The sequence below is a fragment of the Gobio gobio genome (assembly GCF_949357685.1).
Source record: "Gobio gobio genome assembly, chromosome: 7".
Classification (NCBI taxonomy): domain Eukaryota; kingdom Metazoa; phylum Chordata; class Actinopteri; order Cypriniformes; family Gobionidae; genus Gobio; species Gobio gobio.
The window spans coordinates 13,562-85,650 of record NC_137103.1 but is presented as its reverse complement, the minus strand read 5'-3'; the positions used below and the strand labels follow the sequence as shown (position 1 = coordinate 85,650).

Here is a 72,089-nt window from a genome sequence, read left to right as displayed (position 1 = left end):
GGCGAAGCCAGAGGATCACCACACCAAGGCGGAACTGGAGACCGGAAAGCCCAAGACGAATCCGAGCAGCTGGGTGGAGCCTCCAAAGGAGGAGCCAAAGTAAAAAAGGGAGCCAGCTTAGGAACTGGATGGCATTGGTAGAGAGTGTAGGAGAGTGTAGGACCCAGGAGAGTGTAGATTAGACAGGACCAGCGGATACTGGAGATTTTGAAACATTACATCATACTGATCATCCAATATCTATCCATTGGGGACCCAGATCATTGCACTCACCTCAAATGATAGGAGTGTGACGGGGCTCCAATCCACGGTGTCAAACTCCACTAAAATTCCCTCGCTGACAGACACTGGTGCTGGCTCACGCATCTGGTCAGACTCCACAATGGACTCAAGCTCTGGGACAAAATTAGCTTCAGGCAAACGCTCTGGCTCTTGATTCATGGCGGGCTCAGGCTCCAAATTTGCGGTGGGTTCTGGCTGCTGGTCTGTTGCTTGCATGGCTGTTGGGTGGCTGTGCTCTAGGCTTGAAAAGGGAATGGCATTGTCTTTATCTGTGTGGCCAACGGTGAATGGTGATCCACACTGTGCCAACACCCACTCCACATATTCATAAAAATTCCCTCGAAGACCCTCCCCGGATAATTGTCCCTGCATTGACGCAATCCACCATGAGTAGGGTTAGGGTACCGAAACCCTACTAGCAAAAAACACACACTGATGTCTATGGAAGCTGCAATAACAATCCTTTCAGACAGTTATAGCTAACTTGACTAACTTTACGTGTTTTATTCACATCAGATACATGCACATTATATAGTAACTATATAGTTTCTTCTATTCTTCTTCCAGTTCACTGGTCACTTACTTTCATGTATTTCGTGAGACGTGAATGAATTTACGTGTTGTAAATCCGACAGATCCGAGCAAACCAACATGGCACCGCCCATTGCGCTTTAGATCAACTAACACACATTCACTCACACATATTTGAAAATCAGAATATCATATAGTTTGTGACACAGTTAAGAAGTTTGTGAATATTTTTAATAAATAAAAAAACTAAATAAATCCGATACAGCTGAGCTGTCAGCGCTATTGCGGCTGCTGTGTGTCATGTGAGAAGCATGACACGTCGCCATGGAAACATTAAGGCGATGCGTTCTAAAATATTTAGCCAGGGAATATATTATCATATTTCAAAATAAAGCTGAAGCTTGAAGCTGGTTTGTAGCAGACCAAGAATACAGGCTACTTTGCTGTTGTAACTGTAACTGTTATTTAGAGTTAAATTAGGCCTGTAGTTAGGGTTAGGTGGCTTAGGTTTTACTGTGAATTTGTAAATAAGTCAATAATAATTTGTAAATAAGTAAATTGTGTTTTGTGTTTATTTATATTCATACATTTAAGTATACATTAAACTTTTAATAAATGGTTCAATTTAAATAATAATAAATAAATAAATAGAAAGCCATTTAATGTCATCCACCTCGTTTTGTGGCCCTTTTTTTTTTAAAGTATCGGTTCAGGCACCGTTTAGGCACCGGTACCGTTTTAAAAGTATCGGTTTGGCACCGGTATCGAAAAAAAACCCAAACGATACCCAACCCTAACCATGAGTAATAGATAAAGTCATGTGAAAAAGAAAGGACACCCTTTATAATTGTATGGTTTTACATATCAGAACATAATAAAAATCATCTGGTTATTAGCAGGTCTTTAAATTAGGTAAATACAACCTCAGATGAACAACAACAAATGACATATTATACTGTGTAGTTATTTATTTAACAAAAATAAAGCCAAAATGGAAAAGACAAACTAAGCACACCCTATGATCCAACTGTTGTAGAGACTTTTAGCAGCAATAAGTTCAAGGAATTGTTTTCGGTATGACAGTATAAGTTGCATCCGTTCATTGAGGTTTGGGCATCTGTTTATGCACAGCTCTCTTTAGGTCCCGCCGCAACATTTCAGTCAGGAGGAGGTCTGGACTTCGACTGGGCCATCGCAACACCTTGATTCTTTTCTTTTTCAGCCATTCTGTTGTAGATTTGCTGGTGATCTTCGGATCATTGTCCTGTTGCATGACCCATTTTCGGCCACGCTATAGCTGTCGGACAGATGGCATCACATTTGACTCTTATGAATACTTTGGTATACAGAGGAGTTTGTGGTCGACTCAATGACTGTGAGGTGCTCAGGTCCTGTGGTTGCAAAACAAGCCACAAATCATCACCCCTCCACCAGCTTGATGGACAGTTGGCATGAGGTGTTTGTGCTGATATGCTGTTTTAAGTTTTCACCAAATGTGGCACTGTGCATTATGGCCAAACATCTCCACATTGGTCTTGTGTGTCCAAAGGACATTGTCCCAGAAGTCTTGAGGTTTGTTCAGATGCAACTTTGCAAACCTAAGCCGTCGTGCCATTCTCTTTTTAGAAAGAAGAGGCTTTCTCCTGGCAACTCTTCCAAACATGCCATACTTGTCCCCCTTTTCTAATTGTACTGTCATGAACTTTAACATTTAACATTATAACTGAGGCCTGTAGAGTCTGAGGTGTAGTTCTTGGGTGTTTCGTGATTTCTCTGAGCATTGCACGGTCCGATCTTGGGGTGAATTTGCTGGGACGTCCACTCTTGGGAAGGTTGTTAACTGTCTTGAATGATTTCCACTGAATAATCTTCCTTACTGTTTTTGTTTGGAAATGGTCAAACCCAGATTGACTGTTGAGGGCACCCACTGACTATTATGGGTATTTTTTCCTTCTATGGAAGTCAATGGTCACTGTCAACTGTCAGGTTACCAACATTCTTCAAAATATCTTCTTTTGTGTGCAATTTGTGTAAATGAAAACAAAAATTCCATTTAATTAAAAACATTTTTGAAAATAATTTAACGCAAATAAATTACTGAAGCAAGTTAAATTGCATCATTAACGTAATTTACGTCACACAGTTAGATGATCGTAGTCAGGAGTTTTCCACACATAGCATCTACAATGGCTTAAGAACCTGTAACCCTGGGTAGACAGAGATTTATGTTCTTCTAACCCTTCAACCCGATTTCGCTTCTCTGTCTGTGATCAGATCATTTTATGCCACTTAACTCTGGGAAAGTTCAGTCCAATTTTCCTAAGTGAATTAATTCAAACTATCAGTCCAAACAGCGCTAATGTAAGGAAGGCCAGGCTGATTTCATCAGAGATGGCAGAGAGAACAGTGAGCTGATGGTCTGAATCAGTTGAGTTAAATGAGGCAGACCAGGATTGAGAAACACTGTTTAAGAGAACTTTCTAGACATTGGGACCTTGTGAAAGCGTGTCCCTGGTAAACTCAGACATATGAATACCCTATCAAATGACCTAATTGTGATGTTGATACTATGCTTGCATAATTACTATAACAGTACTATTGTATGTTGTTTAATAACTTCTTGTGATTGGTTCAGGTAGTTGTGTGGTTGTGGGTCCAGAGATCCCGGACTATCAAGTACAAGGAGAGGCCGTTGTCATCAGATTCCCCTTTCTTGAAGATGCAATTCGTTACAGGAGATTACTACTGGACAACAGCTCAGCATTTCACATTAATCACACTAACCTGAGGAACCAGAGCAGTCTGAAGAGCTGCAGTGAGCGGGTGATGCAGAGCGGGCGTGGTGTCCTGCTCCTTCCGTCTCACCCGGCAGACTCTGGAACATACACCTACATTCTCAGGTGTGCCTTTTCTTCCAATTCTTCAATTCCTGTTTAGTTTCCCAATTTAAATTCAGGCAAGGAAATTAACATTCATTAATATAATTCAATAATATAGTGCAACAAAATACTACCATAATGTTTACTTACTAAAAGTAAACTAATATATTCCATACTGTTACTGTTTAAAAATGGTTTGTTTTGTGAAATTTGTTTTTGTTAGTCTTAATATAGTTAGTGTTGCATTTTTCACTTAGGAGTGACACATTCTGTCTCACTGGGAGTATTTCCATTACGATATATGAGGCAGAGGATCCAAACACGATAATGGCCTACAATGCACATGCTGGAGAAGATGCAAGAATTAATTGTCCCCATTTGAAATATTTCAAAAGGAAAAGAAATCTTAAGTGGTACAAGGTAGGTCATTGTGGAAAACAAACAAACTGAAATGACATTTTCTAAAATGGCTGTATTCGTCAATTGTCAATTGTTTAATTTGCAGGATTTTCAGAGCACAGCTCTTCCTGTTGGCAGAGGACAGTATACACTGGAGAGAGGCATAATTCTGGCCTTTAAAAACATCTCTGTGAAAGACGAGGGCTTCTACACTTGTAGGCTAAATGTGATTTTCAACAATACCCAATACAATGTGAGCAGGACCTGGAGAGTTCAAGTGTCAGGTAAATAAATTCCCTGTGTCACACAGATGGTTGTTACTTTTCTTTCTTTCTAAATCTGTCAGACAGTTGAGCAAATGATGACTCTGTCTAACGTTTTTTAGGCCCAGAATCAGAAAGTGCTGCACCAGAAGCGGTCACCTCTAACAATCTCAATGCTTTCACATGCAAGTATCAGATTATATCAGTATTTAACCAACACGCTGATTTAAAACTGACTAAATAACCATTTGATTCTTCTTCATTTAACAATGTTCTCACACAGCATCAAGTCATTCATTCCCTTATATTGTCTTTCCTGTAAATGGATCCTTCATTGAAAGTCATTTGGGTGAGTCCACACTGCTAACAGTATTGATTTATGTGTTTAGATCATGTTTATATTCAGGTCACACATTGCATGACACTCTCCATAATATAGCATGACAGTACTGCATAATTCAAATAAAATGTACTGTACTTAATATGAAATTAAGCTTTGAAAGGACAGCAGCCAATGTTATTTGCCTTTTACACACCGTTTAGGGACACGTTTACACATAATGGGCCTCATTCATGAAACTTTCGTAAATATATGAGCAAATTCTGAGTAATTTGCACGTAAAATGGACCTTTATGAAAACTCTCCTCCAGATTCACAAACACTTCGTATATCACGGATTCGGTAGTTAAACATGTATATTAATGAATTCCAAACATTGGTAAATATGGAAGCAGATTCATAAAAACTGCTACAGTACAACCATACAGTTCATTTGTCCCTTTATTTTCATACATTTTATTCTCAGACTCATTTATTCATACATTGTGTAAGTTCAATGAGACGTGAAAGACATTTGTTTATATAGACTAAATACTTTTATTGCCTCATATGGTTTTTGTAGCACAAACTTGTTTATTATAACAATAAAAAATGTCTGTCGTCTGGGACGCAAAGGCAGATTTTCCACCTATTGACCACAAGATGTCGTTAGTGTACACAGTGTTAAAAAGCTTTGAGTAATGAACCATTATAGATACAGTTGAAGGGGAAGCCTCGGTGCTTCACAAAGCTTCACTTCACCATCACTACCACAAGGAACTGAACTGAAGAATTCACCAGCATACAGCTTTAGAATAAGACAAGACCTGACAATGAACACGGGACACACTGGCGTTTATACACACACAGGCATATAGAACAACAAGACACACCTGAACACAATCAGGGAACTAACCAACCTAGAAAACTAGAAAGGACTTCAAAATGACACAAGGAACAGGAAACACAGGGAACATGTAATAAGACACTGAAGAAATTTACAAAAAGTAATTAAGTAAAGTACTAGTCATTAATAAATAGACAAAGCAAATATTGCTTTTGATTGCTCATATTCGATTTCATTCACTAATAATTGCATACAAATTTGTATTTATGTGCGCAGAAGTTCTCACGTTCTGAATAGCAATTTATGTACACAAGTTCTGTTGTTGACAAACCTGGATTGTTCTAAGTGAGGGAGTGTACGTTTGTCTGTTTAGTAGCTATTTAGTAGCTAAAACCCCCAGACCCTCTCCAGAAAGGGCTTTCTTCACAATGTCATCTCTCTCACCTCTCAGGATTGAGATGGTAATTTAATATTTCATTAACATTTGATGAATCATTCATTCTAAAACCTTCCCACAATTAGTAAAGTAGGGCCAATGCTTACTCTTGTATAGTGATTATCAGACAGCTAAACACCAACCTTCAACTGTACTGTTAACTTCCAGGCTCACGTTTGGTGATTCACTGCATGGTGTCCACTGGAAACCAGCCGGCTCAGTCCACAGATGTGACGTGGCTTGTCAATGGCCAGCCAGTGGAAAACTCTCACCTGGGCGGACGTGCTTTTCTGACAGATAGAAGGTAACATTGATCCCTACAGTGATCCACTTGGAATGGACTAGAACTCAAGCACAGATGGAAGATCTGTGAGGGAAAATCAGTTTGGACAAATACAAGTGAAGACAACAGCAAACAGTCCAGAGCACAGTAGAGAGTGGTCAGGGAGTTCACAAGGAGCTTTGGTTGGCAGGACTGAGTCCATGGGCAGGCAGGGGTCAGGACTAGTGGCACACATATATATTCAGTATATATATTTAGTACATATCCATGTCCTGCACTTATGCAACCACTGTAAATCCTGCACTTGCTGCTATTGCACTTCTGGTTAGACCTAAACTGCATTTCGTTGCCTTGTACCTGTACTTGTGTAATAACAATAAAGTTGAATCTGAATCTACTCTAAACATGAGGAGGACAGTGAGGCAGGACTGAGTCCATGGGCAGGCAGGGGTCAGGACCAGTGGCACACATGGGGAGGAGAGTGAGGCAGGACTGTGCCCATGGGCAGGCAGGGGTCAGGACCAGTGGCACACATGGGGAGGACAGTGAGGCAGGACTGAGTCCGTGGGCAGGCAGGGGTCAGGACCAGTGGCACACATGGGGAGGACAGTGAGGCAGGACTGTGCCTGTGGGCAGGCAGGGTTCAGGACCAGTTGCACACATGGGGAGGACACTGAGGCAGGACTGAGTCCGTGGGCAGGCAGGGGTCAGGACCAGTGGCACACATGGGTAGGACAGTGAGGCAGGACTGTGCCTGTGGGCAGGCAGGGTTCAGGACCAGTGGCACACATGGGGAGGACAGTGAGGCAGGACTGAGTCCGTGGGAAGGCAGGGATCATTACCAGTGGCACACATGGGGAGGACAGTGAGGCAGGACTGAGTCCATGGGCAGGCAGGGGTCAGGACCAGTGGCACACATGAGGAGGACAGTGAGGCAGGACTGAGTTCATGGGCAGGCAGGGATCATTACCAGTGGCACACATGGGGAGGACAGTGAGGCAGGACTGAGTCCGTGGGCAGGCAGGGGTCAGGACCAGTGGCACACATGGGGAGGACAGTGAGGCAGGACTGAGTCCATGGGCAGGCAGGGGTCAGGACCAGTGGCACACATGGGGAGGACAGTGAGGCAGGACTGAGTCCGTGGGCAGGCAGGGGTCAGGACCAGTGGCACACATGGGGAGGACAGTGAGGCAGGACTGAGTCCGTGGGCAGGCAGGGGTCATTACCAGTGGCACACATGGGGAGGACAGTGAGGCAGGACTGAGTCCGTGGGCAGGCAGGGGTCATTACCAGTGGCACACATGGGGAGGACAGTGAGGCAGGACTGAGTCCGTGGGCAGGCAGGGGTCATTACCAGTGGCACACATGGGGAGGACAGTGAGGCAGGACTGAGTCCGTGGGCAGGCAGGGGTCATTACCAGTGGCACACATGGGGAGGACAGTGAGGCAGGACTGGGTCCGTGGGCAGGCAGGGGTCAGGACCAGTGGCACACATGGGGAGGACAGTGAGGCAGGACTGAGTCCATGGGCAGGCAGGGGTCAGGACCAGTGGCACACATGGGGAGGACAGTCAGGCAGGACTGAGTCCGTGGGCAGGCAGGGGTCAGGACCAGTGGCACACATGGGGAGGACAGTGAGGCAGGACTGAGTCCGTGGGCAGGCAGGGGTCAGGACCAGTGGCACACATGGGGAGGACAGTGAGGCAGGACTGAGTCCGTGGGCAGGCAGGGATCATTGCCAGTGGCACACATGGGGAGGACAGTGAGGCAGGACTGAGTCCATGGGCAGGCAGGGGTCAGGACCAGTGGCACACATGGGGAGGACAGTGAGGCAGGACTGAGTCCATGGGCAGGCAGGGGTCAGGACCAGTGGCACACATGGGGAGGACAGTGAGGCAGGTCTGTGCCTGTGGGCAGGCAGGGGTCAGGACCAGTGGCACACATGGGGAGGACACTGAGGCAGGACTGAGTCCGTGGGCAGGCAGGCGTCTGGACCAGTGGCACACATGGGGAGGACAGTGAAGTAGGAATAAGCCCATGGGCAGGCAGGGGTCAGGACTAGTGGCACACATGGGGAGGACAGTGAAGTAGGAATAAGCCCATGGGCAGGCAGGGGTCAGGACCAGTGGCACACATGGGGAGGACAGTGAAGTAGGAATAAGCCCATGGGCAGGCAGGGGTTAGGACTAGTGGCACACATGGGGAGGACAGTGAAGTAGGAATAAGCCCATGGGCAGGCAGGGGTCAGGACCAGTGGCACACATGGGGAGGACAGTGAAGTAGGAATAAGCCCATGGGCAGGCAGGGGTCAGGACCAGTGGCACACATGGGGAGGACAGCTATGCCTAAGACTGATTTAGACTTTCACGTCACACCTCTCTGCACTCTCCACCCTGCTGAACTGGATCTGGGGCTAAATAGCACCCTCTAGTGATGACCCCTAGTATAATCAAATGTATGGTTATGGTTTTGTATTTGGTCAATTCTTTAATATAATTAAAGACATAACATATTAAAAAATATATTAGCACATTTCAATGGTAATATATTACTGTTGGCAGTTTCAGAGGCAAAATAAGTTTGAAACAAGATTATATTGGATTCAATTAAAATATTATTCAATATTTTATTTTATGTTTGTTTTGTAAATCTGGAGGCTTGATGTTTGTTAATATGTATATTATAACATATTTAGAATATTTAGCATTTTACATCTGCTTTTATTCATTTAGCAGACACTTTTAAATAGAAACACTTTCTAAGTATTTGAGAGGTTAAAACTCATTGGTGGTAATTTACTCCCATTATACCAACAAGCATGAGCAGGACCATTTTTTTTATTTCTCCATATGTGTTTTTAAACAAAGGTGATACGGCTTCAGAATAACACTAGGGTGACTAAATAATGTCTGAGTTTTCATTTTAGTATAAATGTACCCTTTAATTTGCTAATAACCAAGAGAGTGATCACTTCGCATCTCGGGATGGGGACTTTACTGAGCAACTAGAAAACGCAAGAACCTTGTGGATCATCACCATCACAACATCATAATTGTGTTGTTAACAGACTGAACAGTCCTGTCAGTTATCTCATCACAGATTAGCCCCAAAATATATACTGTACATTCCACATTTCAGGTCATTTCAGGTCAGATGAGGTATGAGTAGGAATGTCAGTGTGTGTCTCTCGGAGATGGACTGGACACGACCCTACATAGGACAGGTGCTGGATGAATGGTTTTCAATGAGAGTGTTCTGATGTTTAGGAGCCTAAACTTTGTTTCGTGTTTGGAAGTTAATGGAGCAGACATATAACATGTAACATATGTCATGATGGTACAGCCTCTTTCATTTCAACATATCAGGTTTACCCCAAAAACGAATGAACCCACACTATTCTGTGGACACCACTGAGACAAGCAGCCATGCAGTGTCAGATGTCCAGTGTCATAATTGACCCCAGTTCAACTGGTCCAAGACCAGGCTGAGACCTGGGTAGAGTCTAGACAGAGCCCTGACTGATTCAGACAGTGTTCAGATGCTTTCCTTTGGGATAAATGAAGACTGGTTTCACATCAGTGTCAGTGTCACACACACAGTGTGCTCCAGTACAGAGTGGATCATAGAGACTAAAAACGGCATGACCACAACAAGACCATCACCATGTTTTCATGGTCATTTGGCATTTACACTGTGATAGTCTGCTTTGCATCTCATCATCATGATAAGCAGGCGCTGGGCCAAAGCAGATCACAGGGTCTGATATACATCCATCCGTTCTCCAAATCGTTCTGTGTAGGGCTGCTGGGATGCTGGAGTGGGGAAGACCCTGGAGAGATGGTCAGTCCATCACAGAGTGTTTGATATCATTTTTGTCATTTCACACACCTCTTCAGAATTAAATGTAGGGATCTCCAGCAGGGTTCACAGTAGGTGTGTTGGTGACTGGGGGAACCTGCTATAGGTCCTAGCAGATAAATGTGAAGAACAGTATATAAGATTGGTTTTATTATTGCAGTGTGTAAGTGTTACGTCAGAATACTTTGGACCAAAAGAATGTTCAACAGAAACTTTGATTCACTACTACACTGATGTGTTTTCAGTATCACAGGCAAACATCTGGAGGTGCAGCTGGTTATCCTTGAGCTCCAGCGAGAGGACAGTGGGACAGAACTGAAGTGCATATATCAAAACAAAGACCAGAAACAGGAAGCTGTCGCTCAAATCAAACTAGAAGGTGAGTACCCTTTGGTCAGTCAGTTTTTAAAGTGCTTGTTTGAAATGTATGTACACTCATATGAGATCCTATCAGTACCAAATAAAACATGAGCGGTTGCCTCCTTCAGCTCTGATCACATGACCAGCCGAACTCCACTCACCTTTCTGTGGTAACGCCATTGCTATTGGACGTTCTCTGATGGAATAAATGAATCACAGCTGACGGCTAATAGTGTGTTGTAACACATCACACAGAAATTCTTCTGCGCATCTTTCTGTTATTCCTGTAATCATATTTACTCTAAGAGACATTAAGTTTCTGTGTGTCTAGAGGCGAGACCCCTTCATGAGCCCTCCCTGCACACTAATGCTACACATCCTCTTTCAGTGAACAGTCTAGCTTTGGTCAAATATTTTGTTTGCTTGCAGTGTTGGGTAAAAATGCAGATTTTCTGATTTAAACAATCTCAATATCAAATCATAAATCCCCAAGATTGATCTTTTAAGGCTAGAATACACTACACAACTTTTACCATTTTTTGCAGTCTGGAGGAGATAAATCCAATCCCATCCATTAGGAGGATGTCAGTCCTATCCTGTACCAAAGGGTTGTCCCATTTTAGGACACATTGTTTTCATCTTTCACACGTCTCCTAGCAATAAGCGTGTTTGTGTGTGAGTTTGTTGTGTTGGGAATGACTCGAATCACTGTCGGCATGTGTGCGATGCCTAGTGTTCGGTTCCTTTAAAAAGTTTTGCAGGTTATTCCAGCCTTTAGTCTACGCTTTGTAACTAAACATTATCACTAAACATTACAAATAATTACAATTATTTTGTGTTTTATGTTAGTTTTGATAAAACAAAATCTCAGCAGTTGTATGACCGCTCTTTACTGATCTTTAATTTGGTGTGACAGATCTACGCACATGTGAACTGATCAACTCTTCCTCTTTACTACAAGCTATAGCATGAAATAAACATGCATGAACATTAGGATATGATGTCAGTAAAACAGCTTGTCAACAACGTCACCTATCATTACATTCACCTCAGGAAAGCTTGTTAGTCTGTTAGAGGAATTAACTCTAGAGAGGAGCGTATTATAAAGTGGTGAATAAATGCAGTGTATTATATATTCATTATATTTTACTTAACCTGTTCATTGTGTCTTATATTTATATGATTTATTGTATGTCTGAATAATCTGTCATGATACATTTTTTCCTGAAAGCCACTATTTAAATAACCATATTGTAACAACGAATTAGAGGTTAAACTTAGAAAATCCTCAACTTTATAATGATATCATTATTAGCCTGATAATAACCCTAACTCATTACAACTCTAATGTTTTTGGGTCACATTTAAATGAGTGGAAATGATGAAGCAGGTCACATTTCTTTTAATATTAGAGTTAATTATTGTAAGTCAGTTTCAGTATTTTGACAAACATATTCAGAGCCTGTCATTCAGGGTTTTTATTCATGTGTGATCATTATAACCGCCTTATGGGCATCTATTGATGTTTTTGAGTTGATTCATTGAATTGATTCGTTTAGAGTCTGTTGTAAATTTGTATGTATGAAATGTATTGTCAAGTCAAATGTGTTTGTATAGCGCTTTTCACGACACACTTTGCCAGGCGATGATATATTTAACATTTTGCAATGATGCACGTAATCATTCTGTTGAGATTTGTTTTATCCAATATTTTTGGTCATGGCCCTGTTCTAGAAAGAAATGATAAATATATGAAATATTACACATGAATAAAGACAGTATAGTAATATAGTATATGTATTTATTTTAAAACTTGACATATAAACTGCAGTAGCGGCTCCTGACCATTGGTAGGGCAGATTCTGTGTCTAAAAATGTTTATGATAAACATTTTATATTATAATTGCTGAACACAACAGACATGCATTTGGCTGAACTCCAGCGTTATTGGTGCTCCAATGATGATTGACAGACTTTATTACACACGACAAACGCATAGAATGCCATCTTAGAATGCATCTTGCCTTAAAGTAGTATTTATTGCGTCTGAATGTTGTTTTGTAATATTACAAGATGTGTGTGAGTTCCAGCGAGGAACACAAAGCCATGTCTTTTCTCTGAATAAACAGAACAGAGCCATAGAGGCTATTCTTCTTCAGATGTAAACAGTAAAAGCTTGAGGCTCCATTAATGCTGCTAGTCTTGCTGACTGCCATATCTGTCACCACAGTATGAACAAACAATTTGGACTGAGTTCACTGTTAACTGTTTTATAAATTATGTAATTATGTAAAACATAATTTCACACTGTGTATTTAGATATGTTTAACGGTCTCTCTCTCTCCCTCTCCCTCTCTCTCTCCCTCTCTCTAGACTCAGAGTCTCTGTGGTTGGTGGTAGCTGCTATATCCTCCTGTTTTATACTCATGGTGTGTGTTTTCACGTATCATTTGTGCCGAAAGCCACAGAAACAAGGGGACTACGTTCAGGCTCGACAGAACAGCAGCTTTTGAAGATGGCCACCACCTCAACTATTTTGTCATGTTTATTTATCTTGGTCTTCTGTGGTGAATTGGTCTCATGATTTTACTTAGTTTTATCTTGAGAGTCATTGCTCTAAGTGTACATACACCCTCCCGTGTCTTTAGTTCTTCTTTGGTCTTGTCCTGTATGCACATTTGTAAGACTTGGTTCCTTGTTTTCTTACACATTGCTTTAAAATAAAGCTGCCCTTGGATCCTTACAACCTCTACTTCTAAAGCTATCATTGCAAAACCTGTGCTGACTTCATTTATCCTTTGTGGAAACCCTTACTCAAGAGAAGCCATATAGTACAAGAAAAATTTCATTAGACGTCAATTCTTGGAAAATTATTATATATTTTTTTAAAGTCAAGTCACCTCTAATTACATTGTTTCAAAGCAGCTTCACAGTGTTAAACAGGAAAATAATGCAACAGAATTGTATTCGGCTGTACAGCCGCTCCGGAGAAAACGGTGATGTCATCAGTTCATTTCAGTTCTCATATAGTGTCAGTGTGGGCAGATCAGTGATATAGTTTCACATTTCAAAAAGTTCATCACAAAAAAACAAATCATCAAAGTAATCCATTTGAATCACATGGTTTTCTCAAGTATTAATAATGGGTATACAGGGCATTCGCAGGTGATATGGACCGCACGCCACTGATATATACAATGGTCAATGAGATATAGAGATTATATATATATATATATATTGTTGGAAATCGCCGTTTCCTCCCCAGTTCTTTGGTTTGTCAATAAGTAGACGCAAGAGATTCAGTAAAAGTATAAAAGTAACTTGAAAGTTTAATAAAGCAAAATCAGATCAGCTTCTGAGCTCAGGATTACAGAACAGCAATATCAATAATGACTTACGGGCCGTCCGTAATGTCTCTCAAGGCTAAGTATGCAAGTTTTATTCTTGTTTTGGTGACGCCTTTCTCCTGGTTCGATGGACACCTTCCAATGGCCTTTGCTCCTCTCGACCTCCCCTATTTGGCATCTGCACACAAAGACATACCAAGCATAGCCGCTCCCCCACTGCCAGTTCAAGGTTTCAAATACTTTCGCTATCAGAGCGTGCCTCTAGTTAATTCATATGGTGACTGGCTTTAGTCACCATAGGCCTCTGCTGTAAGTGGTTACACAAGCATATTAAAAGATTCCAAACATATTGTAATATACCAAACATAGTTAACCTTTTTAGATAACACATAATTGTCCCATAAAACATAATTATCCCACAATATATATATATATATGATCACGCTCTTATTCATGTAAATGCTTCCAAGCGCGACAAGACACAAGAGAACGCGCTGTATGTCAATGTCCTGTCTGTGTCTGTGTGTGTGTGTGTGTCAGTGTCCTGTCTGTGTGGCTGTGTCTTATGTCAGCTAATCGAGGGACACTCTGACACACACACACACACACACTGACACACACTCGACGTGTGAGACGGATGCTCACAATGAGTTCTCTTTTGCTCTTGAACAAGCAATAACAACAACACAGAGAATTTTGAGTATTCTCATATTAGGAGTCTTAAATTAGTCAAATAACGTCTTAAATGAACTTAAAGAGTTGTGAGGAGATGAGATGCGCGAGACAGCACGTGAGATCCGCGTCATGTTCGGCTGTGGCTGTTCTTAAAGAGACAGGAGCACTGATGATGCCTGTCATTAATGTTCATCACAGAACAACGCCAACAGAGAAAATTGTAGCTTTAATGATGATTAATCTATATTTTATTTATTATTTATGCAGTTAAGAAAGGTGTTTGATAACTATTACATTTCTGTATATGTTTAACAGGGAAGGCCACAGGTAAAAATAACATTTATTATAATGGGTTTATGTAAAGATTGTTTTAAGTTCAATTAAATTAAAAGTTGTTTTTTAAAGCCTTATAAATGTTGAAATTGGGAGCTTTCAGTTATACTGTAATATGACGTCATTAATGTATAATATAGACTCTAGTATCAGTGATACTGGCCTTCATTTATAAAAAGATGAAAAAAAGATTTCTACATTAATTTGGAGAGTAACTGAAATTATTACAATATCAAAATATTAAAAACTTAAAATATTAAAAATTTGCGATTAATCACGATTAATTACAGAAAAAAATGCGATTAATTAGTTGTTGTTTTTTATTTATTCCCAGCACTAATATATATATATATATATATATATATATATATATATATATATATATATATATATATATATATATGTATATATATGTATATGTGTGTGTGTGTGTGTAAACCCTCCCAGTCACAGCAGATAATAGCCCTTTATAAGGGAAATTGATAACAGACAATCAAAGGTGGCAATAACCACTCACATTATTCAAGAACACACAGACACACACTGTTACGTCTCTCTATTTAAAAAATGTCAAGGAGTAACAGAGTCAGTGTAATAATTTGTAGTGAACACACTTGTCTGAACAGAGCACCAGAGTTACTTTATTCTCACATCGGGCACTAGCCTGACAAGCCAGACCCACATCAAGATGTTTGGTCTGGAAACTCACCATTGACAGCAGAGGTGGACAAAGTACACAACTCTATTACTTGAGTAAAAGTAAAAGTACTACTGGTCAAATATTACTCCGTTACAAGTAAAAGTTCTAAAAACAGATTTTTACTTAAGTAAAAGTACAGAAGTATTTGTATTTAAAAGTACTTAAGTATCAAAAGTAAATTTCATTTTTTATGTCAATGCATTATTTTATTATTATTGTATAAATGCACATTATGCCACCATGGTGGTTTAAGCCAGTCAGTGAAGCTCAATCCGACATGTTAGCATACGACTACCTTAAACTCATATCAATACTTGTATAAAAGTTACACAAAGCTGCTGTCACTTTAAGGCCAAATGCACGGATCCAATACACTGATACACATCCGATGTTCTCCCAACTGTTTACTTTTCCCTTTCTCCCAAACGTTTACATTTTTGATCAATTGTATGCCAACTAAACTCATCTTTAATCTTTTCAGAAAACTGAAACATACTTTTTAAGTTTGGCCATGGGTGCACACACTTCACAGAGGAACCACTTTCTTCCATTTTGCTATAAACTGATCAGTGTTCAAAAAATGTTGGGAAACTTCACTTGACCGTATACAAGCGTGATTACTGATAGGCTGTCTGAAAAAACAACAACAACAAAAACTTTTAAAGAAGAAAAAAATCATCCACTGACTTTCAAAGTTGCTACAGAAATTACTTTTGACTTCGAGGACCTTGATAGAAATGTAGTGGAGTAAAAAGTACGATATTTGTCTTTCAAATGTAGTGAAGTTAAAGTAAAAGTTTCCCTGAAAAAATAATACTTCAGTAAAGTACAGATACAAGTAAAGTGTACTTAAGTACAGTACTCGAGTAAATGTACTTAGCTACTGTCCACCTCTGATTGACAGGGTTCAATCCGAGGGGCGGGATAAACGGTTGTCTGTCAAATTCCCTCTGCACACAATTGGATGGCGCCGCAACCAACCGAAGCAGAGCTAACATTAGTTGATAGATTAAACTCCGAATACATCTTCCTTTCTTACGAATGACTTCAGTGCCGTTCTTTGTTCTTTCCTCAAAGAAAAGCTTAACTCCAAGTCTTCCAGAGTAGCGGCCAAAACCGATTTGAAAGACGCTGATCGTCAGCTTCTTTGTTTACCTGTAGCACCAAGAACCTCCGCAACTCCGCTCCGTCATTATGTTAAGCCCGCCCACCAACTCTATACACGCTGTGATTGGCCTGACCAGAGTTTGGTTCTTCCAGCTCTGAGGTCTACCGAGAGTTGCTAGACTACACTCGCGGCAAAATACATTTTCTGCCGCTAGGGTGCATCTAGACTAGGCTAACCGGGCACATGAACACACTTCACATCGTGCATCACGCTCTCCCTCCGTAATCACAACGTAATCATGTTCTCTTAAAGGCATACACCCATTACATCTCCCCTTTTCAGTTTTTTTCGAACAGAGTGTAACGGTGGTACACCCGCTGGCAAAATTATTTGTCTTTTTTTATCTATTGGTTCGGGCGCCAGACAGTAAAAAAACTGTCAAATTTAAATTGTTCCCAGATAGCTCTAAAAGCCACCAGTTACATATGAGCAGAGAAAACAAAACATCAACACTAATAGTAAACCAGATAACTGCTCAAATTAATTTAATGAATGTAAACAAAATTAAATGAAACACAAAACAAGTTTGCATAGATAAAAGAAACAACAAAAAAACAACTTTAAATGAATTTCAAGTTGAAAAAGTTTTTGTTTTTCACAGTTCACAGGGTTACACGACTATAGGGCTATTCCCATAGGAATAGAAAGCTCCAGTGTCGTCAGCGGAAACTGTGGACGTCTTTCCTTAGACCCAGTACTTTTTTCACAAGAAAACAAAACAATAAAATCAATAAATAAATCAAACGTCATATCGATACACATACAAATAACTTCAAAACTGAAGTTATATGTCTTCAAACACGTCTTCAAACGTGAGAATGGATGCGTATGTTAATGTGTGTGCGTGTGTATGAATGGCGTAAATTTGTGTGTGTGAGAGAATGTGTGTGCGTATGCGATATCTAAAGGGTGTGAGAATGGAGAACACGTGTGAAAGAGTGTGGATAGCAAACGGGAAAATCACTGACCAGTTTGGTGCATATCACGGGTGCAACGTTGTGTGATTTAAAACAAAAATGAGGAAGCGTTTTTGACGGGAACTCTCTCAATCCGCCGTTGTGCCAACACGCCTCGTCTCAGAACTGGAGCGCATGCGAAGGCAACAGACAGGATCCACCATTCATTCACGTCCCTCACGTCATTACGTCATCACATCAAATCTGCCTCAGGCACAGCGTGCCAGATACTCAAGATCCTCCTTTTTATATGCGGCTTCACCTCAATTACCACACCTCCTTGTGACGTTCACATAATAATAATAATTATAATAATAAATAAATAAACAGTGTTTTCCAGCTGCTCTGCTACAAGAGCATTGAATATAAACATTTTCAATTTAAACTTTTTTTTTTAGCGTTGATCAACTTTCAACCTATTTCAGCTCACTGCTTAGTCCAAACACATTGAATGGCATTGTTACTAATCTACATTAAACACATATGAACAGTATATTCCCCTTCTTCTTTCTTCCTTTCCTTTTCACCACCTTTTTTTCCACAAATATAATCTGTCCACTGGTTTGCTTATTCTACTAAATCTAGTCATCACCAGTTCTGTTTGTGTCTTTGGAGGCTGAGAAAAAGTTGTCCCAGTATTCACTGTAGACTCAGGCTGCTGCTCATGTGATTGTTCTTTTTGATCCTGAGACTGGCTTACTCCAGCGGATGCAGGGATAAACTGCAAATGATGGCAGTTGCGGTGCAGAGTTGCCCCTTGATGTGTCTCAATAACAAAAGATCGAGGAGTCGTGCTCTCGCCTGTGACCACAGCAGCTGTTCCCCAGGTCTTTGATAGTCCAACTTTGTGAGCGCGGCATCACCAGACCTCAATGATGGTAAGGGTCTAGCCCCATGGTGGCGATTAAAGTAGAAGGCTTGCTTTTGCTTTTCCATGGAATCTTTTCTCCGTACATCGTCCAGATTTGGCCATTCCGGCTGAAGATTTGTTTCAAGCAAGTGTTGTTTTAATCTTTCTGCCCATAAGGAGTTCAGCCGGGCTTACACCAGTAGTGATGCAAGGTGTTGCCCTGTAGCTCATCAGAGCCAGAAGAGGATCTTTCTGTTTTAAAATTTTCTTAGCATTCTGCACTCCTCTCTCTGCGTGTCCATTTCCTTGAGCGTGGTGTGGACTAGATGTGATGTGCAGAAAATCAAATTCTTTTGCAAATCTTTGGAGCTCAGAACTCACAAAGTGACGACCCTTGTCTGAGACTATTTCCGAGACTATTGGCCTGTCTGGAAGTAGGTTGGGATGAGAGGCTCCTTTTGCTGTGTCTGCTTCATCTCAATGCATGTTCTACAGGACTGAACCTTTTGTTTGATTTCAGATGAGATGCCTGGCCACCACACAGTAATGAGCGTGCTTCCTACACTTTGTCAGACCTTGATGTCCATCGTGTATTCTGTTTAGAATATCTGCTCTCAAGACATCTGGAATCAACATACGACTTCCTCTTGTCAGTATTCCGGTGTGCTCAGACAGCTCATTCTTGAAAGGGAAAAACTGTCTGTCACATATTCCCTGTGTGTTTGTGGACACTTTGTGTTATTTCCTGTCCTGTGCCATGTGTTGTATTCCTTTGTAGTTTTTCATGTTGTATTAGTTCTCCCAGGTGTTTGCCCTTTAGCCACTCCCTCTTGTTATCTCGTTAACCTTGTTTCCCTGTGTATTTATACCCCACTGCTTCAGTTGGGTCCTCCAAGAGCCCGCTCCGGTCCTCCAAGAGCCCACTCCATTCCTCATGGCTCCTGATCAACCAGAGACCCCTGAAACGCCGTTACCGCCATGGCCCCTTGAACTGCCTGATCAGCCAGAGACCCCTGAAACACAGTTACCGCCATGGCCCCTTGAACTGCCTAATCCGCCATGGTCACCCGAGGCTCCTGATCCGCCATGGTCGCCCATGCCCTACGGTCCAGATATGCTTCCAGGCCCATCTATGCCAAACTTGGCTCAATGTCCTATTCCCCTGCACGGACCTTGCCCACCATCCCTTCTCCTGTTTAACCTCCCACCTGAACTCTTTGTGTGCATTCTTTCGTGTGAGCGCCTAGAAGCCGCTCTTAAGTGGGGGGCTCTGACACATATTCCCTGTGTGCTTGTGGACACTTTGTGTTATTTCCTATCCTGTGCCATGTGTTGTAGTCCTTTGTAGTTTTTCATGTTGTATTAGTTCTCCCAGGTGTTTCCCATTTAGCCACTCCCTCTTGTTATCTCCTTAACCTTGTTTCCCTGTGTATTTATACCCCACTGCTTCAGTTGTTGTTGGTCGGTCGTTGCTCCCGCAAGTGTTCCTGGTGTTGTGCTCCTGCCTGTTTGCCTTCTTGTAAGTCTTTAATAAATGTTCAAAGCTGCATTTGGATTCTCATCCCTGCCCCAACGTTACACTGTCGAACTGCCACTGGAATTTTTTCTGCAAAATTCGGCCATCCTGACTGGATATACTTCAGTACAGTTTGCAGGTTGTTGTCAGCCTTTGTAGCAGCCCTAATGGCTTCAAGTTTTGTTGGGCTAATGGGCATGCTTCCAGTAACAGCAGCAATGTAACACTCCACATCAGAGTGTATGTTGAGATAATTTTCCCTGCATGCTAGTGGGCTTCGTGATAAGGTGTCAGCCACCAGCAAAGTTTTTAATGGAGCATGTTCTGCAGTCAGTTTGAATCTCATAAGCCTCATAAGTAGTCTCTGACATCGTTACGGAATATCGTCCAAGTCCTTCTTATTCATAAGAGGAACTAATGGTTTGTGATCTGTCACTAATTTGAAGTTTTCAAGGCCAATGAAGTACTTTTCGAATTTTTCACAAGCCCAGACACTCGCCAGACATTCTTTCTCAATCTGGGCATATCTGGACTCAGCCTCAGATAAACTGCGTGAGCAATACGCCACAGGTTTCCAGTCTCCATCATGCAGCTGCAGTAACACTCCACCTATGCCATAGCTGCTAGCGTCAGCTAAAACAGCGGTAGGCAGAACTACATTGTAGAATTTCAAAACTGGAGAAGTGGAAAGGATGTCTTTAATGCGCTGGAAAACCGCCTCCTGAGGATATGCCCAAGTCCATACTGTTGTTGACCTCAGCAGGTCATATAGTGGTTTGCCTTCAGTTGAAAGATTAGGAATGTACTTGCCCAGGTTATTGAACATTCTAAGTACATGTTTTAGCTCCTGAACATTACGTGGAGGTGAGAGCTCACGGACTGCTCTGACCTTCTCAGGATCGGGCCTCACGCCAGTTTTATCGATCAAGTGACCGAGGAAGTGAAGTTGCTGTTGTCTCAGCAGACACTTTTCACGATTTAACTTCAACCCAGCAGACAAAATTTTCTCCAACACCTTGGTAAGCCGTTAGTCGTGCTGTTCCATGGTGTCTCCATACACCAATATATCATCCATATACACTGATACACCTTCAAGCCCTTGTAGTGTTTCTGTCATCTTTCTTTGAAATATTTCCGGGGCACTGGAGATGCCAAAAGTAAGACGTTTAAAGGAGTACCTTCCGAATGGTGTTATGAAAGTGGCCAGTTTGCTGCTTTCTGGATGTAATGGTATCTGCCAAAAGCCTGAGGCAGCATCCAAAGATGAGAAGACCACTCAGCTTTGCCATTATCTCCTCTATTGTTGGAAGAACATATCTTTCTCGTTTCACAGCTTCGTTCAACTTTTTCAGATCTACACAGATGCGTACCTTGTCATTCCGCTTTGGTACTGGCACCATGGGTGCACACCAGTCTGTGGGGTCTGTCACTGGCTCAATGACCCCGTTCTCTTTCATGCGTTGTAGCTCCTCCTTTACCTTTTGCATGATGGGCAGTGGAACTCTGCGTGCTGTGTGCACTGCATATGGCTTAGCATTTTCCTTAAGCTGGATTTTAACAGGTTTTGTTTTAAGAGTTCCATGCTCACCAAATGCATTGTGAACTTCCTCAATGCGTTTAAACGGTCCCATTGAGGACGCAGTGGCTTGGCTAAGCAAATTGTTCTCGTTTTGTCCATGGATGACCTACACTGGGAATGTGTATGCATTTCCTTTATATGTGGTTCTGGCTTGAAACTTTCCCAAGCACTCTAGTTTACCTCCAGGACTACACAGTGAAACATTTGATGGCTCCAGCATTCTCCTGGGATTTAGCCAGCTGAATGTTTCTTCACACATGATGTTTGCATCCGCACCGGTATCAATGTTAAATTTAACTGGTGTCATTCCAATGTAAATTTGCACACTCCACTGCTCATCATTTCTTTGTGTATTTGTAACTGCACCCAGGAAATATGGTGCAACAGTCTCTGTCATTTCTCTCACTGCTTTGCTGTGACACATTCTTTCCAAGTGACCCACTTTGTTACATTTATTGCATGTTGTCTTTATTGCTGGGCATTTTTCCTGTTGTCTGTGTTTGATTTTTCCACACCTTCCACATTTTGGTTCTCCTTGCTCTTTATCATTTTTCCGTTTAGGATTCCATTTCTGTTGTGCTCTGTACGCTGCTTTCTCTTGATCTCTTGTACTGCAGCGCACGCCTCCCCCTGCTGGTGAACTTGAAGTGCTACCTCTTCAGACTGGCGCACGCTTTGAATAGTTTTAGCCAACGTAAGATCGGACATTAACTGCAGTCTGCGCGACAGTTCTTTATCAAGTATGCCCACGACTATCCGATCCCGAATGTGTTCATCCCTGTGTTCACCGAAGTCACAGTGTTCAGACAAATCATAGAGAGTTCTGATCCAAGATGGCGGCGCGAGTAGTTCGCGAGGCTCTGGGTCTCTCCAGATTCTGCAATTTTGCGGTATTTTTCCTGCTCATCTCGGGTCTGTTCGTTCAGAATAGTTGTGCCTTAACATCGTACACCCGTGGTGAGATTTTGGATATTGGTTTGCGAATTTCCGACAGTTTTATGGACAATCTTCGACTCCTTCCTGAGATCGCTAGAACACCCGAGGCTATGCACTCTGCCCGGCCGGGCGGAAGTGCTCGCAGGCGGCGCCGAGATCGTAAACAAAGGCGGGGAATACGCGGTGGTCTGAGAGCTAAGCTAAGGCTAAAGCTAAAGCTTACCCCACATCGGCTCTCTTTACCCAGTATTTTCCTTGCCAATGTACGGTCGCTAGTGAACAAAATGGAGGAGATTCGACTCAGCATCACACACAGTAAGAAACTTTTGAACTGTAACGTCCTAATCTTCACGGAAACCTGGCTAAACGGCGGAATACCGGACACCGCTATTGAGCTAGCGGGATGCCACACGCTCCGGGCGGATAGAACATTAGATGGCTCCGGTAAGACCAGAGGTGGTGGATTGTGCATTTACATTAACAAAGCCTGGTGCACAAACTCTGCTATTGTTGGGAGTCATTGTTCAGCTAACCTCGAGTTTCTCATGGTTAAATGTAGACCGTTTTATCTGCCGCGAGAGTTCACTTCCACCATTATAACTGCAGCCTATATTCCCCCGGATGCTGATGCCAAGCTTGCTATGAAAGAACTTCATGCAGCCATCAGTAAACAACAGACTGATCACCCGGAAGCTGCTTTTATTGTTGCAGGTGACTTTAATCATTCAAACTTAAAGTCAGTGCTACCCAAGTTTCACCAGCATGTTTCCTGCCACACCAGAGGAAACAAAACCTTAGACCATGTTTACACAAACATGGCTGGTGCTTACGTTGCGACACCCCTCCCCCACCTGGGACAGTCAGACCACATCTCTTTGTTCCTCATCCCCAAATATTCACCCCTCATCAACCGTGTGAAGCCATCAGTAAAGACCATCAAGGTGTGGCCTGCGGGGGTTGATTCCACACTCCAGGAAAGGTTTCTACACACAGACTGGAGTGTGTTTGCTTCTCAAGCCACCAGTGGCGCTCACACGGACATTGACTCCTACACCTCCTCTGTATTGGATCATATCAATACCACCATTGACAGTGTTACAACCCAGAAACAGATCACCACATACCCAAATCAGAAGCCATGGATGAACAGGGAAGTGCGACTCCTGCTGAAGTCACGCAATACTGCCTTCAGATCAGGAGATGCACAAGCCTACAGCGCATCCAGAGCTAACCTGAAGAGGGGCATCAAAAAGGCCAAGCACTGCTACAAGCTAAAGATAGAGGGTCACTTCTCCAACTCTGACCCTCGACGCATGTGGCAGGGCATCCAGGCCATCAGTGACTACAAACCCACCCACTCCACCCCCGCAGCCACTGATGTCAACTTCCTGAACGAGCTAAATCACTTTTATGCTCGCTTTGAAAGAGACAACAGAGAAACTGCCACCAAGCTCAAACCCTCAGCTGACCCACCAATCACACTCTCCTCCACAGATGTCTGCAAGTCACTGAGCCGGATCAGCGCGCACAAGGCTGCTGGACCAGACAACATCCCTGGTCGTGTTCTCAGGGCATGTGCGGAGCAGCTCGCTGAGGTTTTTACAGACATTTTCAACCTGTCTCTTGCCCAAGCAGCTGTACCTTCATGCTTCAAACGCACGTCCATTGTGCCAGTGCCAAAACACTCTAACCCGAGGTGCCCTAACGACTACCGCCCTGTAGCACTCACACCCATCGTTATGAAGTGCTTTGAGCGGCTGGTCCTGGAACACCTAAAAGACTCTCTACCATCCACATTGGACTCACACCAGTTTGCCTACCGCAGCAATAGGAGCACAGAGGATGCCGTTTCCATGGCACTGCACTCTGTGCTCACCCATCTGGACAATAAGAACACTTATGCACGCATGCTGTTTGTTGACTTCAGCTCAGCATTCAACACTGTCATCCCAACCAAGTTAATAGCCAAACTTGGAGACCTGGGCATCAATACCTCAATGTGCAACTGGATTCTGGACTTCCTAACTGACAGACCCCAGAATGTTCGTTCAGGATCCACCTGCTCCACATCCATCACACTCAACACTGGTGTACCACAGGGCTGTGTGCTAAGTCCGTTTCTCTACTCCCTCTTCACCTCCGACTGCAAGCCTGTGTATGGATCTAATTCTATCGTCAAGTTTGCGGACGACACAACGGTGATTGGGCTCATCAGCAACAACGATGAGACTGCCTACAGGGAGGAGATCCAGCACCTGGCCACATGGTGCGCTGATAATAACCTGCTCCTCAACACCACCAAAACGAAGGAGCTCATCGTGGACTTCAGGAAGGAGTCAAGAGGCACACACGACACCATCCACATCAATGGAATGGCTGTTGAGCGTGTCTCCAGTTTCAAGTTCCTGGGGATCCACATCTCGGCGGACATGTCGTGGACGACCAACACCTCCAGCCTGGTCAAGAAGGCTCACCAGCGCCTCTTCTTCCTGAGGACACTGAGGAAGAATCAGCTCTCCTCGGCTATCCTGGTGAACTTCTATCGCTGCGCAATAGAAAGCATCCTGACCAACTGTGTCGCAGTATGGTATGGGAGCTGCTCTGTTGCGGAGCGCAAGGCACTGCAGCGGGTGGTGAAAACTGCCCAGCGCATCACAGGGACTCCACTGCCTGCCATCGAGCACATCCAGAGGAAACGCTGTCTGCATCGAGCTCGCAGCATCCTCAAGGACTCCTCTCACCCAGCCCACAGACTGTTTTCTCTCCTGCCCTCCGGCAGGCGTTTCAGGATCCACCGGACCAGGACCAGCAGACTTAAGAACAGTTTTTTCCCCAGAGCTGTCTCTTTATTGAACTCAAACCCCCGCTGATCCACTCCCCTCATATACTGATAACTCTCCTACCTCACATCCACCTTCACTTTGTTATTTGCACTACCGACTCTTTATTACAGTAACAACTGTTTACTTATTCATTTTGCACTACCACACCGTAACTGGATTATGCTCATTTGCACTGCCGACTGTTATTTACAGTACCTACTGTTTACATTTGTATTTTGCACCGTACTTCTAACTGTAATATGCAATCACTTCCACTGCACTTTTACACTTTTTTTCGGATAGCTTCTGTCCATAATTTATTGCACTACCTTAATCCACTGCCATATTCCTAATTTTAGCCTAACATATCATTGTATACCTCTATCTGTAAAATTCTGTTTATAGTAATAGCCATCTGTATATTATATTATATTCATAGTACATATCCACCTGTAAATTCTGTTTATAGTATTAACCATCTGTATATTATTCACTGTACATATTCACCTGTAAATTCTGTTTATAGTAATAACCATCTCTCTATTTATAGACATATTTATATATACTCAGTACATATCCATGTCCTGCACTTATGCAAACGTTGTATATCCTGCACTTGCTGCTATTGCACTTCTGGTTAGACCTAAACTGCATTTCGTTGCCTTGTACTTGTACTTGTGTAATGACAATAAAGTTGAATCTAATCTAATCTAATAAAGGTTTCAGCCTTTTAACCAGGGCGCTGTACTCTTTGATAGAAACAGGCTCGATCGTGAATCACATTCCGTTTAGGAAAGAAATGCTTGTCGTATTTTCTTAACTCAACGTCAAATTTCTTCTGGTCATCCTCCTCATTAAAGGTGAATGATTTAAATATGTGTTCGGCCTCATTTCCCATGGCATATATTAATGAACTGACCTGGACTTCCCCGTCTTCTTTATCCAATTTTTGTAGCGCTCCGAAAACGCTGAAAACGTTGCTTCCAGTCAGCCCACTCATTTGGACGATCAAATGGAAAACTTTCTGGGGGATTGAACTCAGCCATCCTTCCGAGGCAGTGTGGTTGTCAAGTACTTCTGACACCATGTGATCATTTGTACTGAACACACTTGTCTGAACAGAGCGTGCATCACGCTCTCCCTCCATAATCACAACGTAATCACGTTCTCTTAAAGGCATACACCCATTACAGTCGGTAACACGTGTGTTAAAGAAAAATAAATTGAAATAAAATAAATGAATGGGTTCAGTTACTGATAAACTTGATGGGATGAATCAGGCAGAGACATATTTGAACTTATGATTCTTTTAGTAATTCAAAATCATAAGAAAACACCCGACTGATGATATATATATTAGGGCTGGGCAAATAACGCGTTAACGCGGGCGATTCATTTTTTCAGCTTAACGCATTAAAAATATTTAGCGCAAATAACGCAGTGTCCGTTTTTATATCCATTTTTGCCGAGCGTTACATGATCACGCTCCTATTCATGCAAATGCTTCCAAGCGCGACAAGACACAAGAGAACGTGCTGTATGTCAGTGTCCTGTCTGTGTGTGTGTGTGTGTGTGTGTGTCAGTGTCCTGTCTGTGTGGCTGCGTCTCATGTCAGCTAATCGAGGGACACTCTGACACACACACACACACACACACACACACACACACAAACACACTCAACGCACATACAGACTCGCATCAGTCTCCTGCTCATATCGAGTTCTCTTTTGCTCTTGAACAATAACAACAACACAGAGAATTTTGAGTATTCTCATATTAGGAGTCTTAAATTAGTTAAATAACGTCTTAAATGAACTTAAAGAGTTGTGAGGAGATGAGATGCGCGAGACAGCACGCCAGATCCGCGTCATGTTCGTCAGCGGCTGTTCTTAAAGAGACAGGAGCACTGATGATGCCTGTCATTAATGTTTATCACAGAACAACGGCAACAGAGAAAATTGTAGCTTTAATGATGATTAATCTATATTTCATTTATTATTTATGCAGTTAAGAAAGGTGTTTGATAACTATTACATTTCTGTATATGTCTAACAGGGAAGGCCACAGGTAAAAATAACATTTATTATAATGGGTTTATGTAAAGATTGTTTTAAGTTCACTTAAATTAAAAGTTGTTTTTTTAAAGCCTAATAAATGTTGAAATTGGGAGCAATTTCAGTTATACTGTAATGTAACATCATTAATGTTTCATAGAGATATTAGTATCTGATACTGGCCTTCATTCATAAAAACATGACAATACAAAACATATTTAAAATATACTGTCTTTAAATAGTTTCTACATTAATTTGGAGAGTAACTGAAATGATTACAATATCAAAATATTAAAAACATGTTATTAAAAATTAGTTTTTTTTAATCGATTCCCAGCACTAATATATATATATATATATATTAGTGGTGGGCATAGATACATTTTTTTAATCTAGATTAATTCCAAGATTAATCTAGATTAATTCCTAGATTAATCTAGATTAATCTAGATTAAAATGGCTCATTTGAATTCTGCCGAAGGCATTCAGAATATGTGTGCTCGTAAGTGATCGTTTGTCTTTTTGTAGTTTGAATAATAAATAACTTCTGTCCCTTTAAGAACTGACGCACGCATGGATCCCAAACACTGTTCCTGTGAGCTGGTTACGACTGTGTTTACGTTAAAACTCACCAAGATGGGCATTGAGACATTTTTGAGTTTATTTGACCATTAATAAGCTGGGAAAAGGAGCTAATTTTTGCACTTGTAAGTCAGAGGCGGCTTTATTATGGTATGTGTGTGTGCGCTTTAGATGCGAGCGCGAAATCTGCAGGAATTAGTAGAATTAACGTTATGTGCAACCCCGCGCGAAATTCAGACCAGTCATACTAACAAAAGTCCAGCAGAAATGAAGCCAGCGCAAGTTCTGCCAGGAACTCAATCGTTACGTCACTAATTACCTGCTCATCTATCCAATCATATCCTTTTCTGTAGCATAAAAAGGTAGTAATTACTCATGTCTGAGTTCGCAGATACTGTCGCTTCAGCACCACCATCCTCCCCACCACCACCAAGATGGGACCTTTCCTCCATCCCCCCTACACCACCAGTCGGGCCCTCCTATCATCCTCAACACCACCAGATGGGCTCTCCCCTCTACCCCGAAGACTTCAGGATGTTCTTTTCCTCCATCTACCACACCACCACCAGATGGCCCCCTTCCTTACTTCGCGGGGGTGGGCTGCGCCCCTGCCTTCGTCTTCAGGCAGGATACGCAGATTCCGTACCCTCGGAGCGCGAATTACGAATGGGGCCTACGCCAAAGAACTTAATTGCTTGCTGAGCTCCTAAATAAATGTTATTGTTACAGCATTAATTCTCCCGAGTCTTTCTGGTAGAATACGCGTTCGCCATGTTCAGAGGATTAAACGGACTGAATGAGAGGAGGCGGGTGTGTGTCAACTCGCTGTCGGACGGAGAGGAGAGGAGAGGAGAGCGCAGCTGATATCGATACTCTAGAAAATGATTATTGTATTGTTTCAGATATTTCAGTATCGATACATAGCGAAATATGAATATTCTTGACAACACTAGTAGGCACACACACAGGTTCAAAGACTCGTTCTCTCGCCCCTACAATGCAATTCGGCTAGGTATACATCCGCGCTAAAATATCAAGGTGAAAGTCATCATACCTTGCGTACTATAGACCCAGCTTGCAACCCAACTTTGAGAATAGATTAACGCGATATTTTTTTATCGCCCGATAAGAGTCTCACGTCAACGCAGCACGTTAACGCCGATAACGGCCCACCACTAATATATATATATATATATATATATATATATATATATATATATATATATATATATATATATATATATATATATATATATATATATATATATATATATATATATATATATATATATATATATATATATATATATATATATATATATACACACACAAATAGTGAAACAAAAACACAGAACACAAAAGCGAGGGACAATGAGCGGTGCTAAAGCAAAGAAATCAACAAAACAAAACATCCACTAAATTATCATTTAAAGTTCCCAACTAACAAAGAAATAAAGACAAAAATAAACACACTCCACCACAAAGCTACACTAACTAACAAACAAACATAAATACACGGTGTAGCATCCGCTCCTTTAACTGGTGTGTATAAACAGTTTCAAATCCTAACGTGTTGTATTATGTAGGTCACGTGACATGCTACTATCCCATCGCTCGGAGTCCGAGATTGCGAATGAATAGTGGAGTCATGTTGCAAACAATTCAACGGTACTGTAGTGACTGAGGCAAATCAGACACATAATTGCCTGTTACATTTAACAAATATGTTTTAAATACTTTGTGCTTAGTAACAGACCTTCCCCCAACACAACAGAGAAGGATCCTTGGTTACCCTGGAAACAAAACTGATAAGATGTTTTACGACACCAAAAGAATGTGGCCACATGAAAAGTCCACAGGGGAAAGACACAAAGCCTGTAAAACACACGCTTTTGCCTCAAGTTATAGACAAACCGTCTATAAATAAACAAGCACCCTAGGACATTGTATGTACACACATAACTGTCTTGTAAAGGGTCCGTGGCATTGTATGTCGCTTATGAATGTCTTATGAACAACTTACTATTTCAGGTAACCTCATATATGTCGTGTCTCCTATCAAATGAATGCTCGCTTCACGACTTACACTTTCATGTATGTCACGTTCTTGTAGGAGGCAATAGGTGACCCTGTCTGTGAAAACCCAGCTAAAGTCATTTTTTTTGTGATTCACTGTTTTATACATTAAATCATCCTACATAATGTAAAGAACATTCTGTGAAAAATTACCTTGATATCTTTAATATTGACTGAGTAAGACCATGTCAAAACTTAGCTGAATTTCGGCCTCAGAAAATCATGATTTTGAGAAATTCCAATTTTAAAATCAAGCTTATCTTTAAAATTGCAAAACATTTTAACCATTATTATTCTGACTACGTGCCATATACCACATTAAAGCTAACATTCTCCCATTTTCAGTGATGTAGGACACATTTATGGGAAAATTCTTAGAGTTTTGTAAAACAAGTCTATTTATTATGAAATGGCGGCGCCCTGTACGGCAGCGGCTACTCCAGCTCCCATTAACGATGTGCGTTTTATGTTAAATGTGTCGTCTGAATCGTCTGAATCGTGTACGAGAAAAGTCTACAACAGAAGCCTACTACTTGGACTACGAAACTCAAACTTCTCAAACGATCTTTCCGGAGTTATGTTTGCTTTGGAACACAAAGCACTCGACGGGCTGGGCATCCTACACCAGCAAGACCCAGAGGCCTGCAAAGCAGCGGACTCTCCTCCTGACACTGGCCGGCGCTGGAAGCGTCGCAAGCGGTGTGCTAGACCTAGCAAGCGAGGCAGTCGAGCGGGCATCAGCGCAAGGCTAAAAGCTAAACCGTACAGACCTGCACTTCCTTCGATTCTGCTTTCCAACGTTCGTTCGCTGGAAAACAAAATGGACTACCTCAGATTGGATCTAATTACACAAAGAAAGGTGAAAGATTGCAGCGCCATCGTCCTCACCGAGACATGGCTTAATCACACCGTTCCGGACAACGCCATTCAGGTGGACGGACTAACAGCATTCAGGGCGGACAGAAGCCACGCACTCACTGGTAAGCTACGAGGTGGTGGAGTGGCAATCTTCATCAACAACAACTGGTGCACTAATGTTAAAGTCATCTCAAGTCATTGTTCCGTAGACATAGAATTTCTAACAGTTAAATGCCGTCCAGTATACTTGCCAAGAGAATTTTCAGCCGTGACTTTTACAGCTGTATACATTCCGCCCAGTGCAAACACAAAAGACGCACTTTCTACATTGTATCAATCTGTGAGCTCAATGCAGGACTCAAACCCGGACTCTGCATGTATAATAGCGGGCGATTTCAATCAGGCCAAATTGAAGACAGTACTCCCTCACTTTCATAAATATGTGGACTTTGCGACCAGGGGAGAGAACATTCTGGACCAGGTCTACTCAAACATCAAACAGGCATACAGAGCCGTTCCCCACCCCCACCTGGGAAACTCGGACCATCTTTCTGTTATGCTAATGCCATCTTACAGACCACTGTTAGTGAGGAACAAACGATCTGTGAAGCAGATCAGAACTTGGCCAGAGGGGGCTGCCTCAGCGCTCCAGGACTGTTTTGAATGCACAGATTGGACTGTTTTTAGGGAGGCTGCCACTTCCAACCAGCATGTCAATATAACGGAATATACTGAGTCTGTGACGGGATACATATCCAAATGCATGGAAGATGTGACCGTCATAAAACACATCACCACAAGGGCAAACGACAAACCATGGTTCACCAGGGAGGTATGGGAGCTTCTAAAAGCACGGAATGCGGCTTTCAGGTCTGGAGACAAAGGGGCCCTCAGAACTGCCAGGGCCAACTTAAACCGGGGCCTGAGAGCAGCAAAGCGTGCCTATGGACAAAAAATCCAGTCACACTTCACTGACACAAAAGATCCCAGACGCCTATGGCAAGGCATCAAGTCAGTAACGGACTACAGGCCCACACCACCAACGTGCGAGGACAGCACAGATTTCCTAAACTCACTCAACTCATTCTTCAGCCGTTTTGAGGAAAGCAACAACACCACTCCAACAAAAGCTCTACACTGTTTGGACAATGCAACACTTCAACTTGACCCTGATGATGTGCGGAGGACTCTTCAAAAGGTGAACCCCAGGAAAGCTGCTGGTCCTGATAATATACCCGGGCGTGTGCTTAGAGACTGTGCTAACTCACTTACAGATGTTCTCACAGATATCTTCAACATCTCTCTGAGCAAAGCCATCATACCAGAATGCTTCAAAGCCACTACTATCATACCGATACCAAAGAAATCACCAGCCACAACACTGAACGACTACCGGCCTATAGCACTCACGCCCATCATGATGAAGTGCTTTGAAAGGCTGGTCAAGGCTCACATAACATCCAGCTTACCTGCCACATTCGATCCTTTCCAGTTTGCATACCGTCCCAAGCGTTCCACTGATGATGCCATAGCAACAGCACTCCACCTCAGTCTGGCTCATCTGGAGAACAAAAACAGCTGTGTGCGAATGCTGTTTATCGACTTCAGCTCTGCCTTCAATACAGTCATCCCACAACACCTGGTGGAAAAACTCAGTGCTGTAGGCATCAGCACCCCACTATGCAACTGGCTACTAGACTTTCTCACCAACAGACCACAGACAGTAAGAGTTGGCAAAAACTATTCTCAGACCAACATCATAAACACTGGGGTCCCTCAAGGATGCGTGCTGAGTCCTCTGCTGTTCACACTGATGACTCATGACTGTTGTGCCAGATACAACTCAAACCATATTATCAAGTTTGCAGATGACACAACGGTGGTGGGCCTCATCAGTAACAATGACGACTCAGCCTACAGAGATGAGGTACACCAACTCATCAACTGGTGTGACACCAACAATTTACATCTCAATGTCAATAAAACAAAGGAATTAACTGTGGACTTTAGGAGAAATCGCAAACCACACACACCCCTTACCATCAATGGCAGCGCTGTGGAATCAGTGAAAAGCACCAAGTTTCTGGGGGTGCATATCACTGATGACCTGTCATGGTCCACCAACACCACCTCCCTTGTCAAGAAAACTCAGCAACGCCTCCACTTCCTACGCAGGATGAGAAGAGCCAACCTCCCCCCACTGGCACTCACCACCTTCTACAGGGGTGCCATTGAGAGCATCCTCACAAGTAGTCTCTCAGTCTGGTATGGTAGCTGTTCTGTTGCTGACCGGAAAGCTCTACAGAGGGTGGTGAGGTCAGCTGAGAAGATCACCGGATCAGCCCAACCATCCATCCAGGACATATACCCATCCCGCTGCCACAAAAGAGCCACAAACATCATCAAAGACCCCACCCACCCTACATACAAACTGTTCACCCTCCTACCATCTGGCAAGCGCTACAGCAGTATGCGTTGCAGGACTACCAGACTCAGCAACAGCTTTTTTCCACAAGCCATCAGACTGCTCAACTCACTCACGAAAATTGGATTATAAATCCCTACCCCCACAACCCATACACACAAAGACTAAAATACATAAATAATGTATTTACATAATACAATACATTTTTCTTTTTACTCCATGTACATATGCCAATATCCCCTTGCACAAGAAGGTAACAAGTTTACAAAATTTATTTATCTTCATGCTGCTACCTTGCACTTTTTCCAAATTGCACCTTGTATTGCACTATACTACACTAAAATACCTCAACCGAACTATATTTCTGGAATATCTATTTGCACTTTTCTAGTGGTGTCCTATGTTTAGTCTATGGTTAGTCTGTGCTTAGTGTGTGTCAAGTCTTTCTCTATTTTTAATATTGCACATTGGAGTATGGAAGAAACGCAATTTCAGTCTGCTGTGTAATGTACTGTTGCATGGTTTTGATTGACAATAAAGTTGACTTTGACTTTGATGATGTGCATGTCCAAAAAGCGTGAAACATTGAAATGAATGGGGGTACCACAAGAGCTTGATTTACCAAGTCAGTTAACTCTAATGATTTGTAGACTATAACTTTATTAGTAAGATGAAATATCAGTAGAAAATGTCATGAATATATATATATATATATATATATATATATATATATATATATATATATATATATATATATATATATATATATATATATATATATATATATATATATATATATATATATATATATATATATATATATATATATATATATATATATCCATTAATATATAAAACATCCATAGAAAATCTCACTGACATTTGGAGTAAAATCAGGACTAATGCCCTACCAAGTTAACAGGTCAGTCTCAAACTTTGTACAGACAGTTAGTCATAACTATGAATCTTCACTTGTCTCACAATTGACCTATCGGTATGCCCTGCCACCCTTAGTTACTGTTGCTAACTCGGACAAACAAACGGAGTTGCTACATCTTACAATCACAGTTGTCAGTGTGAAAACCTTATCCCAAGATGTTTTTGGTCACAGAATGTAGCGTATATCCCGTCTGAATGATGGCCAAACTTTACTGATGGTTTATCAAGTTTATTATGTCCTTTTTCACTCCAAAAAATCATCGTAAGAGCTGAAGAAACAAAGCATAAGAAGTGCGCATTAACATCTCATTCACAAACTCTCTCTCTCTCCGTTGCATTACCATTAACATACACAGCAAATTACACAAAAACACTCATACAACTTACAGTAAACAAACATATACACATACCGTATGCCTTTTCGAGGGTGCAGTTAATAACTGGTAAACTTTGTATCTGCAAAACAACTATGAAAAACTGCGTGTGAGCTCTTCCTTTCACTACCCGTAGACTATAATACCCATAAAAATAGGAGATAATGTAGACCTTAAACATATCTAAAATTAAATAAATTTACATATTACCAGTTTAATATGGAGAGGCACTGAAATGTAGACCTTCGTGTTTTTGACCTACAGTGTTACATGACGTGAGAACAGTTAGTTATTACGGTTTGTATGTTAGCAGGGACTTTAATCGTAACTTAACGAGAGTATGACAACCAGAAAATCCTCTCAGGATCCCTGGAATCAGTGTTACAGTACCTCAGGCACGACATTTTAGCATTTTTGAAGCATAAACACCATCAAACCGATGAGAGCTTCGGTTTTTCCAATGTTTCTCTATGGCGCTGACACCTAAAGATGTCCAAGTTCTGGTCCCAGCGCAACTGATACTCAACTGCTATTGGCTTATCGGCGTTCGAGGGGAGGGGCTTAACGATAGGTCAATTTGATTACATTATGATTCATTATAATTTTTTCATGGCTCATTGCGCTTAATAACTCTTTTACATAAAGCACGTCCTGCACTTTATTTTCTCATTCATGCATGTTCTATAGGCTTACAAATCGAAAACAAAACATCAGACGCAAGAGCTTTGCTTCGAAGGACATACGCAACTTTTTTATATCAATATATAATATGAGTTCTTTATTTAGCCTACAAAAAACAGTAAACCCAGCACATCAGCGCATCAGCATTCAAAAACCAAACAATTTTGACACATAGCAGCCATTAAATATCTTTAAAATAAGATGGATATATGAGCAGAAGGTGTAGTTAGGAAACAAATAAGCTGTTCCTGAAATTTCGGTGATGACATGAAGAAATCCACACAGAAATCGGAACCCGGCTTAAGTCGCCGTTTTCTTGCCTTTCCCGACACTGACCTGATCGTTGGTCGTGCGGATTGATATTATGATCTGTTTGCACTTTGTAAATGTAAAAAATACATTTCTAAACCGAATGATATAAGAATCTAAGAGTATAAGAATGATATTCAAGAATCAATATTTAAGAAGCCCACGTCCGGTATTTTTTGGTGCAAAATAATAAAACGTTGCATCAATAAATTCATTAATTTCAGTATTTATAATATTATAAATGAAAAATGGAGTACTGCATCTCAAAGCCCTTGGTATAATCTATCATTTACAGCAATAAACACAAATTACCTGTTTTGGTCATTTTTATGGCTATGACTACTTTGACGCTCTATATTTCATAATTAGATTATGCGACTTTAGCCGGGGTTTCACAGACAGGGTCACATATGTGTTTGTTGCATTAATTAAAGTATAAATGGGCACAGACCCTTTGATTACATGTTTGAAAGAAAGAGCCATAAAAGCTCCAAAGGAACTTCCCGCTTGGAAATCCCAACAATCTCATTGGTCAAGTCTACTTCAGGAGGTGGTGACCTCCTGCAGACTTCTTAAGGAGCAAGGCACTCGTCCCTCCTTCTCTCTCTTTCTTCTGCTTCGCGGACACGACGCGCTGTGTCTGTGGGCTCCCGCCCCGCAGGCCGTCCACATGGCAGGCCTCCACAAACACCGAGCCAAAGGCCTCACAAGGCCATGGAGCAGAAGGCCCAGACTCTGCACGCCATGTGCAATGTTCTCATCCTCAACGGATTCAAAGCAACCACGCAAGCTCATAATTTCTTCTTCAATCAATGCAGAAGAACTTGATCGCCACGTCAAAGTCATCGGACGGAACCCACAAACCTTCTCCTGCAGTTTCACCTCGGACAGTCTTCTACAGCTCAGGCTAAATGCAAGTAATGTACGAAACAGAAATCGCTGTGTGGTTAGTAAAACTGTAAACTCTTTGTTTAGACAAAGAAGTTTATCAAGGGTGTTTCTTCACAAAGGTTCTAGACTTTCTGCATTACTTCATCCATCTGTTCTGACCCTTTCCCCTCCAATCACTTTAATCTTACCTCTTGTCATGTATATATATTGTGTATGTCATGTATGTCTACTGTTAGTTTTAGTCTTGTTCCGTGATTTAGTTATTAAAGTTTGTGCACAATATATGTTTGGTCCTGACTCCGTGCCTGCAAACATATTGTCCCTTAAATGATCGATCTTGCTATTCGCTCTAAGCGCTTAGGTAAATTCAAAGAAATAATTATTTTTCTGTGGCCATGAAAAATATCCTTTTCTAAGAATTAAATTAATAATCAATACTGAACGTCCTTAGGACGAACTGATTGAATGATTGTAATGTTAATGTAGCTACATCAAGTTAATCTATTCAATTGATTCAAATATTCATAATTAATCATAATGAATAATGTAACAACAATGAGTTTCGGGGAATAATTAATTCAAATGGTGTAAATATTCATGAGTCTATGAATATGATTTCCTTGTTATACAGACAATATTAACTTATAACGGAACCTTTAATCATGTAAAAGTAACCTTTATCCAAATTGATTTCTTCATCAATTATCAATCTTACAAACTTTAAGAAACATTAATCTGCTTGATCAGGACAAATAATATTTCTTATGTTTGTACAATTTGTATTACTGAAGTAGTAATACAAGAATATCAAGCTTAAATGGGTAGCTAAAATCTTACGTCTCATTGACTTCGATATTTGTGAGCAAAACAATACGGATTCAATTCAATGCAATTATTGGGTTTTAATAAAACAACTACAGTATACAAAGCTACGAGTCACATGGGGTACAATATGCATATATATGTAGGAGAAAACAAACAATAGGGTACAAACAAGGAAAAATCAAACTTAACGAATAATATAAAGGGAAAAAGAATGATGGAAAGAGAGAATTAACGAGGGAGAGAGAGAGAGAGAGCGAGAGAGAGAGAGACAGAGAGAGAGACAGCTTCACAGCCCTTTCACAAGAGCCCTCAAGAAATTAACAATCCCGTGAACAGGAATAATTCAGACAACCTTTTACACGCAGTTTGATTGTGAAATAGAATACTTGCATTACTATGGCTTCTCGTGTGTAAGTGTCTGAGTTCGAATCGTCAGAGGAGTTCGCTAAGGATCTGCGGGTCCCAGGAGAATTTCTCTGAAATTTAGGAAAGTCGCTCAAGAAGTCTGCTGGTTTCTCTCTCCGTGGCGGGGATGCCTTCTCTCAGGGTGGCGAAGGCCAGGGGTGGTCTTCCTCGTTGTGGCGGAATGCAAAGAGTTAATGGTCAGTTCCCGTTCTTATAGATGGGATGGCCGACGCCTCATTTTTGGAAGGATCCAATCATGTCCTTTGACAGAAGGCGTGAGTTTCCTTTGTTCCTGGATACTCCCCTTCCTCTTGGCTAATCAATTGGGTGATCATTTTAAGCCTCTATTCTTAGAAAGCTGGTACTTTTGTAATAATGCATCTTGTTGTAATTTGTGAACGAGATTCGGTACAGTCGGGTCTCTGCGATAACAGCGATACCAAGAACTGTCAGTCTGCGACTTGAGCGTACAGCATTACAGGATTACCACAGTTACTGGCATACAGAGTTTGATTTACATACAGTAAACATCCTAGTTATTCTAATACATCGAATTAAGATTGGTTCTTTGATGTCACTCATGAGCAAATGATGATTGACGTGAAGAAAAAAAACAACCAATCTTGAACCTAAGAATGAATGAGAGCTGAGAATAATAGAGAAAGGAAAAAAGAAAACAACCAACATACATCACGGACGTAACACACGCACGTACACGCACACACACACACACACACACACACACACACACGCATACGCACACGCACACGCAGACGCACACACACACACAACACACACACACACTGATCTTGTTGTCTGTATGAAGATTTATTACACACACACACCGTTATTATTGTCTGTATGAGGGTTTATTACACAAACACACACATACACACACACACACACACACACACACACACACACTGATCTTGTTGTCTGTATGAAGATTTATTACACACACACTGTTGTTATTATTGTCTGTATAAGGGTTTATTACACAAACACACACACACACACACCGTTATTATTGTCTGTTTGAGGGTTTATTACACACACACACACTGTCACGGTTCATGAATCTGCTGTCTCTCTCTCGTCTCGTGTTGTGTATGTGGGCGTGGTCACTGATCATTGCTGATCAGCAGCGCCAGCTGGTTCCATTTGTTTGTGTCTGTATATGTGCAGTGACTGGTGTCTCATGTTGTCAGATCGTTGTGGTTTCCCCCGGTGTGTGTTCCTGCCCTGGTTGTCCCGCGCTGTCGTCTGGTTCCTGGATTCCCTGTTCTTCGTCGTGTTCGTTCACTGGATTCTCCACTCAGCACTGGGATCACGGGCACCTTCACGAGGATTCACCACACCTGGATTGAGCACAATCACCGTCTGTCCACCGAGGTCCCTGCGTCACCTACCATCCAGCTTGTGTCTGTCTGACCCACCTGTGTGTGTGTGGACTGCCGGTTTTGACCGTGTACCTTGTCATTTAATAAAGAGCGTTTTGCACTTGCATCCAGAGCCTGTCATTGTTACACACACACACACACACACACACACACCGTTTGTCATGACCCTGGGCTGATCTGCCTGTTCTTTTCCTGTCTCTGTTGTGTGTTTGTGTTTTGGGAGCACATGGGTTCTATTTGACAGTTCACCATGTGCTTGCTGTCATTGTAGTGTCTTGTCTCGGCCCCTTGTTATTCCATTCATTACCTCGTTAGTGTTTCACTCTTTCCTCCTTTTCTGTATCAATTTAGATCACCCTATTTAATCGTCTCTTGTGCGCTGTCCTGTGCCAGTTCGTTGTTTGTTCTCTGTGCAAGCAGTTGATCTAGCCTTGTTGTGTCGTGTTGAATTTCTGCCTGATCAGTTGTCTTGGACTATTTTGCCTATTTGTTTTTCCATCTTTTAGTTTTTAGTTTTCTCTTTTCCCCTGCCTGTTTTCTCCAGGCAGTTTCCCTCTGCATTCAGCCCTGGCCTCGCCCTCTATCGCTGTTCGTCAAGTCAAGTCAAGTCAACTTTATTTATCTAGCGCTTTTAACAATGTAGATTGTTTCAAAGCAGCTTTACAGTGTTAAACAGGAAAATAATGCAGCATAATTTTATTCAGCTGTATAGCCATTCTGGAGAAAACGCTGATGTCATCAGTTCATTTCAATTATCATACAGTGACAGTGTGGGCTTTAGATCAATAATTCGATCAGTAATTTAGTTTAAATGGTTAATTTCGTTTATTAATTAGATTTATTTCGATGTTTAGTTGAAAAATTTAGTGTCCCCACCCTTTGGAGATTCGTGGATCATGGATCTCCTTCTCAGCCCTGCATCATGTGCCGACTGAGCGCCTCCACCTCAACTGCGCCTCCTGCTGCCCTACTCTGCCTGGTTCAGGCTCGTCAGTCATTGTGATCTGACAGAAAGCTCAATCTCTGACTTATTTTTTGTTGCCTTTTTGGATTCTTTTCTGTTCCTGTCCGGATTGCTGACAGCTTTTGTTTTTTATACAATATGTTCCTCTCATCCTGTCTGGACTATTGACAACCTTTTGGGGTTGCATTTTTTGTTTTCAATAAACTGTTGTTTGGTGCCTGCAGACTGAGTCCGTGTCCTGATCTGACACCGTGATTATTGTCTGTTTGAGGGTTTATTACACACACACACACCGTTATTATTGTCTGTATGAGGGTTTACTACACACACACACACACACACACACACACACACTGATCTTGTTGTCTGTATGAGGGTTTATTACACACACACACACACACACACACACACACACACACACACTCACACACCGTTATTATTGTCTTTATGAAGATTTAACACACACACACACACACACACACACACACACACACACACTGATCTTGTTGTCTGTATGAGGGTTTATTACACACACACACAAATGTTGTTTCAGTGACAGAAGTTCAGTTGTAGTATTAATGTAATGAAGAGACTCTATAACACTCACTGACATTGATTTATCATGAGCTCAAAGCATTATGGGTAGAATCTTTCATCAGTCTATCCTGATTCATCACAACAGTTTCACTGATGATGCAAAACCAACAGTAAACCCAGGATAGAGCGGCTGAGTGAATGTGGTCTGTTCTGTGTGGATGAGGCTCATTGTGTCTCCAGAGACGCTGTAGAAGGACAGAGTTCCTGCACTGTGATCCACAAACACTCCTACTCTATTATAGCCAGAGCGGCTGATGGGCTTTACAGGGACTTTAGTCTCTATGTCATTGTGTCTGAATGAGTAACTGTCAGGAGAGCAGATCAAACTCCAGGACTGATCATTAGCTCCAAACTCACACTCACGACCCTCTCCCTTCCTGCAGATGCTCTGATATGACACTGATATAGACACACCAAGCACACCACTCCACTCAATCTCCCAGTAAGAGCGTCCACTCACACTCTCTCTACACAACACCTGCCACTCATACTTAAATCTGTCAGGATGATCAGGATAGGGGAGCTCTGTGTGAGTGACAGTAATCTCTCTGTTCCCATCAGACATACAGATGTATTTATTCACTGTGTTCAGGTCTGGAGACAGCCGAAGTGAGTCTGGTGGAGAGAAACACATCAGAATGAGACATTATGAATCAGATCTTGTAATGTAGCTGAACTCTTTATGATCAACATATCATCAGTGTCTCAGTTCAGTTTAATCATCATTCACATGATCAACTCTACAACTCTTCTGTCATGTTTTCTTTCCTCTTCTCCAGGAAGAACATGAACACACTCATGAGAACACTGCTTGTGTTCTCAGTCACTTACAGTATAGGAAGTTGCTCCTGGTCTTAGGATCAGGGACTGTGGAAATCAACAGACATGAAGAGTGTGATTATCATGACTAGAGAAAATGATCCTGCATCCATTGCTAACACATCAGAAATCCTCCAACACAGAAGATATTTAGAGAAATGTTCCTGCTGTTTCCAGAGCCCTAACCCTGACACGAGCACTACTGAGGGTTTGACACTATTGACATGTCACCATATTTGATTTGGCTTCTGTAGACATCAACTGATCACAGATTGGACTGGAGAGGGAATACGACTCAGATTTCACTTTCATCATAAAGTAATCGCATCGCTTCATGAGACTCGGATCAAACCACTAGAGATTACTTCATGTGTAAACAGTGATACAGTATGTCATTATAATGATGGCTTTAAAGGGGTGGTAAAACGCGATTTCACTTTTCTAACTTTAGCTAGCGTGTAATGTTGCTGCTTGAGCATAAACAACATCTGCAAAGTTACAACGTTCAAAGTTTAAAGCAAAGGGAGATATTTGCTTTTAAAGAAATCAATTTCTAAGGACTACAGCAAACGGCCGGTAGGCGACTACAGACATTCCTCCAGGGCTGCTGACATCACCAGCCCCAATATTTACATAAACCCCTCCTCCGAGAATATTAAATAAGGAGGGGGGCGAGGCCATTTTGTATCGTCGCGGGGATGCTTTGTTGTGGTATAGTTAGTAGGCTGGAGTGTTGTTGCCGCAATGTCGACGACACGCTGTTATTTTCATCCGGACTGCAGGTCCACTTTGTTCAGCCTTCAGGGACGGGGGAGCGTACAGCATGTTATATGCATGTGTGTATGAGACAGAGGGGAACAGGTCGCATTTGCAGCAGATATATGCTGCCCATTATAAATCAAAGCACGAGACAGACAGGGGTCGGAGGAGAAGAACGAAAAATGTGACATAATGGACAATATTCGTCTGTATTTGCAATTCACGCGCCGCGGTTCAGCTGCGCGAGACAAACACTGCCAGTGTGTGGATGCACGACGGGCGCGTGGCTCCCGCTGCACATTTCATGGAGGAAAGCTTCCACAATCTTTGCGAGTTCAATGCAGGATTCCCACATCGGCTTGTCCTGAAAGATCGATTTAAAAAACAGAAGCTGTTTACGGGCCACAACCTGTAAGTATGATTTATTTTTAGTCGATATGTTTTCCTGTAATAGTTTGTATTGTTAATTGTACGTTGTAGCAAGGAAGTAAACAGATGACAACACTGTTCTGCAAACCAGTTTGTTAAATGCTCATTCATACTTAACGTTATCCGACAAACACCTAACGTTACAAACTTTTTTTTAAATCTCAACAGCGAACTTGGCATTAGTGTAAATTATTCTTTGATTAGAGCTTTTATGTATTGTTTATCTACAGGCATGCTAAACATGGTTCTGTGTTTGATTTGGCTACTATAGCAAAGCCAAAGTTTAGTGTTCGTTTTGGGTTAATAGTTCTTGTGACAGATATTTGGGTATCTAAATATCGTTCTAAAAATACTAAAGTAACATTCAGTAGCGATCACTATAGATCCGCAGACTTTACTCTTGAGGACTGAACAGGTTCTGCTCGATCATCTTCACTAAAATTGTCTGGGTCTGATTCGGGCTCAAATTGGTATGGTTTTATTGACGCCATTGTTTCTAATACTGACCAAAGCACAGTTTACCGGTAAAGGTAAGAGGCGTGACGTTTTCGACAAACGTGCACTGCGGTTAGATTAACTCAAAGACTTGTATATACTCAAAGACTTGAACGGTCGAAACGTGCTTTAAGCCAATAAGACAAAACTGACAACAGAGAATATGGTGTGTAGTAACTTGGTTACGTCCCGTGATGTAATTGCTATTGAATATTGTAATGATGTTTTTCTCCCCTCCCTCTTTTTCTCTATCGCTATCTCTCTGGGTGCGTCTCAATCAGCTATAGCTCAGTAGTCAGGGAACTGATCAGGGATCAGCCCATTGACTTATGTCCTGATCAGTGCCATGACTACTGAGCTAGAGCTGATTGAGACGCATCCTCAGTCATGTAGCGCTCCAAACCATCCGCAGCAGATCTTCATTAGCGGGAGCATGGCTTCAGTGTAACGGATATAAAGCAGCAGTGAGGCGAAGCTTGTGAGGAGTCCCTCTTCTGCTATCCCAGACACATCGTGGCTTTAATTGTTGTTGAGCAAATTGTATATTGTGAATCTATGGTGTGATCACAATGACGTTGCCATTAGACATTTATTTGGGTTTACCCACTCCTAAACCTTTTCTCCTGTGTATTCTTTTTAGTTAGGGAGAGAGGTATGATAACTGTTTTTACTTTTGGTTTCTTTTGTTAGGGAATTTATTTTGTTTAAAACTCTTTAGGAAGGTATAGTTTTGTTTGTTATTTTGGCCTTGCCCTCTCCTGACGATTTGGTCATCTAAGTTTGTTATCGGATCTTTATTTATTTACTGGTTTTTGTTAACCCTTTTATAAAACACTTGTTAAATATATTCTTGGTTCTTCCGTTTCTTTTTCTTTTATAGTGTTTGTAAAAAGTTGTGGAAACCTTTTCTGGAAATAACAAGTGTAAAAGTTAACAGAGCTGAAAAAAGTTAATAATTTCTGAACATTGACTCATTATTCACCCTTTTCTCATGGTTTCTTCATAAAGGTATAGAATGTAATAGCGTAGTTCTAATAGGGGCTCAGTGAGACCACATGCCCCACCTGCACAACTGGGATTTAACCCAAGCCGTGTCTTCTGCTGTTAGATCATTAAAGAACGATTTCAAATGTTAAATAACAGATAAAAGATTAATATAATATCAGATTTGTCTTATTTTAAACAAACACAAAAAACAGAGATGAAAAATAAACTGAAGTAAGAAATTTACTTTTGCTATGGTTAAATAAATGTTCAGTAATATCTTCCAAAGATTTTTTTTAATTTTGCCGCTTTTTTTCTCTCTAAATAATGTTGATATGGCAAATAGTAAATACACTAAGTTTCAACATCCTGGCATGTGTGGAAAGGGTTAAACCATGCGTGTTACAACTAACCCCGTGTTAGGTAGTGCCTGCGCTTCCCTATACAAAAAAAACACGTGGAGAGAGGAATGAGTCGGTTTTACTGAGAACTGCTCTTATGTTTACAGGATTGCACAAGCATGACCTGACTATCCAACAGGACAGAACATCTGCTGACACAGGTATATGGAGTCAAAATAATGCCTTAAAGTTTTGCACAAGAATAAAGTTTTGCAAACAAAAATAACTAATTGCAAAAGAAAAATAAAGTATTGAGAGAAAAAAAAAAGTTTTGCAGACAAAAAGAAAGAATTGCAAAAGAAAAAAAAATATTGAGAGAAAAAAATAAGTTTTGCAAAAAAAAATAAAGATTTGCAAAAGTGGTTTCATTTTCAAAACACCTTCTACTCTGCGTTTCAGTCAGTGTGTGTGCGATACTGTTTTCTCCTTTGCGCTTCACTTTTCTGCGCGTGTCACTTTATGGCACTGTTTTGACGTGGGGGTGGAGTCAAGAAACTGGGGCGTGTTTAGCAGACATGGTCACGCCTCCCTCCGAGTGACATCATCTACCCGAGACACAGATCAGCACAGATGAGTGGCAGAGAGGCATGCGGTGGATCGTTTCCTTGTACTAACACTTTTACTAGCATTAAAACGGGCATGGTTTTGTTTTGTTACCACTAAAGGTGTATTAAAAGCGTTTTTCTCTCAATACTTTTTTTTCTTTTGCAAATCTTTCTTTTTGTCTGCAAAACATTTTTTTTTCTCTCAATACTTTTTTTTTCTTTTGCAAAACTTTATTCTTGTGCAAAACTTTAAGGCATTATTTTGACTCCATACCAGGTACATTCCCCAACAACATGAGCATACACCCCTGGTGGTAACAACTGGACCTCCTGGAACTGTACTCCTTCCACTACATGGTGAGAGAGTTGTGTTGACTGTAATATTACTGTCATGATGTGCTGAACTAATTCATACAGTAGATTTAAAATTATTGAATCTGTTCACGTCTTTCTCTTTTTATCATTGAAGCTTGAATTTGTTAATCCTTATTTTATAGATTCACAATGAACTTCTGTATGCTTTGAATTTATTATGAATAATGAATAATTATTATTATTAAAGAATATAAATGATGAGTTTTGCATTTGTTAAAGATATTATTTATATTAATCAATCATTTCGTTTTCAGGGATGACTGAGGTCTTTCTGCAGAAATGCCATGATACAGTGAGCTTAACAGTTTTTGTGTTTTAAGTTGATTATTTGTTGTTTGTTTGTGTGTTTTGTTTTAGTTATGAGCCATTTATTTTTATGTTAGCTATATTTTTAACTGTCCTTTTGGTTTTCATACAGAGAAATGTGTGTTTGTTACATCTACCCATGATCTCCACAGTAGTACAGTAGCATACATCTGATATCAAAAACTTAATATACTCTGTGTCTTTAAGGACTTTCTGTGACAACATGAACGAGGCAAATAATATGTTCACATATACAGTCAATTGGGAAACGCTTTACAACCTGTTACATTAATATTGTACCCTATAATTATTAATAGCCACACCTGTTAGGAAAAATGGTTGTCAATACAAACATTGAGTGAGTGAAGCAAATTATTATTATTTTTTTAAAGATAAATATTAATGCAAAGAAATGAACATATGGCACTCACCTGAAGAGGGTATGGGGCCGATAGTGTCACTGGCTTCACTCACTCCCACTTTACCCACTATCCTGTAGCGGATCAAGTACTGCCTTCCAAACTCCAATCCAGTCAGAGTAAAGTCTTCATCAGGTGTGTTTATGACATGCCACTGTTCCCCGTTCACCTGCCGGTACTCCACTCTGTACTGCACAGTTTCTCCAGTCGGGAACTTCTGCAGTTTCATGGACACACTGCGCTCCAGGACATCCTTCACTTCTGGAAGGGGAGGCTTTGACACGGGCTGGAACTGTGTGTCTGTCAGCTGCCCTTTTTCATACAGACGGATGGAGGAGCCTGGATTGGATGGATCGGAGATGGCAGAGATAATGAATCGGAATCTCTTTTCATCTTTATTAGCCTCTGAAAAACTTCTGAAAAGAGACAAGGTCTCTCTCATCTTTGAGTTGACAGCATGATCATTGAACCACTTTCTGACAGATGCCACAGAAACCATATTCTGTTCCCCATCTAGCTCTTTAAACTTGTCAGATTTCAGAAACTCCTTCAGGGTTGAAATATACGGGTCTTCATACTTCAGAGATGTGAAGGTCAAGCACACCACAACATCTATATCAGGATCAAAGAGAATGGAGTTGAGACGGTCTGAGTCTTCAGTTGCGATTCCCTCCAGTATCTTGGTGTGAGAACTCAAGAGGTTAAGTTCAGACTTTGCACCATCTAACCACTGGTTAAGCTTGTCAGCTTTAAAAGGGGAGCTGTAGTGGATCTTCAGGACGTCTTCCAGTGACTTCTCCTCCATCTCTCCTCCTCGTATAGCAGGCAATACCCTGCTGACTGCTTTCATGAGCATTGTCTTGTAAATGCTAAATGAGCTCTGAAATGAATGCAGCCTCTCTTTGATATCACTGAAAGCATTCACCAGTGTTTTTCTGGAGAGGTCGTTGAATGTCCTCTCTACTTCTCCCAGCTCTTCCATTATATCTTCAGTGTTGGAAACCAGACGTGTGGTGATTTCTCTCTCCAGCCGAGCTGCTGTTGGATCCAGTAGAGAAAGAGGATAGAGCCAGACTTTGATTGGAACTGCATTCTTTGGATTCTCCTTCAGGATAGTGGGGAGCTTCTTGTACACCTCTACGGCCTCCATGTAAGTGGTGGGGTTCTGTTCAAGATGGAAGTCACCATGAAAACTGCAAGCAATGCTCTCAGCCTTTTGCTTATCACCATCTGTCATTTCTAAAGCTCCTTCTCCTTCAATAGAAAATCCAGGGATCTTCTTGACCATGATATTCAGTTCTCCCTCAATCTCCTGCTTTTCTTCCTCTTCTGAAAATCTCTGATCAAACACCATGAAGGCCTGAGCTCCGTAGAGTACAGCCGTGACCACATGAGTTGCAGTTTTCTGCTCAAACACCTGAGGGTAGGCGATCTGGCCCAGATGGCTCATAGTGAGCTGATCAAATCTTGAGGTTTCACTGTAATACATTGTTACTCTGGACTGTTGGTTTGAGGATTTGGTGTCATGCAGATACTTGGCAGATCCTCCCACCTCCATTAGCCCTGCTAAGAAGCTGGCCTTCAGGGAAGCACTTACATCCAGGAGACTGGACTTACTAGAGAGAGAGTCGTAGCTACTGAACTTCAAATCTGACATGAGCTGTGGACGGGTGTCTAAATCATCTCTCAGTGACCTCTTATCCCACAGATTAACACCTGAAATGAGAAATGGCTCTAACAGTCACGTATGAGGACGCAATGCACTGTTGAAGAATTATGCAGGTTTTATCATGTTGTTACACAAGTACTAGTGATGCACCATTTGGTGAAGAGGGGAAAATAAACTTTTATTTATTTATTTTAGGTTGGTAAAGCACCTGGAATGAAGGTATCCTTGCGGAGGTCATACAGCATACCAGGAGACAGAGGTCTTCCTAGAGCTGCCACTTCAATGGGCTCTGATGCCAAGGCTGCAGTAAATAACAAAGGTCATATTTATATATATTTATGATATATATGAACAAAATTACATCTGGTGATAATGAATAATGTTAAACTCTTTCCCTGCCAGACATTTTTTAAAGTTGCCAGTCACCACCAGCATTTTTTATCATTTACACAAAGGTTTCTGACCCCCCCATATTTGTTGTATGACTTGAACATGCAATATATCCAAAGAAAGAACAGACCCAATGCTTAAAAAAGTGCTTTCGAGTTGTTGTATTTATTGTTTATATGTTTTCCCCCTCGTGGGTTTTGTTTTGTGTTTATGTTTATTTTTGTAAATAAATTCACTTCTCCTGCTAATGAGTCCTCACCTCAGTTTTTATTTATTGTACGTGACAATGATCCGACCACTATGAGGACTCAGTGGAGAAAGAGGTTACTGCAATCACCTCCCTCTATTGTCTCCTGTCCCTTCTGGGACCACATAGTCCAGTTTAGCTCCCTGAGCACTATGCGGCAAGAGTGGACTGATACGAGGGAGTTTGCAAGAGTTTACCAAAATTGGTATTGATTTGAAGCCATTCACGGGCGTTTAAGTATAATTATCAGAGCCTGCCAGGTGAACGAAGAACATTATATATATAGAAGTCAGATCTTTTTTAATTCGGGAAGCGAACGGCGCGTGGAGCAGTTCGGGAGAGCGCATGTAAGTGTTTGAACTTATTCTGCAGTTCTGTTGCACGGCTTAAAGTAGTATTTGCTAGAACAGTGTTGATTCTCCTGCTGGTATTGCATTTTATTCTGTCTGTCTGTAATTTATCCTGTCATAGTGAATTGCATTTGAATAATATTCAAGTTTGTTATAACTGAACGAGCCTTTTGCACTTAAGTAAGTTGCCCTATTCAGGCAGAGATTGGTATTGATTTGAAGCCATTCACGGGCGTTTAAGTATAATTATCAGAGCCTGCCGAGCTCCCAGCTGAGCTCACTCAAGCAGTGAATAGTATCTATTTAACGAGCATTCCATAGCTGGCGCGGAAGTCGTGCCGTGGGTAAAGACATCTGTATTCGACTCTTCCTCTGCGCGACTCCTCCGATCCAAGGACTCTGGTAAGGCACTGAGTTATCTCTGTTTCTTGTCCTCTTTCACTTTCCTTTCCTCTCTAACCATGTGTGTCCAGTCCATTCCCGTTATCTCTCAACCACGCCCCACTATTACACGTAGGCCTGCATGACACCGTAACACTGCTAATCTACGTCCTGTTCCCTCCTCCGCTAATGCCCCTCGCTCTTTTTCTGTGGGGCTATGGAATTGTCAGTCAGCTGTCAATAAAGCTGACTTCATTCCAGCCTTTGCCACTCAATCCGCTCTCAAAATCTTTGCCCTGACTGAGACTTGGGTCCGCCCAGAAGACTCAGCAACACCTTCTGCTCTTTCTAATAACTTCTCTTTCTCCCACACCCCTAGCCAGACTGGGAGGGGTGGAGGCACGGGTCTTCTCATTTATAACAACTGGAAATACTCAACTCACACAGCTCTTTGCAATAACAACACATTTGAATACCACGCTATTACGCTTACACCTCCCTTTAAAATCCATATTGTAGTCATTTACCGCCCCCCTGGTCCATTTACCACCTTTGTTGATGAGCTAGATGTTCTGCTGTCCTCATTTCCAGAGGATGGCAGCCCACTCATAGTCCTTGGTGACTTCAACATTCACCTGGACAAATCTTATACTTCACATTTCTACTCCCTCCTAGCATCATTCGATCTCAAACGCCTCATCACTTCACATACCCACAAATCTGTTAACCATCTGGACCTCATATAAACACGCAACTGCTCTACAGACAACATTTTGGTCAAACCTCTACACATCTCAGATAATTTCTTCACATTCAATCTTCAACTCACTACTCATGCACCACCAGTTCCTCCACCAGTTACTTTCAGGTGAAACCTGCGCTGACTTTCTCCATCTCATCTCTCCTCTGCTATCTCATCCTCCCTTCCCTCATCCACACAATTCTCCTCTATGGATGTCAACACTGCAACTGACACTTTATGCTCCACTTTAACTTCTTGTCTAGACAGTATTTGCCCTCTTTCTTTTAGGCCAGCACGAGCTACTCCCTCTAAGCCTTTGTTATCTGATGTTATTTGTGAACACTGGACGATACTCAGGGCAGCAGAGAGAAAATGGCGTAAATCTAACCACCAATCTGATCTAGGTAAGTATCAGTCCCTGCCCTCATCCTTCTCAGATGAAGTACATGCAGCTAAATCGTCTTATTTCCAAAACAAGATCAACAGCACCTCAAACTGAATTGTTCCCTGAATTAGTAAATACAAAAAAACATCAAAACCATTCAACAGTAAAAATGTAATTGATGCCCAACAAATAAACAACAGATATAATACAGATGAACAATTGATAAAGCTCGGGCTGCTGAATATTCAATCCCTTTCCCAAAAAGCGCTTATGGTTAATGCCATCATTACAGATAATAATCTAGATGTGCTGTGTTTGACAGAAACCTGACTAAAACCTGATGACCACATTAATTTAAATGAGTCCACCCCCCAAGATTATTGTTATAAACACGAGCCGCGTCTGAAAGGTAAAGGGGGAGGGGTTGCTGTAATTTATAATAATATCTTCAGTATTACTCAGAAGTCTAGTTTCAAATATAATTCCTTTGAAAAAGATGCATTGGAAATAGCATTTAAAGACATTCTAAACTCTATTGGAGTTAGGCAACATGTGACAGGACCCACTCATCGCCATAATCATACTGTAGACCTAATATTGTCACATAGAATTAATGTTGATATCGTTTAAATTCTGCAGCAGAGCGATGACATCTCAGATCATTACATAGTATCATGTATACTTAATTTAGGTAAGGCTGCAAAGCCGTCCCCTCGCTTCAAATATGGCAGGATAATCACGGCCGCTACTAAAGATTGCTATTTAAATACTCTTCCACATCAGTATCATCTCCTCAGCATCCCAGATAGCTTAGAAGAACTCGATGTTGCAACAGAAACTATTGACTTTCTCTTTTCCAGTACTTTAGACACAGTTGCTCCCCTGCGCTTAAAGAAGATTAAAGAAAATAGTCCAACACGTGGTACAATGAGCACACTCGGGCCCTTAAAACAGCAGCCAGAAAAATGGAGCGCAGCTGGAAGAAAACAAAACTAGAGGTCTTTCGTAATTCGTGGAAAGAGAGCATGATCGCATACAGAAAAGCCGTAAAAACTTCTAGATCTGCTTTCTTGACTCTCTTGGAAGAAAACAAACACAACCCTAGGTATTTATTCGATACAGTAGCTAAATTAACCAAAAATAAAGCTTCAACTTCTGATATTTGTAAACAGCACAGCAGTAATGACTTTACAGCTTCAACTTCTGATGTTTGTAAACAGCACAGCAGTAATGCACTTCCATCACTGTCTGGTTTGGTTCAGCTACCAAATCTGACATCAGGAGACTACAACACACAATCCAGACTGCAGAAAGGATTATTGGTGCCTCCCTGCCAACCCTCCAGGACCGGTACTCTTCCAGAGTGAGGAAGAGAGCAGGGAAAATAATCACAGACTCCGCTCACCCTGGACACCTCCTGTTTGAACTGTTACCATCAGGACGGTGACTCCGATCACTGGGCACTAGAACATCTAGGCACAGGAACAGTTTCTTCCCACAGGCCATTTCCCTTTTGAACAGTTAAAATACACCCCCACCCCACCCCCACCCCCCCCAAAGCATATGCCTGTAAGTGCAATACTCCCACTGTTTAGTGCAATATCTTCTAAACTCAGGAGATATTTATATTTATATTTATTCATACTACTCACATACTGTAAATATGTTTATAATCTGTAAATGTTTATTCTGACTAAACATAACTGTGACCTTATTTTTTTAATGCTATTTTCATATTTTTATTCTTAGAATTTGTATTACTATGTTCTTGTTGTGTTTGTATTGTTTATGTGCACTGGAAGCTTCAGCACCAAGAAAAATTCCTTGTGTGTGCAAGCACACTTGGCAATAAAGCTCTTTCTGATTCTGATTCTGATTTATGAATTTCTTTACGTGTAAGATTGATAATATTTGGTAGAAAATTATAACCATGCAGCCGTCCACTACAGTATCACATCAGACAGAGCATTGTAGTGTCAATGAGGAAAAATTACACTCATTCACTGCTATAGGAGAAGACACACACACACACACACACACACACACACACACACACACACTCATTCACTGCTATAGGAGAAGAAGAATTGGCTAAACTCGTTAAATCATCAAAATCAACAACATGTATGCTCGACCCTATACCGACTAGGCTATTAAAAGAGATGCTACCAGAGGTCATAGATCCTCTTCTTAATATCATTAATTCATCCTTTTAAGTTGGCTATTATTAAACCACTTATTAAGAAAACGCAACTTGATCCTACAGAATTAGTCAATTACAGGCCAATCTCAAATCTACCCTTTCTGTCAAAAATACTAGAAAAGGCAGTGTCCTCACAATGATGCTCCTTTTTTAGAAATAAATGGTATCTGTGAGGATTTCCAGTCAGGATTTAGACCGTATCATAGTACTGAGACTGCTCTCATCAGAGTTACATATGATTTACTCTTATCATCCGATCGTGGCTGTATCTCTCTATTAGTGTTACTCGATCTTAGCGCTGCATTTGATACTATCAACCACAACATTCTTTTGAATAGACTCAGAAATTATGTAGGCATTAGTGGAATTGCATTGGCATGGTTTAAATCATACCTATCTGACCGTTATCAGTTTGTAGCAGTAAATGAAGAGATGTCACACCGATTACAAGTTCAGTATGGAGTACCACAAGGCTCAGTGCTAGGACCACTGCTCTTCACCCTATACATGCTACCACTGGGAGATATTATTAGGAAGCATGGCAATAGTTTTCATTGTTATGCTGACGATACTCAGCTCTATATTTCTTCACGCCCTGAAGAAACTTACCAATTCACAAGATTAACGGAATGCATAGCTGATATAAAACATTGGATGACCATTAATTTCCAGCAACTCAAATCAGAAAAAAAATAATTTGGAATTTTTGGTCAAAAAAGCTCCACAAGTAGTAACCTAGAATACTGTCTAACACTGCTCTGTCCAGTCCTCGTGGTCGTGGACACCCCTCCAAATCATTGAAATCAGGTCAGAATTGGTGTGTTTTTTGGCACACATGCTTCAGACACCAGTTCCACAGCAGGCATTCCCATAGCATCAATACCATGATGCAGTGTCTCACTCCCCTCTTAGGGAACCGGGTTACATGCGTAACCTGAAAGAATTTGTCCTTCTAATGATTTTGAATCTGTCCCTGTGATATTGTTCATAGCACATTCACATTTTGTAACATTTCAATCTTACCTGGGTATTTTGTGCTTCCTTTGGTGTCTTCATTTAAAACTTCCTAATTTTGGAAGAATGGTTCATAAAATCATATACAAATATTTTTTATCCATCTCATGAAATATATCTGTTTACACTTTCACATTTTGTCTGAGGGAGGGCAATTACCTGTTCATTCACCACTGCTAGGGCTGTCAACCATAAACATGTACAGTAGATCCAGCTCGGCTGCTTCAGGGACATCATACGTGCCGCCATCTTGGAATCGTCAACAAGGAGACCTGTGTGAATATCAGAGAAGGTCAGTGAAGGAGATGCATACCACAACCTTGTCTTGTTTAGTTTCCTTGTCATATTCTGCTTTGTTTTCTCTGTGACCATTTGCCTCAGTTCTCATTGTTTGTTGTTTCTGATTGTGCACACCTGTGCGGTTGATTATCATTCCATGTGTATTTAAGCACTCAGTTTTCCTCAGTTCAAGGTTCTGCATTGTTAAAACATACTCCATCATGTCTATTGCTCAAAATTCTTGCCAGTTGATAATACCTATAATATCAAAATTACATTTACATTTACATTTAGTCATTTAGCAGACGCTTTTATCCAAAGCGACTTACAAATCAACTGCAGGTGGTCAATCCTTTTCCTATTTAGCTGGTAAACTCTGGAACAGTCTTCCTAGCATTGTTTGGGAAGCAGACACACTCTGTCATTTTAAATCTAGACTAAAAACACATCTCTTTACTATGACATACTCATAAAACACTTTTTTTTTCAATCAAATGTTTGTTAGGTCAGCCGGAACCCGGGAACACTTCCCATAACACCTGATGTACTCGTTACATCATCAGAAGAATGACATCTATGCTAATGTTAGTCTCTCTGTTTTATCCCGGGGTTTACTGCAGTCAGCCGGATCCGGGCCGTATCCAGATCAGATGGTGGACCTGCGTCCTGATATGCCCAACACATGACCCTGAAGTGTCTGCAGAGACCGTTTCAATTAGACTCCCCTGAAATCGCCTCATCGACACGGCATCCTAAAAAAAAACCATCTCCGGCGTGATGAGTCTGATTGAGGATGACGTGTTGATTAAACAATTATTAAATAGGAATATTCGAAAGATCGGAGTCATCACGCCGGAGACGGGTTTATTGAGGATGACGTGTCGATGAGGCAATTATTAAATAGGAATATTCAAAAGATCAGAGTCATCACGCCGGAGACGGGTTTATTGAGGATGACGTGTCGATGAGGCAATTATTAAATAGAAATATTCAAAAGATCAGAGTCATCACGCCGGAGACGGGTTTATTGAGGATGACGTGTCGAATAAACAATTATTAAATAGGAATATTCGACACTGCTAAAAATGCTCTTCTTATTTAGTATTTTTTCTTGTTTTCAGTCCAAATATTTAAAATTCTTAAATCAAGATTAATTTACTAGATAAGTAAAATTTTCTTGGGGAAAAAAACTAATTGAAGTGAGTTTTTGCTTAAAACAAGCTAAATGATCTGCCACAACAATTTATGATTTATTAAACAATAATTTATGATTTATTAAACCAATTGATTAAAACACAACAATTTATGAGATTAAAACCATGTTTTTTCTCCAAACTTACTTTATATCACAAGTCGAATGTTTTAAATAACCTTCTGTCATCTCATTTGGCTTCGGACCAAAAATCTGACAGAAAATATATAATTTTGCAATATTCTGCATAATAATAAAAGCTATGTCGAATAGCATTGCATTATAAATATAATCTATTATGAATACACCCAACATGGTATAAAGAACACATATAAACCATACATCGTTGCGATTGTGTGTTTATTGTCTTCAAACGTGTCTATCTGCATGTTATAGCGATCTCTGGAAGCTTTGTTTATGTCAGAGTTCCTGGAATATCACATGGTATATATCTCCTTCGTCTGTATCATATATGGACTACATGTCAAGTCAAGTCAACTTTATTTATATTGCGCTTTTCACAATGCAGATTGTTTCAAAGCAGCTTCACAGTGTTAAACAGGAAAATAATGCAACAGAATTTGATTCAGCCATACAGCCGCTCCGGAGAAATGGTAATGTCATCAGCTCATTTCAATTATCATACAGTGACAATGTGGGCATTAGATCAGTAATTAGATCAGTAATTTAGTTTATATGGTAAATTTAGTTTACTAATTAGTTTTATATGGATATTTAGTTGAAAAATTGAGTGTGCCCAACTGAGCAAGCCAAGCCAGAGGCGACAGTGGCAAGGAAACCAAAACCCCATCAGGTGACATAATGGAGAAAAATAAACCTTGGGAGAAACCAGGCTCAGTCGGGGAGGGGGGGGGGGGGGTGCAGTTCTCCTCTGGCCAATTAACAAACAGCGTATGATTATTATTATAGCAACTGTACAGGACGGGTCATATTAGATCGGATGATCGATTGATCGATTCATATTTGATTAATAGGTCATATTAGATCGAAATATTCAAAAGATCGGAGGCAACACGCCGGAGATGGGTTTATTGAGGATGATTAAACAATTTGATTAAACAATTTGATCTGGATACGGCCTGGATCCGGCTGACTGCAGTAAACCTCGGGATAAACAGAGAGACTAACATTAGCGTAGATGCCATTCTTCTGATGATGTCACGAGTACATCAGGTGTTATGGGAAGTGTTCCTGGTTCAGGCTGACCTATTTAATGCAGCCTAACAATAATTTAATTGAAAAAGTGTTTTATGTGTATGCCACAGTAAAGAGATGTGTTTTTAGTCTAGATTTAAACTGACAGAGTGTGTCTGCTTCCCGAACAATGCTAGGAAGACTTGAAGTAGGAAGACTTTTCCAGAGTTTAGGTGCTAAATAGGAAAAGGATCGACCGGCTGCAGTTGATTTCGATATTCTCTGTATTATCAGCTGGCCAGAGTTTTGAGACCGCAGTAGATGTGATAGAGTATAATGTGTTAAGAGCTCGCTCAAGTACTGGAGCTAAACCATTTAGTGCTTTGTAAGTAATAAGCAAGATTTTAAAACGTATGCGATGTTTAATAGGGAGCCAGTGCAGTGTTGACAGAACCGGCTAATATGGTCATACTTCCTGGTTCTAGTAAGAACTGGAGCTGCTGCGTTTTGGAATAGCTGGAGTTTGTTTATTAAGCGAGCAGGGCAACCACCCAGTAGAGCATTACAATAATCTAACCTTGAGGTCATGAACGCATCAACTCACTGTTCAGCATTTTGCCTTGAGAGCATGTGCCGTAATTTAGGTATATTTTTAAGATGGTAGAATGCAATTTTACAGATGATAGAAACGTGGCTTTCAAACGAAAGATTGGTATCAAAGAGCACACCCAGGTTCCTCACTGACCACGAGGACTGGACAGAGCAGCCATCAAGTGTTAGACAGTATTCTAGGTTACCACTTGTGGAGCTTTTTTGTCCAATAATCAAAAATATATTTTTTTTCTGAATTGAGTTGCTGGAAATTACTGGTCATGCAATGTTTTATATCAGCTATGCATTCCGTTAATCTTGTGAATTGGTAAGTTTCGTCATGTGTACGGAGCGCCCTCTGGCTGTTAGTATGAACTGAAAACACAACACATCAGAGTATCCAGCGCTCATTATGATTACATCTGCGTATTTTGGGTAAAGATTGAATAATAATATTGACACAGATATAGAAATATATGTATAGAAATTTGACACAGACATATGAGAATCTATCAATATTTCTCCTCATCTGCACACTTTTGAACTGAAAGCCCTGAGGGATGTTGTTTTGTTCATTCAGGACGAGAATAGAGGAGTGTTTTATGAATGAGATCAGCTGACACTTATATTACAATAAAAAAATACTGATGCTGTTTTCATATTCATAACTCCTGACACATATTAACAAATTATGGTCACTATAACCCTTTGAGAATAAAACAGAGTTAAAAAACGGAAGCTTGAGTCTTAGATCTTTTTAATGATTTATAGTTTGTCAAGGTAATTACTTACATCTCACTGTAATTTTGAGCTAATTTTGTCATGTATCAGGTTCTTTCTCTTTGCTTCTCACTATCCTTTTCTTCACTCACTCTCCTTCCTGATTGTTTCAGACACACACACACACACACACACACACACACACACACACACACACACACACACACACACACACACTTAAGGCTGCAACATACTCCGCAAGAACAGAGAAAAAAGTTCTCGCTCCCAGGGCTGGGAGGACAAAATTACGTCATTTTGTTCTCGGAGCCCTGGTTTGAGAGTTCTCGCAGCTCGTTCTCGACACATCGTCTGAGCAGAACTTTTTTCTTGTGGGTGTCCGAGAACTATTGTGTGATGGGTCAGAATTTTAAAGTGAGCAGGGTTAATGCGGAGAAACGGAGATGTTCGGCACCTGCTTTTCTCGTGAAGTAAGGAATGTCCTGCCCAGAACGAACTTTGTTCTTGTTCTTGCCACCTCGAGAAAACGAACAAATTTCTTTGTTCTTGCAGAGTATGTTCCAAGCTTTACACTTACTCACTCGCTCGTTACGCTCATCTTCTCTCTGTCTACATGCACCTGTTAGTCATCGCAATCAGCGGCTCGCTGCCTTGCGATGACACCTGTTCCCACTTTTGTTTGAGTGCTTACCCTTTATCTAGTGTTTGTTCTTACTGCCTCTTGTTGGATCCTTGTTTCATGTCATGCGTTACGACTGCTGCTTTCTTCATGTCTGATTAGCTTTGGAAGTGCTCACCTTGTCTTGTTTGTCTGATACAGCCTTGCGCCTAAGTTTTGTCTGAGTTCTGCATTTGCTGCAAGGGTACCTTCGCGGTCCTCTGTAGGGCTGGGCGATATGACGAAATATATCGTCTGGCCGATAGAAAATGTCTATCGTTTTATATAAGGCTCTATCGTTTACGCCACGATAAGGCGTTTACGGCAGAATTTTACGTCAAGATGCACCTCACGCCACGGCATGCACGCTGCAATACATAAACAAACATGGAGGAAGCCGGTAGTAGACGCGGTTTAGACCAGGGTAATTCTCAACAAGATGACCAGCCAACCCAAACCGAGGAGCTTGTACCTAAAAGAGGGGCGACTTCTGTTGCATGGACGTGGTTTGGATATAAGATGACCGACTTACACCAGACAATAGTTGTTTGTAAAGTTTGCCGGCTCCCAGTGCCAACAACGGATTCCATCACTCAGTGTTTCCCACACATAGATTAATCCGTGGCGGTGCACCACATATTGCGCGTCGTTATTCTTTTTCTTTTTTTTTTACCCTGTTTAAAACACGCAGCGCATTCAGCTGCACTTTCTTTCCCTGCTCTCCCTCACGCGCATCTCTCTGTCACTCACGCGCGTCTCTCGCTCTCAAACGCCAAACCTGCTTAGTGCGTTATAAAACAAAGTCTAAGCTTTAACATTTTTAAAAGTTTTAATACGGAATTCAAACAATAAATAGCGTTTTGGCGCTAATGTGGCATAACAGTTAAAGCCAGAGGCGACGTGCTCTCTGATCTCGCGGGGGCGCGCACGGTCACGTGGTTCTCTATACTTATAGCGCTGGATCAATACATTTGAATGGATAGACGACAGTTTCACTATTCAGGTATTTGCAGCAGGTTTTGGTAAACAGTACAGCATAGTGTGCATTGCTTATTACGTCAACCACATTTACAGTATCATTTTATTATGGAGAGTGAAGGAGATGCAACATCTTGACATTAATGTTAATGTTTTTCTTGTTTTTAGCCCTCAGGTATTCCTCACTTATTGGTTACACTTGTACTCATTGGTGGTCAAATGTGACCATACACCTTTACTATTTTTCAATTAAACAAATGTTCTATATTTTAGTTTAATTATATTTATTAAATATTTTGAGGAGATCTTTTGGTACTAAATAGGCCTATTATTTGTGCAATAATTATGTCCCATTAATGACCATTTAATTAATTAAATAAAAATAAATACTTCTAATATATTTTTTCTTATTTATATTACAATTAGTGTAATAATTAATGTTAACATGGAGAAATCCAATGCAAATTAGAGTCATTATGTGTCTGAAAAAATAATTAATTTCATTTGTAATGCCATGGTTTACCCACTATAGGTGTCTGTGTGGCTCTTTAATCAATATACAGTACACGTGTCTAGTCTAGTTGCTCAAAAAAAGTATTGCAGATCATAACTGCTTACTTATTTTTAGGTTTTGCATTTGAATACATTTACACATGATCAAACACTAGATTTCTTTAAATGTGAAATTTTAAAACATTAATAACTTGCATCATAATATTTATAATGATACTTATACAAGCACACACAAGTGAATATTAATGAATGTGAGCAAATATCATTTAAAATAGTTTGAAATAGTGCTAAAAAGGCAAACTTATTTTCCTTATATGTACTGTAGGCTATATACATATGAATTGATACTGAATCAAGATCCAAATAAATCTATATTTGTGCCAATCACCTACCCCAAATTCCCCGCCCACCACCACAAATTGGTTTCTAATCTGTGGGAAACACTGAACACTACTAATTTATTTTATCACCTGCGCAAGAACCACGAAAAAGAATACAGAGAGAGTTAGCGAGCAAAAACTGCAAAAGTAGCGTTGAGTGGTGGCATAAGCGCTCAAAACAAACTCCAGACACAAACGCTGCAACAGGCTTTTATGCTCTATAAGAACACTACTTGGAAACATCTTTACACCTACATGATGCTGCAAGAGAAGTCTGGGTGGTGTTACTGTTAAAAGTTGGCTGCTGCTATATGTTGAAATATTTTAGTGGCAGGTGTTAACTTTACCAACAGTCTTGCTTGAAAAAAAGGTTCTAAATAAAATAAAAATGTTGTCCATACTACCTTTATTTGTTTTGTATATCATTTCAAACTGCATTTCCACATTGCAATTTTGTATAGACTATTCATAAACTGAATTAACAGAAAAATTCATAAATCGTTATGTATATCGTTATCGGGATATCAAATGAGCTATATCGGGATATGAAATTTTGGCCATATCGCCCAGCCCTAGTCCTCTGTACCAGACTGTGATTAAATCTCAAGAACTGCCTCCACCTCTACGGGTGTCCCGATCTCTCACCTCTACAAGACAGGATCATCTCAGCTGCCTTCTGAGTTTGCTTCACCAGTTCTGTGTGCCTTAACGACAGACTGCCTTGTTTATATTCTCATTAAAGACTGTTGTTATCCTGTCAACCTTGGATCCATTCTTAATTGACTGTGACAAATTTAAACAAAGAAAGGTTCAGACTCATGTCATCAGAATTTGCTATGAATATTCACAAATCTTGGAATCAGTGCCTGAAATTAACACAGACCACGTGCCAAATCCAGGTGAATTTTGCAATTGGCGGGTAACACTGTCAATCTACCTGCCACATTGGTAGATAGCCAATGAGAATTGAGTGATTCATTGGGCAGTTTGAGAGGATGCGACTTCTGTTTCGGAACGTTCATGCGATCGGAAAGATGAGGCCCTTCTCTGACTACGTTAGGATGTGCGAGTATTAAACTGTTGGTGAGATGGGACGAGATAATAATGCAACGCTGAAGTAGTCTACAGTACAATGACAGTTGCACAGATGTGTGTGCGTCGTGTGGGTGTGCATGTTAGCTTTTGGGAAGCAGTGAGAAAATGTCCGGTATGCGGTAACTTTACCAGTAATAATAATATACATTTAGTTCTGTTTTACCATTCCCGAACGTGACTAAATCAGCCATCACCACAGCCGCGTGTGATGTGTTCATATACGAGCTGCGGTAGGTCTATCTCTGGACTCAGATTACCAGCTGTCAGTATGATTGTCTGTGACATGGGACATCAATGAATAAAACGTTTTTTAATTATGTATATTGTTCGTTAATAACTTGACAGCACTTAAATGTGTATTCTTACAAGTTAAAGAACAATGTTTGTGGGACAAGTGGATTTTTGAAGGGGCAAGTGAAAGACAATTTTACCAGACAGATTAAAACATCAATAACAAAAAACTTGGGAATCAACAAAATGCAAGAATTATTCAGCATTAATTTAGCGTAAGTGGCGATCGATAGTGAATAATAATAGCCTAATGTAGGCCTATGATAAACTGACAGTAACAATGTTGCGCTGTTGACGCTCGTGCAGCCTCTCGAGGAGAAATCAATGTTTTACTGAATGATTCAGCGCTTTGAATGAATCGTTTGTATCAAAGATTCAATGACCTATTCATAAACGACTGCCTCATTCTTGAATGAATCAGCCGTTTGAATGAATCGACACAATGATTTCTTATCAGTGCCAAAGAGACTCAAATAACTCTGTCGTTTTTTATCATTCAGGCAAGTGTTATACATCATTATAATCTGTTAAGTTTCTATTTTTAGTACAGTCACAATAAAAACAAATTGTTGTGCTTTTTGCAAAATAAAGAAATCAAACATGTTCCGTGATCTGCAGCCTCTCTGTCAAAGATGTTCATTCAGATAGTCTTCAGAAAATGACCTCTAGCTTAGTGAATTCTTGTCTTACAAACATGAGACATATGTCTAAAGAAACGCTGAAATGTCAGGTTTTAAACACTGTAAACCAAATCAAAAACAAATACAAATATTCTGTTTATGTAATCCGTTTGAAAGCAGAGATGTTAATCGTTAGGGTTAGGGTCAGGGTTTTTAAATCCACCTGTCAAGGTTTGTTGAAGGGATGAGGCGAGGACTCAGATGCAGAGAAAATATGGGCTTTTAATGATAAAAATAAAACAAAAAACAAGACAAAACAAAACAAACTACCCCGAGGGGGAAAAACAGACTTGACTAGGCTTGGCTTGACTTGAAGGGAGCAAGGAAACAGGAGGTACATACGACGACGATTCAGCACTGGACTGCAAACACTAGGAGATTAAATAGGGAACAAACAAAAGAGGGTAACGAGGGAAGACAGGTGGGGCAAATGAACCAATAATCAGGAAACAAGGTGGGCGGGGTTAGACAATGGACACGAGCACATGGCACAAAGAAACACTTAACAAGACATGTGCTCACACCAAACATGACATGAACATGCAGCCAATGAGAACTCATCAGCTGCATGTTCACACAAAACATGACAACATGACGTAGCACGTAGCCAGTGAAAAAACACCAACCACGTGCTACACAACATAAGACAAAACAAAACATGAAAGCACACGGCCGATGAAAACATGAACCGTGTGCTACACAGAACACACAGACAGAAGAGCAAACGCTCACAGGACAAAACAAACACGCGGAGCATGAATGTCCGAATCCCAACACAAAACTGAAACCCAAACTAGACCGAAGTGCTGGGATCCGAACACCACGCCCCGCACACAAAACACAAGGACAGAAGAGCACGCAGCTTGAGCATGCTCAAAGCTGCGCGCTCACACGAGGCAAGACAAACAATACAGGAGTGTCAGGGCTCTGTCACAAACCAAGAGTGAACTAGACCGAAGTGACAGAACCCTGACACCACCTGCCACAGTGTCTGCTGGTCAAAAAAGTTCATTTCAGGCCCTGCTTGGAATACTGCTCTTTATAACGATACCAAACTTGTGCTGAGGGGAAGCTTAGGCAGTCATTGAGAAACTATCAGAGAAAAACTGCAATGTTTCATGGATTATTAAAACAAAGGAAAGATTTAGGAAGGTAGACCTCTCAGAAAACACACAAATACAGAGACTTTAATTACTATTTGGATTATTGAGATCACTGGACAAGAGTTTAATTAATTAATTTTAGTGAAAACCTCAAATTCGACCAAAATTGGAAATGTTCCACTTGTTTTGCCAGTAGCTCATAATTAGCATTACAACTCATTCTGCCAGCCCGGGTCACACACACTAATTTAATGGTTAAAATATAATATAATAGTTAAATATAACCTTGCACTTTCTAGTCTCTCCAGTTTCAACTTCATGGTTCCACAACTTCTTACACCTATCCTCTGAAAAACGTAACTTTTCCTTTCAGTGAACATGTAGATTGGTTTGCTGTGAAGCTTTGCTCAACCCTTAAGCCAAGTCACCTTTATTTACTCCAACACAATAACACTGACACTCCCTGTTCATATTGTTCTAAAATCACATCTTACCTGGAGTCTCTGTTCTTGATATGGTAAGTCTGAAGCTGATCAGAAATCTGTAGTGATATCTATAGTCCTGCTACTGAAGAAATGCCTCATGAAAACATGCGATGTTGGGAAATGTTGTGAAAGATTGGGGGGGGGTCAATGCCCCTTTGACCTTGAAATGCGTTCTGGCAGTACACAATCATTTATCCACAATCATCTACAGAGTAGAAATTATTAAAGATGTTAATTGAAACAAGTTGAATAAGCTTTATGAAAGGCAGTTGCTGTGAATGAAACATTTATATAGATGAAACACTTATTTTGTGTAGTGAAAAGGATACTTTGTGATTGTGTATTGTTCTAACACAATTGAAATTATGCTGAAAGTTTGAAAAAAATTTCACTTTTGATGATCTTTTGTGATTTTAGTGCTAAGGTGCGCTTGCATGCACTTCCGTATTTATCCCTGCGCTGCGGGGCGGAGAGCGACATGTAAATCTTGCACGCCAATGTTCATTGGCTCGTTTAGTACACACTCGAAGGCGACATGACTCTCATGCGATATCCCAATTCATCTGTTCACTTCTGACGTACGTCGAACGTGACCGACTGAAAGGGAACTGTATAAAAGGTCAACTACAGTATAGATTCAGTCATATGGTACACTGAATAGATACCATTAGAAACTGTACGGGTTTATGTTATGTAAGTTAGGTAATGTAAGTGTATTTTCTAATGTGGCAACTGTAGCCTGTGTTACTGTAGATAATTCAGCAACAAGGGTGATTCATTTATCTTGCATTGTTTGCTATTAACCCTTAATCGGCCCTTGGGGTCCAGCTGACCCCACTGGACTTTTCCTCCATTTTTAAAAAGTGTTCCCTTCATCTCAGGGCCATGAGACTCTGTGACTTTTCCTAAATAATCCATCTTAACATGCACAAAAAAATCTGGGCTTGATTTGGTTGTTCTAAAGGTGTGTAAAAAATGTTTTACCGTTTAAGTCCCTCGGGGTCAGATTGACCCCACATTGAAAATGAATGGGAAAGTGTAATTTTTTTTAGTATATATAATTATTATATATAGTATTATAGTATTTTTCCTAGGTTAGGGTTAGGGTTAGGGTTAGGGTTAGGGTAATAGGCACTTTTGCGAAGTTGAGCCCCCCTGAGTTGAGCCCCCCCCAGTAACTCCGCCCCCTTTGGTCCTAGGGGGATGAAACTTCGCCTGTATACTAATTTGGCCACGCCCAGTCGATTGGGCGTGGTCCCATCCCTTTAGCTCCTCCCCTTTTTGAGTTATGGAGTTGAGCCCCCAGTTGAGCCCCCCCTCTAACTCCGCCCCCTTTGGTCTTACAGGGCGGAGACTTCGCCTGTATACTAATTTGGTCACGCCCAGTCGATTGGGCGTGAACCCATCCCTCTATCTCCTCGCCTTTTTGAGTTATGGAGTTGAGCCCCACATATATATATATAGGACGTTGGGTGGGACTTGGGTGGGTGGGACTTGTGTTTGACTTGGGTGGGACTTGTGTTTGACTTGGGTGGGACTTAGGTGGGTGGGACTTGTGTTTGACTTGGGTGGGACTTGTGTTTGACTTGGGTTAGGGTTAGGGTTAGGTAACAGGGTAAAATGCGAAAGTGCACCCCCCTATAGGGGGGGTGCACTTCGTTTCTATAGGTCCTAGGAGGCTGAAATTTGGTATATATACTATTTAGAGGGCGCCCGATCGTTTGCACTTGGTTTGGGAGCTCTAGCGCCACCAGGGGCCGAGATATGGTATTGCACCCCCATTTTTTTTGCAGCTACAGATCTGAAATTTTGTGAGTATACTAATTAGAGTATGCCCAGTCGATTGCACTTGGTTCCGTGGCTCTAGCGCCACCAGGTGCCGAGATATGCTATTACACCCCCTGGTGCACTTTGCTTCCCTTGGTCCTAGAGGGAGGAGATTTGGTATATATACTAATTTGGCCATGCCCAGTCGATTGGGCGTGGTCCCATCCCTCTATCTCCTCCCCTTTTTGAGTTATGGAGTTGAGCCCCACATATATATATATAGGACGTTGGGTGGGACTTGGGTGGGTGGGACTTGTGTTTGACTTGGGTGGGACTTGTGTTTGACTTGGGTGGGACTTAGGTGGGTGGGACTTGTGTTTGACTTGGGTGGGACTTGTGTTTGACTTGGGTTAGGGTTAGGGTTAGGGTTAGGGTTAGGTTTTTGTAAGAATTACAACAGCTCCCCTGGCCTAGAACTGGTCCGGGTCCAAGGGGAGTCTGAGGAAAGGCACGGGCTCGTGCTCTTTTGACCCAACCGTCGTCCCCTCTCGGGACTACCATTACTAGGTTCCGGGCCCCTCAAACAAAAAACCCTCCCCCCCGGGGGAAATGCTAGACCGGGCCTGGCCCAACACTTCCCCAAACTCTAGAACTAAACCCCCACACGTCCGCACCCTACCCCATGAAAATAAAACCCATCATGTCCTCCTCCAGACCGACCTTAGCAAAAAACATTGGTGGGTGAAGAGCCTCTATCACTGTGACGAGCAGAACTGACCCGGACTTGGTATATACACCCACACAATCTCGATGAACCAGAGCTTTAGCCCGTAGGCATGGAAATCAGCAAGTCCACCTGACGGGTAAGTTCAGAATCCTTACTATGGCTCCCTCCCCACCAAAGCCAACGCTCGGCCAGGCCGAAATGGAGCTGGAAGCCAGCTCCCGGCTCCAGCCGTCGTTCAGGCCGGGAGGCAGACCAAGGAGATAAATCTGCACCCCTGGTCCATCAGGGCTGTGATGGCTAAGATTAGGCAATAAAGGGTGCGAGGGTCGACCCAGACCCATGTCATTGATACCAGTGTTCGATGGTTAAATCCCTGTAGTCGGTTGTTAAACCATTACTCCCGTTCCTATCCCACCAAACCAAACGTTCCGCTAGGCCGGAAAGGAAACAGACAAACCCGAGCCCCTGATCCATCATGGCTGTGATAGTTAGAATAAGGCTAGGATCAACGTAAGGACCGATCTGACCCATATCATCGATATCAGGGTTCGATGGTTAGATCCAGATGAGGAGAGCTACGATACCTCCAATACAGGAGGTTGTTAAACCATTACTTCCGTTCCTATCCCACCAAACCCAACGTTCCGCCAGGCCGGAAAGGAAACAGCAGATAAACCCGAGCCAATGATCCATCATGCCTATGATAGTTAGAGCAAGGCTAGGATCCACATAAGGACCGATCTCCCCCATGTCACCATTCCCACCGGGCTATGACCTTTAGAATTAGGGGACGCAGGGGTAAATTCCACTCCTCTCCCCAGCCACCATGGCCAAATGCCAGTGAAGAATAAACGCAGGAACAAATACCCATGCATCTCAAATCCCTCCGGGTTGTGAGGATAGTTTTTAGGAAAAGGATGAGCACCGAGCGCCCCGAATACATCTCACAAATCCCTCAGTGGTCGTGAGGGGTAGGATTAAGGGAAGGATAAGTGCAGGGACAGATCCCCGTGTATTTCACAAATCCATCAGGACTGTGACGGTTAGGTTTAGGTATAAACCACTGATCCATCAGGGCTGTGACGGTTAGGGTTAAGTATAAGCCACTGATCCATCAGGGCTGTGACGGTTAGGGTTAGGTATAAACCACTGATCCATCAGGACTGTGACGGTTAAGTTTAGGTATAAGCCACTGATCCATCAGGACTGTGACGGTTAGGGTTAGGGTTAGGGTTAGGGTTAGGGTTAGGGGTTAGGGTTAGGGGTTAGGGTTAGGGGTTAGGGTTAGGGTTAGGGGAAATCGATCCAAGATCCGATCCCCGAAGGAATCGGAAATGGTTATGCACTCTCCACCCAACCACTGACCACTAAAGACGGCTACTGGACGGGGCCAGGGTCCAAACCCCACAGCACTCTGCCCCACAGTTGTATGTTTATGTACTCATTTATTTATTTATTTATATAACCATTTATCCATTACTTCTGTTTTTATAGGAACAGAGGGGGTATATATTAATAATGTATTGATAATTTAAGAAAAAGAACAAAAAGGAGAAAGAAAGCCACTTGTTTTTTCCGGGGGTCACACCAAGCCCGGGGTACGGTTCAGAGGGGTAATTTTGGAGAGGGCTATTATTACCCGGGTTCAAAACCCGCGGGCTAGAATTGGGTAGGGTTAGAAGAGCGAGGGGTGAGCGCCTCAGGGTTGTGTGCCAGAGGGCTGTGCTGGTTAGGGTTAGGGTTAGAGTGGTGTGTGCCCATCAGGGTTATGAGCCAGGTCTCAAATGGTTAGGGTTAGAGTGGTGTGTGCCCATCAGGGTTAGGGTGGGTAGGGTTAGGGTTAGGGTTAGGGTTAGGGGAAATCGATCCAAGATCCGATCCCCGAAGGAATCGGAAATGGTTATGCACTCTCCACCCAACCGCTGACCACTAAAGACGGCTACTGGACGGGGCCAGGGTCCAAACCCCACAGTACTCTGCCCCACAGTTGTATGTTTCCTTGTGTGTGGGGTGTTGTAGTGTGTTCATGTACTCATTTATTTATTTATTTATATAACCATTTATCCATTACTTCTGTTTTTATAGGAACAGAGGGGGTATATATTAATAATGTATTGATAATTTAAGAAAAAGAACAAAAAGGAGAAAGAAAGCCACTTGTTTTTTCCGGGGGTCACACCAAGCCCGGGGTACGGTTCAGAGGGGTAATTTTGGAGCGGGCTATTATTACCCGGGTTCAAAACCCGCGGGCTAGAATTGGGTAGGGTTAGAAGAGCGAGGGGTGAGCGCCTCAGGGTTGTGTGCCAGAGGGCTGTGCTGGTTAGGGTTAGGGTTAGGGTTAGGGTTAGGGGAAATCGATCCAAGATCCGATCCCCGAAGGAATCGGAAATGGTTATGCACTCTCCACCCAACCGCTGACCACTAAAGACGGCTACTGGACGGGGCCAGGGTCCAAACCCCACAGTACTCTGCCCCACAGTTGTATGTTTCCTTGTGTGTGATGTGTTGTAGTGTGTTCATGTACTCATTTATTTATTTATTTATATAACCATTTATCCATTACTTCTGTTTTTATAGGAACAGAGGGGGTATATATTAATAATGTATTGATAATTTAAGAAAAAGAACAAAAAGGAGAAAGAAAGCCACTTGTTTTTTCCGGGGGTCACACCAAGCCCGGGGTACGGTTCAGAGGGGTAATTTTGGAGCGGGCTATTATTACCCGGGTTCAAAACCCGCGGGCTAGAATTGGGTAGGGTTAGAAGAGCGAGGGGTGAGCGCCTCAGGGTTGTGTGCCAGAGGGCTGTGCTGGTTAGGGTTAGGGTTAGGGTTAGGGTTAGGGGAAATCGATCCAAGATCCGATCCCCGAAGGAATCGGAAATGGTTATGCACTCTCCACCCAACCGCTGACCACTAAAGACGGCTACTGGACGGGGCCAGGGTCCAAACCCCACAGTACTCTGCCCCACAGTTGTATGTTTCCTTGTGTGTGATGTGTTGTAGTGTGTTCATGTACTCATTTATTTATTTATTTATATAACCATTTATCCATTACTTCTGTTTTTATAGGAACAGAGGGGGTATATATTAATAATGTATTGATAATTTAAGAAAAAGAACAAAAAGGAGAAAGAAAGCCACTTGTTTTTTCCGGGGGTCACACCAAGCCCGGGGTACGGTTCAGAGGGGTAATTTTGGAGAGGGCTATTATTACCCGGGTTCAAAACCCGCGGGCTAGAATTGGGTAGGGTTAGAAGAGCGAGGGGTGAGCGCCTCAGGGTTGTGTGCCAGAGGGCTGTGCTGGTTAGGGTTAGGGTTAGAGTGGTGTGTGCCCATCAGGGTTATGAGCCAGGTCTCAAATGGTTAGGGTTAGGGTTAGGGTTAGGGTTAGGGTTAGGGTTAGGGTTAGGGTTAGGGTTAGGGTTAGGGGAAATCGATCCAAGATCCGATCCCCGAAGGAATCGGAAATGGTTATGCACTCTCCACCCAACCGCTGACCACTAAAGACGGCTACTGGACGAGACCAGATATATATCATTATTAAAAAATAAAATAGAGGGCTAAAATTGCCAGGGTTCAAATCAAGAGGGCTATATTAACAAGGGTTTAATTTTATAAAAAAACGAAGGTTAGGTTTTAGGCAGATGTGGTGAGGGGCATATAACTCCCGTCTATTTGGACATATATAACTCCCGTCTATTTGGACATAAGGAGACACTCGACGTCACAGGGGACGGAGAAAAAATTATGCGGCTCTTCAACATCACCCACAACAATGATGGAGGCCATTTTGACCAACTCAACGCCTATTTGGGCATGAAGAGAAAATTTTCCAAGGCTCTGCTACATCACCCACCTTTCAAATGATGGCAGCTGTACTCATTTTTACGGTCCCGTGTCATCCAGGCACACTCTCGCGACGCGTTTCGAACTTTCCAAAGGTTCTCATCAGGCGAATTGGGATGACAACTGTCTCTGTTCCCTCTCCAACTCCGTATGGTAGAGGGCGGGGTGCCCCTCCCACTGCTAAATACCTTTCAACACTGTATGGTGCTTCATAAATCGTTTTTTCAACCTCAATACATTTATTTTTTAATACCAATCAACACTGTATGGTGCTTCATAAATCGTTTTTTCACTATCAACACATTTGTTTTTAATTTTAAAATTTAATAACCATACATAAACAAAGCCCCATCCATCACCATCTGAAGATCAGAGTTGGAGGACCTGGCGTGTTAGGGGAAATCGATCCAAGATCCGATCCCCGAAGGAATCGGAAATGGTTATGCACTCTCCACCCAACCGCTGACCACTAAAGACGGCTACTGGACGAGACCAGATATATATCATTATTAAAAAATAAAATAGAGGGCTAAAATTGCCAGGGTTCAAATCAAGAGGGCTATATTAACAAGGGTTTAATTTTATAAAAAAACGAAGGTTAGGTTTTAGGCAGATGTGGTGAGGGGCATATAACTCCCGTCTATTTGGACATATATAACTCCCGTCTATTTGGACATAAGGAGACACTCGACGTCACAGGGGACGGAGAAAAAATTATGCGGCTCTTCAACATCACCCACAACAATGATGGAGGCCATTTTGACCAACTCAACGCCTATTTGGGCATGAAGAGAAAATTTTCCAAGGCTCTGCTACATCACCCACCTTTCAAATGATGGCAGCTGTACTCATTTTTACGGTCCCGTGTCATCCAGGCACACTCTCGCGACGCGTTTCGAACTTTCCAAAGGTTCTCATCAGGCGAATTGGGATGACAACTGTCTCTGTTCCCTCTCCAACTCCGTATGGTAGAGGGCGGGGTGCCCCTCCCACTGCTAAATACCTTTCAACACTGTATGGTGCTTCATAAATCGTTTTTTCAACCTCAATACATTTATTTTTTAATACCAATCAACACTGTATGGTGCTTCATAAATCGTTTTTTCACTATCAACACATTTGTTTTTAATTTTAAAATTTAATAACCATACATAAACAAAGCCCCATCCATCACCATCTGAAGCTCAGAGTTGGAGGACCTGGCGTGTTAGGGGAAATCGATCCAAGATCCGATCCCCGAAGGAATCGGAAATGGTTATGCACTCTCCACCCAACCGCTGACCACTAAAGACGGCTACTGGACGAGACCAGATATATATCATTATTAAAAAATAAAATAGAGGGCTAAAATTGCCAGGGTTCAAATCAAGAGGGCTATATTAACAAGGGTTTAATTTTATAAAAAAACGAAGGTTAGGTTTTAGGCAGATGTGGTGAGGGGCATATAACTCCCGTCTATTTGGACATATATAACTCCCGTCTATTTGGACATAAGGAGACACTCGACGTCACAGGGGACGGAGAAAAAATTATGCGGCTCTTCAACATCACCCACAACAATGATGGAGGCCATTTTGACCAACTCAACGCCTATTTGGGCATGAAGAGAAAATTTTCCAAGGCTCTGCTACATCACCCACCTTTCAAATGATGGCAGCTGTACTCATTTTTACGGTCCCGTGTCATCCAGGCACACTCTCGCGACGCGTTTCGAACTTTCCAAAGGTTCTCATCAGGCGAATTGGGATGACAACTGTCTCTGTTCCCTCTCCAACTCCGTATGGTAGAGGGCGGGGTGCCCCTCCCACTGCTAAATACCTTTCAACACTGTATGGTGCTTCATAAATCGTTTTTTCAACCTCAATACATTTATTTTTTAATACCAATCAACACTGTATGGTGCTTCATAAATCGTTTTTTCACTATCAACACATTTGTTTTTAATTTTAAAATTTAATAACCATACATAAACAAAGCCCC

At 41.5% G+C, this 72,089-nt stretch overlaps 2 protein-coding genes across 3 annotated transcripts in view; one reads left to right on the top strand and one right to left on the bottom strand.

Moving 5' to 3' along the window:
• Nucleotides 1-13,198, top strand: part of LOC307129424 (interleukin-1 receptor type 2-like) — a 16,668-nt gene extending 3,470 nt beyond the window's left edge. The window contains exons 3-10 of the mRNA XM_079821823.1: nt 3,449-3,713; nt 3,950-4,112; nt 4,198-4,375; nt 4,477-4,539; nt 4,638-4,703; nt 6,125-6,260; nt 10,342-10,475; nt 12,830-13,198. Coding sequence (XP_079677949.1) covers nt 3,449-3,713; nt 3,950-4,112; nt 4,198-4,375; nt 4,477-4,539; nt 4,638-4,703; nt 6,125-6,260; nt 10,342-10,475; nt 12,830-12,969 — 1,145 coding nt within the window. The 3' untranslated portion in view covers nt 12,970-13,198. The remainder of the gene's footprint in view (nt 1-3,448; nt 3,714-3,949; nt 4,113-4,197; nt 4,376-4,476; nt 4,540-4,637; nt 4,704-6,124; nt 6,261-10,341; nt 10,476-12,829) is intronic.
• A 27,287-nt stretch (nt 13,199-40,485) lies between these two features.
• LOC307128875 (stonustoxin subunit alpha-like) lies at nt 40,486-63,908 on the bottom strand. Of its 2 annotated transcripts, XM_079820895.1 has the most exons (7): nt 63,779-63,908; nt 53,791-53,903; nt 53,641-53,683; nt 48,128-48,220; nt 46,263-47,966; nt 41,550-41,585; nt 40,486-41,333 (listed from the first exon to the last, which is right to left on the bottom strand). In XM_079820895.1, exons 2-7 carry the CDS (start codon nt 53,878-53,880, stop codon nt 40,795-40,797), a joined length of 2,505 nt encoding a protein of 834 aa, XP_079677021.1. In that variant the 5' UTR covers nt 53,881-53,903; nt 63,779-63,908; the 3' UTR covers nt 40,486-40,794. The 2 variants fall into 2 exon arrangements, with proteins under 2 accessions (XP_079677021.1, XP_079677022.1); XM_079820896.1 differs by lacking the exon at nt 41,550-41,585 and having other exon boundaries at nt 40,629-41,333.
• Between the last annotated feature and the right edge of the window lie 8,181 nt (nt 63,909-72,089).

Excerpts from the sequence above, each read along its gene's own strand:
- LOC307128875 (XM_079820895.1), bottom strand. The coding sequence starts at position 53,880 with ATGGCGGCACGTATGATGTCCCTGAAGCAGCCGAGCTGGATCTACTGT. Across the intron at positions 53,684-53,790 it reads TAGCAGTGGTGAATGAACAG|GAAGTTTTAAATGAAGACAC; the intron begins GTAATTGCCCTC and ends TTCCAAAATTAG. Across the intron at positions 41,586-46,262 it reads CGGCCCCATACCCTCTTCAG|TCCCTGATCCTAAGACCAGG; the intron begins GTGAGTGCCATA and ends TGATTTCCACAG.